Source organism: Oxyura jamaicensis, chromosome 4, assembly GCF_011077185.1.
Source record: "Oxyura jamaicensis isolate SHBP4307 breed ruddy duck chromosome 4, BPBGC_Ojam_1.0, whole genome shotgun sequence".
NCBI classification, from domain to species: domain Eukaryota; kingdom Metazoa; phylum Chordata; class Aves; order Anseriformes; family Anatidae; genus Oxyura; species Oxyura jamaicensis.
Genome location: NC_048896.1, coordinates 49,254,265 through 49,315,212, shown reverse-complemented (window position 1 = coordinate 49,315,212; position 60,948 = coordinate 49,254,265). Strand labels below are relative to the sequence as shown.

At 43.5% G+C, this 60,948-nt stretch overlaps 1 protein-coding gene and 1 long non-coding RNA gene across 8 annotated transcripts in view; both read left to right on the top strand.

Moving 5' to 3' along the window:
* The first annotated feature begins 658 nt into the window (after window positions 1–658).
* On the top strand, window positions 659–20,726 carry LOC118166765. Its single transcript, XR_004750715.1, has 3 exons — window positions 659–669; window positions 3,153–3,156; window positions 20,542–20,726. It is a non-coding gene; the product is annotated as an uncharacterized LOC118166765 (long non-coding RNA).
* Window positions 20,727–48,705: 27,979 nt separating this feature from the next.
* Window positions 48,706–60,948, top strand: part of RAPGEF2 (Rap guanine nucleotide exchange factor 2) — a 183,648-nt gene continuing 171,405 nt past the window's right edge. For 4 of the 7 annotated variants that reach the window (XM_035323560.1, XM_035323556.1, XM_035323553.1 and 1 more), the window contains exon 1: window positions 48,706–49,162. In XM_035323560.1, the coding sequence (XP_035179451.1) occupies window positions 49,094–49,162 (69 nt within the window). In that variant the 5' untranslated portion in view covers window positions 48,706–49,093. The remainder of the gene's footprint in view (window positions 49,163–60,948) is intronic. The other 3 variants (XM_035323554.1, XM_035323559.1, XM_035323558.1) reach the window with 2 other exon arrangements.

The following is a 60,948-nucleotide window of genomic DNA, read 5'->3' as shown; positions in this document are numbered from 1 at the left end:
AGTTTAAGTAGTACAAGTAGAGCAGCATCTCGTCTAGAAATCCTAAAGGTCAACACAAGGCCAAAGGGCTTAGAAGTGACAGCCAAGCACTCAAAAATAAATATAATCTCATAAACTGGATTTCTTCTGTTTGGAGTTGCAGCGATTCCATTTGTGATCTGGCAAAAGGGTATTTGAGAGAGAATAAACTCCTCTGAGGAGTTACACAAGTAAGCTCCCACTCCTAGGGGAAGGGAACTGTTTGTGGATGCAGAAATATGGATCAGTGCTTACATCTACTTGAGATCTTCCCAGAGTGGTTGTGCTGTCTGATAAAAGTGCTATGGAGTCAAGGATGGGGATGCGGGGCTCACAGAAACGTTTTCCCTTCTCATATGGATTCCAAGCCTGTATATAATGTGTCTGTCTCAAATCTGTCCTTAATTTTAACAACTATTTAACCTTATTTAACTACCTCCTATCTTTTTCCCCAGATAAATAAACTCTGGAGAGTTTTCTCCTCTTTTCTCCTCTTTTCTACTTGTTACTTCTATGTAAATGTTCTCATTTTTCTTTCTTTGGTATTTTATGGTAGTGTAGCACTTGTTTTTTTAAGATTTGCAGAGGTCATTTTAGCCTTAAGATGGACAATTCTCCTCAAATTCTTCACGTTAGCTTTGAAAATTATAGGTGTTTTGCATTGAGCTTTTTTGAACGGTTTCTGATTCCCTGGAATGTGTAACGTTTTTGACATTTACTCATGGCGTGGCCCTGCTTTATGTGAAATTGAAAATCCTACGCCACATTTCCAAATCAGTAGCTTCTCCTTCCTTCTATAGGCGGTGGGTAGCTGTAAGGGCTACTGCAGCCTTGGTGCAACCACTTTAACTTTTCGGGTGAGTTTCTAATGGACAAAACACCTCACCTTTTGAAAAACACCTCACCACCTCACCTCTTGATTTGGGAAGCGCCGGTGACTGGGCTGCCTGAATCACAGCTGCCCATTTGCTGCGTGGGTGAAGGTGGCCTTCGCGTCGGCCCAAGTCCCTGGCGAGCCTGGCCTGCGCACCGCGGCCTTGTTGTTCGAGAGCGCAGGGAGCGGGCTGCCTAATGTGAACATAAAACAAAAATGGAATTAGTGCTGAGGAAAAAGGTGTTTTGTTCCCCCCCCTTTGTCCTGCTTTTTACAGTAATGACTTCATCCTGTATGGGCTGGATGTCTCCAACATAAAATGGCATCTAAATCCGGAGGCTCGTTGAGCGGGGTCTCCCGCATGCCTACATGATGTGCCTCACAGGGTAGGTGAGGAATGGACCTAACTATGTCAGCACAGTACAACAAGGGATGTAACAAACACCAGCCTTTCAAGTGAGTTTGTCAGGCCCCTGGTATTTAAAACACTCGTGTTAGGCCTAGCTGTGGCTACACCCCCTCAGGCAGAGCCTTCTCCGGGTTTTCGTGATGCCACTTTCTTGCCACAGGAATGCAGCGGTCTCACCTGTTGCCTAGTACTGGGTAAACATGAAGGGCCAAAGACGTAATGCCCATTTGTAATGTTGCTAAATAAATTCTAGTGCTGTGGGTAATTTGTTGGCTGCTGGGTGTGGCTGGAGGAGTAGCTGTGTGCTATTACGTGCTTGCTTCTGCGCTCGTGGTAGCTGAGGAAGCTGGTAACTCAGGAATGCTGTTTCCATCTTCAGAAGGCTTCCTCTCCAGAGCCGCATGATGCTTAAACTACACTGCTGCTAAGTAGCTAATCCAACTAGTTCATCGCTGGGATCATACTAAGCTTTATAGAAAAGCTGGCTTACCCCTCCCCCCTCACTTCTTCTTAAATTAGCTTTGTCTGCTTTTCATCAAAATACATAATGCTTTTTCTGCATGTTTTTGTTGATAGCAGCTGCTCTGCCAGCCCCGGAGAAAGCGAGTATGGAGGTTGTGATTGGAGCTGTGAGGAGACTTCAAACCTTGGTATGATCTGAGAGCTGACAGCTGGGTGGTTTCCAGCCCAGGAGACAAAGTGCTTGAAGCAGGAGTCCCTCATGATGGCTGTCCCAAAGAATCCAGGTGGAAAACCTCACCTGTAAGTGTTGCTGGTTGCACAAAGTCCCACTCATTCTTCAAGAAAAGGGGACTGCTAAGAAACACATAACTACAGTCCTGCACACACAAGAGCTTGGTGGCTCTCTGGGGTGCCATCTCTGGCAGCACCCCGCTGTGCTTTGCATTGTAATGCTTCCCGTAGTTTGATGGTTGGCTGCCATTGTGCACACCCCTGTCTCAGCTGTGATGCTGGGCTGGGTTGCACTACAATTGAGGCTGAAGCATGACAGTGAACTTTAGAGTGGACTTGTTGAATTTCAGGGCACTTTTACATACTCTGCAACAAGCATGGAGCATCCCAGTAGCACAGCTTGTAGCCTGCTAGCATAGTATAGCACTGAGCAGCAGTGCTAAGATGGTCTATGGAGTCACCATACCTCTCTCTGGTCACTAACATACCTTAATCTCAGTGTTGTGCTGAGTTAACCACACTGATTAACCCCATTCCTAATTCTTGATGAAGTCAGACCAGTGGCAGAGCAGGAATTTTCACCCTGTGCCTGTGGCTCAACATCAAAGAAGCTCCTGTTTGTTTTCCTAGCATTTTGGTAATTACTGCAATTCCTTACAGAAAGGTGAGGTGTTTGTCCAAAGGCATGCAGGGATGCCATGGCTGAGGTTAGTACCTGATCATCTGAGTCCCAAAATAATGCATTTGTCATCTGACGGTCCTGCTGGCTGGGATGGGGAGGAGGAAGAGGAGTAGCATACTCCTTCATTTTCCCTTCCCGGCAATTCCTTTAAAAGTCAGAGAGAGAGTGTCTGGCATCCAGGCTTCTGCCTGTCTTTTGGGAAAGAAAAGAGAGGAAACTAATTCTCTCACTCTTAAACTCTGCCTTGAAATCTCATTGTGTACGATCACTATTGTGTCTGTAAGGGTAGAGATTTAGCTGAAAGTATTTACCACACAGGTACTGCCAAAGAAATATACTTGTTTTCCAAGCACCTACTTCTTTACTATTATGCATCTTTATTCTTTGCTTGGGATGTGTTAAAGACATGGAAAAAGTAACTCATGACAAGCTGCTGAGCAGCACTTAGAAGTAGCAGCAGTTGGCATCCACTCCAGAAAAGTGCTAGTTTTCAGGCAAATAAAAGCAGAAGTGAAAGATGAAGCTTGTCTCTGAACGAGTTTCTCATTTGCAGCAGTGGGAAGGTGTTAGAGGCAAGCATGTGGAGTGTGCAAGATGCTAACTTACTGCTTCACAGAAACAGCGTATGTGCTAGCTTTTACAGCGTGACGGGCAGGTAGTTGTGATAAACGCTGTATGGCAATGCAGAGTCTTAACATCTTTCTATTTCAATATAGGAAACAATGCAGGTTTCCTCTTGAAGCACGCTGCAGCCAGTGTAAATAGCTTTAAACTATGTGAAAGGGTAGGGGCAGGAGGAAATACAAGAAGAATAAGCAAAAAAAAAAAAGTAAAATTATGAGTCATAAATTCCAGTTCTCTCCACCAGTGTCTGTTATGAGTTCCTAATTCAGTCTTGGTGCTACTTATTTTAATCTATATGGTGGGAATCAGAAGATCAAAAGCAGCCCTGACCAGGCAAGATGTGACTGTCACTCTCGGAGGGGATAAGTTGCCAAGGCAGTCCCGGCAGTTGTTCCTGAGGGGCGGCCTGATCCTGGCCAGCTGCTGGGCAGCTGAGGACGGAGGGTCCCCTTGGGGGGAAGGTGCTTTGGGGATAATTAGACAAATATAAACTGTGTCTCAAAACAAAGGATTTAGGATGATTTCTTCCTGCTGCTGGAGATTAAATAGTGGTTCTTGTTGCAAAAACGATGTGCTGAGAGACACCACAAGTTGCTGAAGAGAAAGGCAAGTGTCAAACCCAGGCATAGCCTGAGTTATTCCCAGATGCCAAGGGGAAGAAATACAAGGTTCAATGGTAAGAGAAGGAACAGACTGTGCTTGCTGTGGGAAAGAATACACAGGGCTTTGGCCTTTGTGTTCAGTGGAGTGGGGGCCTCCTGTGAGGCTAGCTCTCAGCTCACCATCCGGGTGCCTCGTAGCAGGTAAGATGACCACAGGTCTGCCCCCGTCAGCACGGTCCCCTTCACACGGGGATGGATGGGGAGTCCTGGGCTGTGGGTTTTGCGTTAGTTAAGCCAATCAACTGTTGATCCCTTGTTTGCTAGCAGAAATCTTCCCTCGTGTAAAATCTTCCCTCGTGTACTTGCTTGAAGCGGGGTATCGGAGCAGAGCTGCTCCCCCTGCCTTGAGCTTCCGCAGCCAGGGGCTGAGGATGAGGGGGAAGCACGGCTCCCCTTCCCACCATCGCCTACCATTACTTCAGCTTAGCTGTGACAGGGAAGCTGGACCCTGGAGGAGGGGTGAAGTAACAGAGCTACATCTGGCTGTAATACAGAAATGTGTGTTTTGTAGCACCAGTGCCAATTCAATTCTTCTTTCCCCCAGCTGCAGTCAGTGTAAAAGCAGGTTTCAGCTGGCTTGCCTAGCTCCAGCAGGGTATCAAAGAGCTCAGCACTACAGCCCCTGCTGCCCTTCGTGGTACGTCGCCTCGGGCCTGGTTCTTACTGAGGCACCCCGTTGAAACACATCCTCACTGCTTTCCCTTGCCCCCACTGCAGCCTGCCGTGAGGGTAGCTGCCACTACAGCTAGTTGCAGTGATGTCCTAACTGGTAACTTCTGCAGAAGTACAGTGCAAATCCGTGCAGTTCCCAGCCTGTGACAGCTTCCTGATCATTGGGGTGAGCCAGGGGAGCCGAGCGTCTCCCCTGGCTGTTAGGCCTGTGGAGGGCACCGCACAGCTCTGCTCGCTTCAGGAGGGCACTCGCCTTTTGTACGAGTTGTGACCACAACTGTCAAGTGCTCTGAGCACAGGTGAAGGAAGCTGCTGACAAATGAGGTGTAGCAGCTGCTGAATTGCTGTCATGCTGGCTGGGGAAAGGCGAAGTCACCAGAGAATGAAGATGAAGTGCTAAGCATATTTTGCACTCGGAAGGCGGCTCTGTGGAGATGATGGGGAAGAAAGCACCATGTAAAAGGCTTTCTGACTTCTGCTGCAGCTGTTGTTTGTCAGGCCTGATATTCCTCCATGCAAGGAGCTGCCCCCGCTCAGCTTCTTCAGATAGGATCAAAGGGGTCAGCTGGAAAAATCCATAAAGAGGTGGAACAACCCGAGGAAGAATGCAAAGGGCTTGAGCAGCGGCTGCTAGAAAATCGAGGTCAAATAATGCCCCAGTGGCTGAGGCTACATACGGAAGTTTGAAATCTCGGGACCCAGCTATCATGACTGGGTAAAAGATGGAGTCCACACCTCTTACTAGTTAATCTCTAGTGTGTGAGAAGTGGCTGTGTGCTGACATCTGCAGAGAACAAGGGAAGTTGGTTTCTTCTTTTGGTGCCTTTGGCTCATGTGATCCTGGGGCTTCGCTCTAGGCCTCACGTGCAAAATCAGCAGCACTCCGCAGTAGCAGCAGCCATTCAAACTGTGCTGCAGTTGAGGCATGGGAGCCCAACTGGAACTCAGCCATCTCATTAATTTAGCCAAAGCTTTAGTAAGGATACAAGCTTTTGTTTTTTAGACTTGTATTTCGGTGTACTCTGAACTTGCCTCAGTTATTTTGCTTGTCCCTCCCTCCCTCCGCTTCAGGGCTCGTGACCACTAGTGCTATTTGTACTTTTGCAATATGTTATTTCAGTTATACATTAAGCATAGTGAAGCTGAAGTTTCTGTAATTTACTTAGCTTGAGCAAAGAAAGCTAGATGATCACTAGAAGCAATTGAAAACTTCCCTTAAAACCAGCAAAAGAAACAAAGCTGCCTTCTCTCTTTCACTGTTGCTGGTACCCAGTGCTTCCTGGAGTGGTGAAAATTCAACTTCAAACTTTCTGTAAATGCGACCGCTGCACATCTGAACTTCGAAACTTTAACACTTAGAGTTACATTACCAAAATGCTTTTAATTCAGATACCCTGCCCTCTTCACAAATCACTCAGTCCTAAAGACGCTGCCTGGTCTGCTTTGCTGAGCAGCTGACTCCAGCCTAACCACCACAGACTAGATGGACATCCTGTGTTGCAGCTCCTATCTGCCAGAATCTGCTAGAAATCATATAGCTTCCTACACTTTTAAATGGAAAGCTCTTACCACAATTGACTAAGACTTGCTTCTAAAAATGCAGTTTTGTAAAATCAGGTATATCCTCATCAAAACTGATGAATGAGGTGTCATCATTTAGTTTCTGGCTAAATATCTCAACACCAGTCTGCACAAGCAAGTATCTTCTCAGCTGTGCTCTTACAGATGCAGTAGTAATATACAAATAGTTAAAACATTTGCAGAAATAAGTTTTTTTTTCACTCCATCTTTAGAGCACTCCTATTTACCTTTACCATCAGTTCTCTCTGCATTTCTCACTCTAGAGGTCATGAGTGAGACATGGTGTCTGAAATGAAAACAAGGGACTTTTCTATCTCAGCTCTTTTGAGGATCAGATAGACAACCACAGCCTCTGTTAACAGTTTTCTCCTGCTTGTTGTGGACTACTGGCAGCATGGCCCATCACAGGGGTGCTCATGTTTGTTTTCCCTGTCAGAGCCGCTAGATGAAGCCCCTCTCTTGATTTAGCAGCACTGTGCTCCCTTAGCACAAAGAAGCAAGGGCAATCCACCCGCATGCAAGCGAGTGGTGGCTTCCAGAGGCACGTGAGCGAAGTGGTGATTTAGTCCTTCAACTTGACAGATCTGGGCTCTTTCACCATCTCTGTCTGCCCAGGCATTGTGAAACCTCTTAGCACACTGCAGAATTCCTCAACTGTAATTCCTCTTTCCCAAAGGTGCAATAAGGTGAAAAGTTGGCCTCTCAGCCTGTCGTTCGGCATGCTTGCCGTGAGGTTGTAGGGCAAAGTACATGGCTGATTCATTTCTCTGCCACGAGCCTGCCTGTGCTGAGGTACAATGCGGCATTGCTCCCAGGGGCTCCCAGCTGTGCTGAAGCTAAATATGCGTTTCTTGACCAGACTGATTTCTGCAATTTCTGCACGTTTTGCAGAACAGTTGACGGTACCGCTGAGCAAAATTTACAGCCAGAAGCCTCAGCCCCTTCAGAAAACTAAAGAGAGGTTGCAGTGCATTATGTATTTTAATAGTTAGTTACTAGGGGTCCTGACACGCATGTTGAAGTGATGCTGATGTTAACGGTCCCTTTAATCACCCTTTGCAGCTGAAAAATGCTATCATGCCAATGAAACGAAAAGCTTAACCTGTAGAAAAGAAGGGTCTGCAGCCAGCAGTTTGCCTACTTAACAAACTCCCCCAGCTCCCAGCCTGTATCCGTGCTGCCTTAGTATGTGAAAAATGCTCTCCGTGCCACAGTGATGTCATGAGCCCAGAGCCGATCACTGCTGATGGATTCCAGCTGGGCTGCTGATTGCTGGGAGGCACTGCAAGCTAAGCACATCCTGCCCTGGTGGAAGAAGCATCCAAAACCTACCTCATTCCCAATGTCTCCTGACCAAAAGCCCTGATTAGTTAGGAAAACGTTGACCTTCTCTGCTATATCTCAAATGCAGCAGCTTGCTGCTCATTTTGAGCTCCCCCTACCCGCCCTCTTGCTGATTGCTGTGTTGGCTCCACACAGGTGTCCATTACCTCAGTTGAAATCTGTATTAATGGAGAAGTTTTCATATTAACCTGGCCAAGAGACAGGGGCCATCTTTAGACAGAAATCCTGTTTTGATGAGAGGAGACACTCCAGAGAGATGCTTAATCACTGAATATCAAGTGATAATTAAGGTAAAGTTTTATATTATTCACGTTAGTAACAAAAGGGCACGCTGCATGGACATGCACTGGTCAAGTTACTCTTTTCCTAACCAGAGTCCTTTCTTTGCTGTCACGACCCTATCCGTAATATTTTTCCCTCCTGTTCAGCTTGGCATATCTAAAATTAGATGAACAGCTTTCCCAGGCAGGCACCTGTCCATGCGTATCAAGTTTCTGGTGTACTGTTTGAAGGCCACAAATAGATTAGTTAGCTCTTTTCCTTACTGTACTGTCTCAAAAGGGAAACTGCTGAGACAAGGTCTTTCAGGAATGTAAATGGCTGTCTATCCTACAAATGAAGAAACAAAGATAAATGTCAGCCACGTGTGACTCCTTGGGAGACGAGTCGTTTCCAGCTGGATTGCTTTGGTTCAGACATGCCAAGCCAATGCTGTTTTCACTGTTGAATTAGGAAATCAGGGATTTAACTGATAAATCTGGTGCACGTATTTTCAACAAATTTCCTAGGTGTTAGAGCTTCATCTACAGTACGGGGTTTGGAGATTACTTGCGTGCTTCTCCCTTATCTGAAGTCTGGATTCAATGCAGTAGAAGACCACGGGTGAAACCTGTTTTTTTCCAGGCTGGGTGATGTGAAGTGGGCTCTGTGTGAGCTGGGCACACGCATGAGCAGAACCTAGTGCATGTGTTTGCATGCACAGCTTCTCAAGAGTTCTGTCTCTTCTTTTGTGGTGTGGTGAATGCTCTTTGCTAATCCTTTTCACTTAGGACAGAATAATTCCTGATGTTTGTGGTTATTCTTCTTTTGAGGCAGGTTATACACAAACTGCGGTGGCACATCCAGGCTGCAGTTTCAGAAACACTGCTTGAATTTAGTGTTGATGAAAATCTGATGTTCCAGCTTTGAGTCAACGCGTCATGTGTCAGGCTTTCAGCAGCATTAACTTGCCAACACCTATAATAAAATCCTTATCCATCTGGCTGTCCTTAACCACAAAACCAACAGAAAATCTCAGTTACTATCCAGCCCCAAACCTGTTTTCTTACTGAACCAATCTGGATGTGTCATAAGCCATTTAAAAGCTCACATCAGTAATAATCAGTGGTTTTGTTTGAATATTTTGCAATTTAGAATGCTAATTTTCTCTTGAAACTTTCCTTGAGTAAGAAAGAATTGATTATGCTTTTATATATATATATATATATAAATATATATATATATATATATATATATATATATATATATAGTTGCATGGATTGTTCCTTAATTGATGTTTAAGATACGATACAGTTATGCAAATAAACCTGTATGTATCAGGATAAGAAACTCACGTCCACATACCATTTATTCTGTAAGGCAATCAGCATTTCTAGGTTGTCAACTCTTTGGTTGATTATTCGCATTCCTACCATGCCTCAGCTAAGAGACAAATCTGATAATCCTTTATGCTGCTACAGTAATGATTTTTTATTACATTGGCAAAGAGAAATTAAAATAGCATTAAGGTTGCAGAGGGCAACATTCACTGGTAGGAAGAGAGGTGAATGAGAAAACGTGGTTTTGACCCCATCGGATTTAAAGCTGTTTGCTAAACAGCAAAGGTATGTTGAGGCCCAAGAGCTGTCTGTTCATTTTCAAGTTCTGAACCAAAACGTGTGTGGGAGAGGACTGATTGAAGAAGGACATCTCCAACTCTCCAGCTTCTGCTTTTGTCTCCTCCTGCCTTACAGCCTTTTCCCCATCCTCTGTTCTTGTTCAGGAGCCCTCCTGTTCCCATCTTTTCCCATCTTCTCTCACTTCAGTTTTCATACCTTCTCACTTAGACCTAGTCTGCCCTTTAACTGTTCAAAGGACCCAGAGCACATACAATCACTGAATTTATATGATAAATTATTATAGATTTCTTCTGAGGATAATGAACTGTTGCCCCAAGCTGTAGGACTTGGTCAGGTGAAGACTGCTAAAACACAACCTCATCATGGTGGCAAGCTTGAGAAATTTCAAGTCTTGTTTCCAGAGGTGAGAGCGCAAACAAACCCCGTTCCTTTTACTGATTTTATTTTTAACAAGGTAAAAACAACATAATTCCTCAATTCTGAAATAAAGATGATCCGTTATAGCTGAATCTCTTAAAAACTGAGACTGCCCATCCACCACCAGGCATTCTAATGGAATGGTGCATTTGGAAAAGATTTAAATCACCAACAAGCACTTCGTTAAAAGGAACGATAATTACAGGTGTTGCTGCCTCTAATGCTTGGCGTACAGAAACCTGACCTACTTTTAAATACCACTCAGGACAAAAATGAGAAGAATGAACATCACAGGTAGTACTGTGTTCCTCCCATCTATCTGGACTGATGAGTATTCATCTTTTTGCTTGAATAACATTTTGAAAAGACAAAAATTCAGCCAACGCAATCAGCAAAATTCTCTTCCTTCATTAAGTAAGTGCCCAAGAGATAAATGGCAAAGAGCTAGGCTCATCTAGTCAATACGAGGTTGCAGATTAAATGAGGCAATAAATTTACCCCGGATTAAAAGTGAATTTTCTTGTAGCATAAAAATCCCCTTTCAAAGTTGTTGGAAATTTTACAGAATGCAGGCCAGATTTATAGGAACTAACACTCTGGAGCTACAGATGAGAATGCAAAAGCGGTGTACTTCTATGGGAATGCCTACACTCACTGGAACCAGAGTGCTGTGTGGCAGACGTTTGGGTAGGGAGGAGAACTCCCTGAAACTGAAGAAATATTAGTCTGTGTTAAGCATTCATAGTTTAGTGCCAAGTAACTATCTCCTAAATAAATGCTGAGGCACATTATGTACAATTAGACTAAAACCAATGAAATAGTTTCAGTGTAGTTATTGTTTTCTTCAATATTATTATTTTTTTTCCCCGAGGAGACTTTTAACAATGCATTTCTCATACATTATCCACTTTATGGAATTATGTGTCTTATTTTACATGCGCCTCCTTTAAAATATTCAGTAGTATGTTTTTAAATTTATGAGTGAATGCTTCAGCATCCGAGGAGGTAGGTAAATACTGTTTGTCTCATTCTTGTAGCTAAGGCAGCTAGGGAATAGGCAAGTCAATGCTTTGTGATATGATGTATTGGCATTTTGCTTGTGACTAGCAGCCTTCTCAAAACTGAAAGCATGACCTTTTGTGAAATGGCATTCTTTTATTGAACAAATGTGTTTTTAATGTATTCTGTTATAGCTGCTTGCTGTTGTGATTATATGAAATTGAACTGCCTTTTACAACATTAAAGGCTAGAGTGGGAACAAAGGGACTGAGCTGGTTTTCACTCTTTATTCTCTTCTGCAAATCTGCAAAAAGGTTTGTTGTAGCCCGTGCTGCAAATATTAGATCTTAGCTTCTACGGTTTTGCTACAGGGTAGCCTGAAGTCATGAGTTATTGATATGATAAAGGGGAAAACTGAGCTGTGATGTTTTTTTATCACGTGTGTTTGAAAAAAGTAAAAACGTTTAGTCAGGCCAACTGAATCTTTTCCAATTTGCTTGCAGCTTTAACTGGCATTGTAACCAGCAGTGGTCGGGAACAGGTTACGTGAGTTCTTTGTGAAACCCCTTTATGCAAGAGGCAACATCCTCTTTCCTTCAGCTGAAGGCTAAGAAAACTGCAGGTCAAATTTCTGCTTATGCCAAAGCCACACTCCTCTGTAGCCCCGCAGCAAGCACAACATCAGCAACTGTAATTCCTGACAGTTCTGAACTCGAGGCAGGGAGTGAGAAGAGGAGAGGAAACCTATTTATTTTAGAGAAATACGGAAGACATGTTCATTACTGAGAATGTATCCCTAGAAGGCACAGACAAGAAAACTTTTATGCTTCACTGTTTAAAACAAAAATGTATTCTAGGTCTTGGATGTAAGGAAAAAAAATGAATTGGTGTGCAGCTGGCAGCATGAAGGCAGGAAAACCGACTTCACCCTTGGGGACATGACGACTAGGAGCTGGGGCTATCACCTTTATCTCTGAACATGTCCACAGTTTGAACAGTTTTGCTGCTGTTCACTCTGATAGGCATTACTAAGCACCTAGGCAAAGCTCAGAAGAATGCCATCCTAGCCTTATTGCCAGTCATGGGTGCATCCATGGAGAGAAAAACTGCTGAGAAGGTAAATGGCCTCTTTGTTACAAAGAACGGCGAGAAGTTAGTTATTGAGATATTAATTATTTCTTTTTGTCTAAAAGGAAGAGTAGGAAAAATGAATCAACACTGGGAAGAGAAAGATCTTCATTAGTAACATCTGGAATAAAACATGGGGGTAGACTATTCCATTAATACCGATGGTGCAAAACAGAAGTCTGGAGGGGCCCAGGAGGCTCCCCATGGTGTTTGTGACTTGAGAGCCACTTGGGACATCGCTTGGAGTGGTTTTTGGATCTGCTTCTGAGGGTGCAGAATGTGTCCTCCTTTGACAGATCCTTTCCCATCCTCTTTCAGCATAAATTGTGGTCTCTTTGGGGAGTATCTCCGTGGTGTAACTGGTCTCTGCAGAGGGAGGCAGTTGCCAGCACTTCCTACTGCAGTCATGCACTGGCTGGGTGCAGTTTGGCGGCTCTGCGTGCCTGACTCATGGTGGATCTGGGCCTGAGGTTTCGGGAGGGGGGGGGAATGTTGTTGTTTTGTTCCTTTTTTTTTTTTATGCTTGTGTCTAAATTAACTGCTAAGGAATGATGAAGAAGAAGGATGATCTTGTGGTTAAATGTATTCAAGTGGCAAGCTGGAACTGGGAACTCTTTCTGGCTCCGCCACATCTATGGACAAGGGCAAATGATTTGAAATCTTAGGGTTTTCCCAATCATAAGATGAGGATGAAAGGGCCTTGTGAGAGTCTGAATGCTTGAGTGCTTTGCTTCCCAACAGAAAGAGCTAGAGAAAATAAAATTATGGTTTTCAAATCAATAGTAAAAGCAGACAGCAGATAAATTTTCTGTCTCTGCCCCTTCCCTTCTCTGGCAGCGTGGTTCTGGCTCTCGGGGGGCTCTGGGGCGAGGAGGAGGATGCTCAGCACTGCCTGACACAAAGCTGCTCTGCTGCATGGCAAGGCAGGCAGGCAGGCTCTGCCTCACGTGCCAGGGATGGCAGATGGAAAGCGATATGCTAAGTAAGGATAGGTTTATCTTTTCTGTGGTGTATCTGAACATGTAGTTTATCCTGCCACATGCACAGGGACAGCGCTGCACGAGAACACAGGACGATTTATCTCCGGCTGTCTCTGACTACTCCAGTGGGCTTCACGGTACGACTCCGTTAATAACAGAGGAAGGGAGAGTTCATTCTGATTTTGCTTGCTCTAATGGGAAGTAATTCCCCTGAAGTCAGTGGGATTGCAGTAAGAGCTGTATCAATTCCTGCGCCCTCAGGCTGATGAGAAAAGTAATCTGTGGTCATACTGCAGCAAGCACATTTTAGATATAGAAACAGCCCAAGGGAAGGGAAGCGCTCTGTAAATTGTATCAAAGCAAGGCATTTAGCACACTAGCATTCAAAGCACAGGCGTCTGAGGAAGGCTGGCTCTTTGGGCAGCGTATGATGGCTGCTGCCCAGCCAGTTTTCTCCTCCCGGCCTGTTTCCTTCACCAGCTGGGAATCAGAAAACACTACCGAGTCATTTCTACAGAGTTCTCCCTAGCATTTTGCCTGCCCACCTCAGCAAGAGGTTCACCTCTTCCACCCTCCTTTTCACAAGGCCCAAAAGTTCGATCCCCAAACAGGCAGGCGTGCTGGAGAGGTAGATGGAAAATGGCAGCCGCAGGTTTTCTGGTGAGCCCAGTTTCAAGCTGCTTGTGAGAAGACAGACTAAAAGTGTGAGGAAAAAGAGGATGCAGGCTGAGGAACTGAGGGAACAAAACCTGTCACTGCAGCTGGGACAGCCCCGCTGTGGGCCAAGCTCGGAGCACAAGGCTCGGCGATGGCTCCTGGCCTTCCCCAGCGCTGCCCTGCGGCCCTCTGCTGTGACACCAGCCTGGCAGAAAGAAGGGTGGGGGAAAGCTGAGAAACCTAAAAGGAGGTCAATGACATGGGTACGTAACAAGGAGGAAATGTGGAAGGGGATAGTTTGGGGTGTTGGGCTTTGAGGTAGCGACGTAGGTCTAAAAGGAAAGGGCATCTGGTGTGGCCTCCCTGCAGTTATCAGGGAGAAGTGGGGTGGGAGGGTGCAGACCCTGGGAGTAACCAGCTGGATGCTCGTGTCCGTGGGGTGACAGAGAAGCAAGCTGCCCCCCCCAGAGGATCCACAAGATCACAAAGAAATGATTTTTCGGTGTGTTGCCCCAGCTTTAATGCAACACAGCCTGTCTTCATCCTGAAAGGGTGGCAGGCTTGGCAGGGAGAGAGAGGGGAGGCCAGAAGGAAGGGTTCACACCTCCCTTTCTTTGCAGCTGATCAGTCCTTTTTTCCTCTATAATAGAGTATTTGGGTACATTCCACGTACAACTCACACCTGATTAGTTAAAGGGGATTATATTAATGCAGCTCAGAGTGTAGGCAATCTTATATCAGCTTTAACTTCACAGGAGCGTATTAACCGCCGTGATTTATTTATTTTTTTAATCACTACAAGTATGTCCTCAGAGAAGATTGCAGCAGTTTTACTGCGATAGCTGAAACCTTTGTGAGCTTTGTAAAGGAAAACCCTGCATTTGCCAATTTCATGCCCTAGTCAGGAAAAAAAAAAAACAATTTCACTTCTTAACTCAAGCCCAGAAAAATTCAATGAGTAAATGGCAAGAAGAAATAGGTTATTTCGAGTGGTAGCCACAGGAAGAAGGGACAATTTGCTCTGGATAGTTGAGGCTGGAAGTTCCTCATTGCAGAGCTACCGAGGAAAGCACCAACTCTGGGAGGAGAAGGGGGGAATCATTTTAATGTATGGAGGGAAAAAGGGGAGCAAGGCTGGGGAAGCAGTTTGGATGGGGGCTGGGGATGCCGGTGGATACCTCAGCAGCTACATCACCAGGCCAAAATATCTCGGTTACTAAAAACTGCCTACAACTTGAGTTATTTGCTTTTTCCAACAAGGAAAATATTATGTCTTGTGGGAAGTCATGAGGATGACATACCCAAGAACACTGCATATTTGATCACTAATAATATAAAGTAAACATCTTTTAAATATTTCCAGCAACATCTGTCCTAGTTTAACTACTGGTTCATGTTGCATTCTTTTATGGAATAATATTCATCACAGAAAGCAGAGCGTGTGTCACCACCATCCATTACAAGAATTAAACTTGTGGGATTTTCCCTGTTGAAGCTGACTTCCCTTCAACCTATAAAAAAATGCTTTCTTCTAATTTTCCACCATTGCGTGACCCTGATTCTCCGAAAATTTGAATGCTTGCCTATGATCTAATATATCTAATACTTGGCTTGGATAAAAAGGGAGCACGATGAGATACTGATTTAACACATACGGGGTGTGTGCGGGGGGAAATCCAGAAAAAGATGCTGCAACAGTTTAATAAGAACATGAGCTTACCTTTCTGGAGAGGGAAAAAAAAAAAAAAAAAAAAAAAAAAAAGTACCTTTGAGCAGCTATAAGAGATTAGCCTTGTTCTCCAATGGAGGGAAAAAATCCATGTTACATAAAGGTAAAAATAGCAAAGACAAGTATAACAAAGAGGAATGTGGACAGAACTCCTTTAGCCTTGGATGTTGAGGTCGCCTGAATGAGTCACATTTGCCTAGTACTAAGATATATGGATTATATGTAATAGAGACTAATGTATTAAGCAGGAATTTGCATTAGCATTTGGGAGGACAACATTCTTATTGACAAGCAGGGATTTTTTTTTTGGTAGAAAGAGAAAAAAAATCCAACCCTACGGATTACATAAATTAAAATTTACTATTTTTTGCCAGAAAAAAAAAAAAAGAAAACTTTTTTTTTTTAACAGCTAGACTTCACAATTCATCCCACTTCTGAGTAAAAGTGTAGGCATGTCACAAATGAAATATATATATATATTTTAAAGTAATCTATCCATGAAGAGGCAAGGTTTTTGTTTGTTTGTTGGTTAGACTATAAAACAAAAAAAAACAAACAAACAAACAAACAAAAATATGTTTCTAGAGTAGTAAAATCCCAGCAACATTTAAATTTTTTCCATGTGAAGTCTCCATGAGTTTGAATTATGCAGAGAAGTCTTTGGTGGCCATGAAAAACAGAAGTATATTAGCCCTTGAACTACTTTGGAAAAAGACAAAATTTAATCTCCCAATATACAAACTGATTAAGAGAAAGCAAACCAAATAAATGCAAGCAGCTCTGCACTAGCTCAGTCAGTGCTTTAAAGAAACCAAGGTGTGTCAAGTACCAGTTTCTCAGCAGGGATATTTCTCTCTCATATCATCCTTACAGTGTTGCTGGTCTGAGTCTGGGTAAACTATATGAAGAGAGTAAATAACTTGCTACAGAAGGAGAAAAGTTGGGCAGGAGAGGGGAAACCCCAGATTTTGCAATGAAGCAGATGTTCCGACACAAGATGGAGCCAACCAGTTTCACTGAGATGGCACCAGCTAAATCCGTCCCATGGCAGCAGTGCCTCTTGTCCACACAATTCTCAAAAAAAAAAGGACAAGCAAATCCTCCCACTGCAAACCTCTGGATTGGGAAAGAGTTGTTCAGCACTTCAGAGCATCAGTGAGCCTTCTGGCTTGGTCACCCACCAAAGAAGGAGAGCACAGCTGCATGAGGCAGGGCTTCCCCATGGGGCTGTTCAGCCCTGGATGAGCCCGGTTTGTGTACTTCATCGACTGTGTTGATTGTCCATGCTAACAGCATAAGTCCCCTCATTTCTAGTTGGTATCAGAACCAGAAATCTGTCATCGAGCTGCTGGTATTGCAGCCTCCCTGCCCTGTAAAGGCTGTTGGACCCTGCCTTTGGCTATGGAGGTGACACAAAGGGCAGTGAGGAGTGGGACTGAAACAGCAAATGTAACTAGGCCTGTCCCGGCCCCCCCCCCCCCCCCCCCTTGATTAGATGCAGACTCTGCAAATCAGAGATAGCAAGACTCTCCTAAAGATACTGAGTTAGTTTCCATAGCAATGAGATCTATGAGTTCTCAAAATATTCAAGTCTCTATTAGGCTAGAAGAAGATAAAAATAATTTGCTTACATAAGGGCATGCCAGTTCTCATCGAGCAAAGCACTCGTTTTTAAGCACATGAGTATCAAGATATTGGAACTCCATCTGTACCTGGCTGTTTCACTTGCCTAGGAAAGAAATGCTCTTGGTCAAAGTGCCTTTTTGTACCCAGGTAGCTTTCTCAACCCTGACACCCTGCCCAGGACCCCTGTTTCCTGCTGTTGAGCCATCTTCAATGCAGACTTTAGTTTTCTCCACGTGGCAGATCAGTTCCTCTCCATCCTTCCTCCATCATTCTCCTTAGCTCAGCCACAGGGCCACCACATGATCCAGGTGAGTTCAGAAATATTTGCAAAGAGGAAGGAGCACCCTCTGAAAATACATGTACTGAACAGGCGTGTGCTCATAGGATGTCTCCTCATCCCTTCTCACTGTGCTTCAGCAAAGACCAGATGAAGTTATAAAGACATACTTCTGATCGTGCACCACGTTTCCTAACCCAGAGGCTCTTCAGCATCCTGACGGGGACAGCGTGAGAGGATGGGGAGTCTCTGCCCCCACACCACATGGAGCATGCCGCTGTGGCACGTGTGAGGGAGGTGCTCCTGGTAACTCTGTAGCTATCCTCAGTAAATGCCTCACTGCCATTAATTAACATAATACAAGTTGGATGGAGCTCATTCAGAGTAACATTGCGAGGGCAGTCCTGCACACAAAAAAATGTGACTTCCACCTTTTGTTTTCAGTTGCTTTGCCCTAAAAAGGCATAAGAAGCTACCATTATGTTTGAGTAAAGCCTTTTTCTAACCAGTGAATCTACTAAATCATATAACATCTCATCAAACTGATCTCTGAGAACACCATGTTCCATTAGAAAAATCTGAAACATGTTCCTTGTACTCATGAATTTCACCAGTTATTTAGCTTAGAAATACTTTTCGCATATTAGCACTGATTATAAGACTGAAGAGAATCAGGACTGAAAGGTATGGTAAGGAAAAGAAAGAGGCTATGGTGAAAAATAATCCCCTGTATATTTCAGACAGTATCTTAAAAAAAAAAAAAAAGACAGTGTTAATGACTTAAAGAATCCCAACGTACCAGGAAGAGCTAATTTAATTTTCTAATAGTGCCCTCATTGTGAGACATTACATTAGTTAATTGAATGCATTTAATTTATTTGTTTCCAGCTTGGGTGACTTTGTTTTCCTATCCACCTTTCTATGATGAAAAGCAAATAAAACATTCCCCAACAGCAAGCTGCTGCTTCTTTGTTCAACGATCAATTTAAACCAGGATTACTTTCAAAGTGCTTAATAAGGTGCATGCTTTATGAATGCTTTACAAAAATGGCAAAGCTGCAGTGCTGCCTGACAGCACTGGCTGTCATCCAGGGGTGGACTGAAGATATCGTTGGATCTGGGATTTTTTGTGGTAGCACTTTTTATGTTGTAGCTTGTCACCAGCCTACAAGAGTCTCAACAACACACTACTGTAATAACCAAAATAAGCAGTAAATTCATAACGCTTTCCTACTCCTGGCACACTAGGGAGCATACCCATGCTGTAGTTTAGGGAGCAATTACAGCTTTTGAAGACCAGCTGGCCCATCTGTTCCTGGTAGTGCTGCTACTACCAGCAATGTGGAGTTCAGCTTGGAAGAGCTGCTCTGGCATCTGAGGCAGTGCAGACGCCGATACGTCTGCTGAGCAGGGGCAGGATGGGTTTTGGCGGCCCCAGGAGCAGGTGGGCACATGCGGGCGTCTGCTGTGGTGGTGGATGCACTTTAGTCATCACCTGCTGCTTCCCAGCTAGTTCTAGGGAATTTAAGCATGTCCCATTTTCCAGTGGAGGTCATTGCCTTGCATGTGTTAATGTACTCTGTTTCCCAGTGGGAAATTCTGGGGGAAAGGAGAGGAGGTGCAACAAAACCCCTGGAGCTCTCCTTCTCCACAAATGCCCTCATTCCTTTTTATTTCTCCATGTTTAACCTGGATCTCCATTATACATGCCTCAGTAGTCAAAGCTCCAGAGGTCACTGTGGATCTCTGGAAGTCTTTATATTGCTAACACAATACAAGCTCTTTCCACAAACATGGTTTTGCTGGAGCAGCTCTGCTAGTCCCATAAAGGCTTTTTCTGCTATTACTCTGCAATTTGTGTAGCATGTTCCCATCTGAAGGTGATTGTTGCTAATTACTGCTTTATAAACCTGTGATTTCTTTCAAGATGCATTAACTAAAGTAAATGGAGAAATTAATTCTCATTGAAAAGTAAATGGGGTTCTGTGAAACATGGCTCAAAGGGGATTAAATATTCCCCCGAGAGCTCTTCCAGTTGCTTGAAACACATTGTAGTATAGCTCTGGAATACTCCTATTGGTTTTTGACAAAATATCAGTCTATTCTCAATGGTTTTCTGCAGCAATGGGTGCCAGCAGTAGGCTTTTATTAGATCTGTTGAGCTTGGCAGTCCTGAATGCCAATAATTTACCTATTCCAGGACTTTCTGAGGAATATCCTTACACAGCAGCAAATACAGTGAATTTTAGACAATAAATAAGTGGTTACCATGGACTTTGGTATCGGTGTGTGGCTTGATCTTCAGCAGCCTGCCAAATGGGTCCTCTCTGTCAAAGAGAAACAGAAATGAGGTACAATGTTAACCTTAGGGCACATGTGTAGTACCAGGAAGGAAGAATATAATATGTCCACTTAGGTGGCAATGTGACAACAAAGCTAGAGAAAGCAAAAAATGGCAATCATTACTTGTTTCCACATTCTGCAAGGGCTGCAGAGATGAAGAGCCTGATGTCAGTTCTACTCCTTTAAATTTTTGTAAAGAATTATCAAGAGAGGTAGTAAAGTGCCACTTAGAGAAATGTGTCTTTGAAGCTGTTTTTAAGCAGAGGAATACTTGTCAGAAAGGTATGGGAGTATTTGAAATGCATCTAAAGAACACAAAAGGGAAACAGAACAGGGATAATATGTGAAGTCTATGACAGACTGTGCCTCTGAGATCATGGGGCAAAACGCAGGCAGGGTAGCAGATATCGCAGTTAAATATGTCAAGGCCTGACCACCAAGGAGAAGTTACTTTTTAAACTTAACTTGCTTGAGTGAGATGGCCACGTGTGTTACACTTGTCTTGGAGAGAGCAGCAGTGCGGCACAGTGTGTGTGCTTGCCAGCAGCACCCACACCCTGAGCAGTCTTTATGTAAATTCCCACCCAGCCTGTCTGAAGGCAGGACTTGGATCATATGCTGGGACAAAGTGGGTACAGATAGCTGAATCACAGCTCCTCTGAAGTTCAATGAAGCAGGAAGGCTGAATTGTTCCCTCTGACTTCTCGGCTTTATTTGCTCTGTGTGGTTGTTCAGGTCTTGCACAATTGAACAGCAAGAATGTCAGATGTCTACAAAGCATTGGCAACTGTTTGGGCAATTCATTTTTCTTTCACCCACTGGATTCAAGCAGGATTGAAGCCGTAGCTCATAATTTGTGCTGGCTACACTTAGACCAATGAGCTAGCCCATGTCTTCCAGTTTGCCTCCCCTCTTACAAGTGTCATAGAATCATAGAAACACAAGGTTGGAAAGGACCTATAAGATCATCTAGTCTAACTATCCTCCTGTCACCAATACTACCCACTAAGCTACTAAATCATATCTCGTAGCACCTTGTCCAGGCAGTTCTTGAACACCGTGAGGGTTGCTGACTCCACCACCTCCATGGGCAGGCTGTTCCAGCACCTGACCACTCTTGAGAGAAATAGTTTTTCCTGATATCTAATCTAGATCTCCCCAGGTGCAACTTGTGGCCATTTCCTCGAGTCCTATCATTAGTTATCTGAGAGAGGAGGCTGACCCCCCCGCCCTCATCACAACCTCCCTTCAGGAAGTTGTAGAGAGCACTAAGTCTCCCCTGCACCTCCTCTTCTCCAGACACAACAACCCCAGTTCCCTCAGCTGATCCTCACAGGACTTGTGTTCTAGGCCCTTCACCAGTTTTGTTGCCCTTCTCTGGACATACTCCAGGGTCTCAATGTAATTCTTGTAACTAAACACAGTACTTGAGGTGTGGCCTCACCAGAGCTGAGTACAGGGGGACAATCACCTCCCTGGTCCTGCTGGCTACACTATTTCTAATACAGGCCAGGATGCCATTGGCCTTCTTGGCCACCTGGGCACACTGCTGGCTCATGTTCAGCCAAGCATCGATCAACACTCACAGGTCCCTTTCCTCTTCACAGTCTTCTAGCCACTGTGCCCCAAGCCTATAGAGTTGCATGGGGTTATTGTGGCCGAAGTGCAGGACATGGCACTTGGCCTTATTAAACCTCCCATTCACCTCAGCTCAGCAGTCCAGCCTATCCAGATCCCTCTGAAGGGCCACCCTTCCCCCAGGCAGATCAACACTACCTCCCAACTTGGTGTTGTCTGCAAACTTACCGAGGGTACACTCAATCCCTTCATCCAGGTCATCAGTAAAGATATTAAACAAGGTAGGCCCCTGTACCGACCCCTGGGGGACACCACTTGTAACGGGATGCCAGCTGTACTTAATTCCATTAACCACAACCCACTGGGCATGGCCCTCCAGACAGTCCTTTACCCAGAGAAGAGCACACCTGTCTAGGCCATGGGCAGCCAGTTTCCCCAGGAGAATACTGTGGGAGATCATGTCACAGGCTTTGCTGAAGTCTAAGTAGACTACCTCAACAGCCCTTTCCTCATCTACCAGTCTGGTCACACAATCACAAAAGGAGATGAGGTTGGACAAGCACGACCTGCCTTTCATGAACCTCTGCTGGCTGGGCCTTCCCATCCTTCTTGCTCTGCTGTTCTCCTCTTTCCCTTTGTCTTCCTTAGGACTTTGCTAACACAGCTTTGTCTGTCTTGTGCTAAAGGACTCAGAAATACACTTCAAAAATTAAGCATTCCCTTTCCTAACCAAAGGCTGAAAACAGACCCCTCTGAATGGGAACCAGGGCCACGTCTGCAGCACTAGCACGTCTGAACCTCAGGGCAACAATTTCTCTGAAGGACAACTGCATTTCCCTCACAGAGCTGTGGTAGCCTAGTTAAAACCTTTATGAGGAGGTCATTGTATAGGCACCGGTGCTTGGACTCCAGCATGTGGATTTATCCCGTTTGCTGAGAGGGATCGGGGCTTGCCAGCATTTCCCTGGCTGGGAGGGGGACAGGAGTCTCCTTCCTGCCCCAGGTGCTGCTGCAGGCCGCAGTTCTGGGAACATCTGTCTCAGCAGTCACTGCAACTTACATTTTGGGGGATGTGTGTGTGATTTTTTTTCTTGTGATAAGGTGCATAGAGAGATAAGAAGAGCACGTAGCAGCTCTGTTTCACAGAGATGCCAGGGGAGATAAACCCGAGCCGTTCTGTGGGTTTCTCTGGAAGACATGCACATTTCAGTGTGAAAGCTCTTGTAAAAGTAACAGCAGCACATCACTCTGAAAACTTTATTTAGATTTGACTTCTGTACCTTTTGCACTGAAGGGAGATAATTTCTGCCTTGAAGAGGCTAAAGCTCCCAGTTTACCTTTGCCTACTCCAGCTTGAGGAAAGGAGCTCCTCAGGTGCACCTGCCCTCTGTGTACCAGCTGTGCCTGCTCAGGCTCAGCCTCACGCAGTCACGAGCCTCAAGCCAATTGAATTCCTATGGCCTTCGGGGTCAAAAGCACAAGTCCCTGGCACCACCTGCCCTGTGCCCACATTCCTGTGTCTGGAGAGGCACTCTGGCTGTTTCAAGAAAGTGCAAGCAACATCAAGGATCGGGGGATATGGGCCAAGCATGAGGCCAAAGCTAACACGACAGAGCAATCAGCTAATCAGCTTCTGAAATCAGTGGCTATTGAGCGTATCTCACCCTCATGCCGCAGTGATGGGCACATAGCAGTGTTGGTGGGAAGGCTCTGTTAGGTGAACCAGCAGCTCCTTGCTCCAAACGCAAGGTATGCACACATATATACACACACGATCTGCCTTCGGATGTAGCTGAGGGCTTATCAGGAGTCACATGTGGGAAGCTGACTGCAATTACAAATAATGAGGCAAACTCCACACCTGCTTTTCACCAGCAGAGGTATTTCATACTCAGCTACGTTAGACTTAAATACCCTTCATCCAAAGGTATAAACTTTGTGTTTCAGTCTCTTTTTGTATTAAAATGAAGTACAAATGTTGCTATTATACCTAGTCTTCCTTATTAATAGTGAAGGCTTATGCAGAACTATGAACGTGCATGATACTTAACTGGTCAGAGAAATTGCTTCTCTACACCAATTGCTCAAAGAGAGAGTAAGAACTTCTTGTGGTAAGGTTGTGTGGCACGAAAGACAGTTATCTTTAGAGATGGAGGAGCATAGTCTTCCTTCTCGCTTTCTGCATTGATTTTTCTTCTCTGTTGTGAAATAGATTATTTCTGTAATATTTTTCTTTACAGGAAAGCAGCTAATGATGTTCATGAACTTCTGCTCACTTTTGCAAACTTATGCAAAAGCAGATGTAACTGGAAGAAAGAAAAATGTTGTAAGAACAGCTTTAAAACATCTTTTTTCTTTTATTTTTGAAGGAAAAATATGTGGTTTTGGTTTTCCATTCCTAGAAAAATGTTTTTTGTTTTGCCAAAGTATTTCCTGCCCTGTATCTTCAAGTTCATTGGACAAATGCAAGTAACAGGTTCTTTCATTCTTTTCTGTGGAGACAAAGAGAGTATCTGTTCTGTCCATTGAACACTTTAACTAAAGATTTTCCTTTGCATTTATTCTAGCTGGTTGTTTTCTTTCTTCTATCGGAGATATTACTGTATTCTTTATCTTGAAAAATTCACTGTACTACAAAATAATGTTTATGTCCCTACAAAGATATTATTCAAAACATCATCTAGAGAAATCACCCTCAAGGAACCAAAAGCATTTGTCTATGAAGAGAGCACATTTGTTTGGTGCAATCAAGGAGATATAAATAAGGGTTGCGAAGTGTCATCTCTATGGTGACAGCATTAAGACCATTGTTCAGCATGCACTGTGCTTTCACTTTCTGAAATTTGGGGGTCTTAGCTCACAATGCTTCTGCCAGCATTAAGAATTACCACTTTGTATGATATGTTTGAAAGCCTTATTCTAATAAGGCTGGATGTCTTGGACATGCTTGGTTAGAATATCTCAACAGTGTAAAAGACAGTAAGCATAAGCACTGGAATATAGCTTAAATTGTTAAAGATCATTATGAGCAATGAACTAAAAGCTTTATTTTTCCAATTAAAAAAAAAAGGCAACTATTTAATACAACTTCACTAAGCAGACTTTATTTAATCTGTGTTGACTAATATCTGTAGCTTGGGAATGTGAGAACTGAAATTATTTGCTGATGCTTAGACATTTGAGAGAGACTGCATGTCTGCTATTGATTTGATGTGAAGAAAATGGTTTGGAACTTTTCATCCTAGGAAAAGCCCATTTAGAAATACAAAATAGGCTATAAATTCTGTTAACTATGTTAAAAAAAAATAAGAACAGTTGAATGCTTAAAAGCTCATTCTGTATTGGAGAGTTCACTCTTTTTTCCATTATCAGCTATTAATTAAAAAAAAATATATGTTTTATTATGCTAAATGTAACTGCTCTTTGGCACCCAGGGAAGGAAGGGTCAAGGCAGGAGGGCCTTAGGTCTACTGTGCAGAACTCAGCTTTTGCTGACGGCCTCTTGTATGACCAGAGCAGCAGAAGGTGTCGGGTTGTAAGAGCACATTTTTAGCAGCTTTCTCCATTAATTAGGCAGACCTAACCTCTCCCAGCTCTGCTACTAAAATCTGGACTGTGTGTTGGCATATGGCATTGCCCTTGGGACATACCTCCTCATGTTGGATGAATCTTTCCTAAATGGCTACTGAAGAACACGTGGCTCAAAGCTAGTGTGCCAGCATGCCCCTCCTTGGTTAAGATGGAAGAGAATTCAGCTGTGTTTCATTGAGTTCTGAAAAGTGGTATCACAAACCTAGTGTGTGTGTATGACTCACACCAACACACACAGGCTATGGATGTGTGTAATACGTGTTCACACCCTTATTTGTGTTGTCACAAGCTCTGACTCACACCAGGTTGGTTTCGGCGTGAAACGTTCCTTTGAGTAATGGCAGGAGGTGTTAGTCAATACAACAGCTCTTCCCAGGACTGTACCTCTCTTCAGACTTCTCAGAGGAGTGATTGATTAAGATTCAGGGTTTGACCCAGAAAGGTGATGCACAGTGAGGGCAGAAAGGGATGAAATGAGGCTTGCAGAATGTTTGAATGCTGCTGACGTTTATCTCCTTGCATTTCATTAAAGCACAAAGGATCAACTCCTAGAAATTAAAGATTTATCAGTTTAGCACCAGCTATCAGTTCCTTTCACATGTATCTGATAGGCTTTTTAATGCCAATTGTGGATGGAGCTACTTGGCTGAGTTAACTAACCTGTTACACTTTAGCTGCAGCTACTTCCATGCTGTGCTACCGAATGCATTTCTTTGTTGAATGGCTGTGAGTAGGGGAAAATACAATGGAAAACGCTCTTTGCTGCTTCCAGGTGGAAGGGTCAAACAGGAAAATCTGCCATTCTATCTTGCTTTTCTCTCTGGGGAGGTAGTGGTGGTGATGAGTAAGTAGTTTGTATGTTTGGGAAGAGAAAACAAGAACCTGTGAAGACCTAAAAGGGCAGCTGTTCACAGCTGATAACCCAGGGCCTGGTCACTTCTACTTGAGGGGACAACAAATCAGCGACAGATTCAAGGTGGCCCTACAACTTCTCTTCACAGATGCTCAAGAAGCACAGAAAACAAACTTAGAAAGTAGTTTCCCATGAATAGATTTTAAGTCAAGGCAAACTTCACAACCAGAAAATTCAAATAAAAAACAGACCCTGAAGGGATTGTTACACACCACTCTGCCCATGTAGGATGAGTCCTCTCTTTCAGGTTTGGTCCCAGTCTAGAAACCTTTCGTCAGCTTCCTGGATTAGTGCAAAAGCTAGATGCTTTCCTTTGGCTCCCTGACAATGTTTCTCTTTCCATCTCTTCAAAAGCCTATGCATCTGCTGTTCCTAGCAGTTTCCTAATCCTTGTTATACCACAGCTTTCCAGTTCCTGAGCCTTCTCTTTTTCCCTTTATTTCTTCTAGGTGCCTTGCTCTGCCCTCTGGGAGCTCCCTCCCTGCCCCACAGGCTTGTTTTCTCCTAGGAAGGACTAATTTCCCTTCACTGTCTTCTCTTATTGAGTTACTTGTATTTTTGTCATGGTGTCTAACACACAAAGAACTATGAATAACATAGATACCTTCTGAAAAAGGAAGTGTTAACTGGATTTTTCAGAAGGGTGTACTTGAAAGGATATAGCATGCAATGGGGGCAATGCAGCACAATGTAATAGTACCTTAGATATTGAAAAAGCTTGTTTTAGGGCAAACAGTTAGTATTATGTATTCATACAGCCCTAAGCTAATCATTTTGGGCTTTTAAAATTACAGCACAACAAACATAGAAATGTTAAAATATACCTGTATCATCACATGTGAATTTGTATGTGTGTATATACAAGAAAAATATTATATATATATATATATATATAAACAAAAAAAAAACTAAATTGTTCTCAGAAATCAAGCCATGGGACTTTTCGTTATAACCTTCTTCAACTGAGAATTATCCTGAAGTCAGCTGTGGCTAGATGTGTATGGGGTTCAAAACAAAGAAAGAAGGAATTCAGGTGTCTGAAGTTCCTTAGCTACTTCTGCTCCCCAGGTTCTGCTTGGGACTGAGTTACATGTGGGTTTGCAGAGCTACCAGATGTCTGTGAGCATGCAAGCCCTGCAGGGCTCTGGTCACACACAGGTTGAACACCTGATGCTCCGGGTCTCTGCAGCGTTTGGGAATTGGCCAGGCTGTGTCACTCGATGGCTCACATCACATTAGAGCTTGATCCTTCAAGCAGCTCCCTCTGCATCTCTGCTCTAGCCATGTGGAAAAATCCAGCCCTTTGAAGCATATGTTATATTATTTTAGGATGTTTAATGAGGTTATTTTTCAGGCATCTGCATCTACCTAGGAGCCTGAATTTGGGCAAGCTGTTCCAGAAATATGTCCAGAAGCTTCTACAGGCTGATGTTTGGCTTAACGCAGTCTTTAATCAAAGTACTAAATTCTCTCTTGTTCCTTGCTTAGGCCATGAATGGTCTGTACCTTAGTGACAATTCAGGATGAAACTGCAAAACAGAGCAAAGCTTTGTTCTGCCTTCTGGAGCTGTGGTATTTTCAATTTTGACATCTTCCTTACTTTGATCTGAGCTCCGCTCTGGAGATTTTTCCTGGCGAAATGGCTGAGCTCTCTCACACCCCACCCAATTTCTCCAGGGCAGTCAGATCTGCGAGGTGGTGCACGTGAACAGGAGGCCGGCCGCCACAAGTAGTTAGCATCACTGGTACCCTCTATTGCTGGAGATGTCTCTCCTATGTAGTGAGTGTGTTCAGCCCTCCTTGTTCTGTGATCACGTATGGCATCTGGGCCTATGTGACAGGAAAGATGGAGAAAGTAATTACTTAGATAGCATACTGAAACAGATGAGCAACAAAAAACTTCATTTCCTTTTATCATGCTTATAATGCAACAACCACATAGCTGTTCCACTTTGCAAAGATATCATACTGGTTATACATTTGTTAGAGTGTCTCCTGGAGTGGGGGTTACACAAGGCTGTTTTCAATGAAATATTTCCTTTTCCTGCTCTAAAAACATGTCTATTGGAAAAGGAAGGTGACATGAAACAAAACAAAAAGCAACTTTTTTTTTTGATTGGATGCCCACCTGTGAAAATGGTACTTTTAAGTTTTACTCATACAAACATGCCCATGAAATGAATATATATTAACAGAAGATATAAATATAGAGTGGCTTTGGTTTACTAAATTAAGTCACTGTAGGCTTTCTAATCCAGTATTAAAGCAGCTTTAATTCATTTTAATCGAGTTCACTGTCAAGTTAAAATGTCATTGAGTGCAAAGATACTTGAAATAATGAAGCCCAATGATCTTTAAGTGATACTTCTCAGGTCATTCAGAGATGTGTCTACAAGGAAGTCTATTGAAGAATTGAGGAAGGGTATGCCTTTTTAAAGCAAAATGGGAGCGAATATATATTACAGCTGGTCAGGTGCAAATCCTAATGGCGCAGCACAAGAACAGTGAAGCAAATCTATGCTCCGTGTTCCTGGTCCTCTGAGCCTCCAGGTGGGACACCTAGCTGGAAAGCATCACAGTTCCCAGCCAGCCTGAGTACCTGAGTTTTCTTTGGTTGAAAAATCAAGACAGCAGGGTGGATGCTAAGTGTCAGAGCTGACCTCAGTGTTTCATTCACTCCGAGGTTCACCAGTAGCCTCCACACCACCATTTCACTGTCCATAAAACAGAGGCTATCATGTCCTTAGCAAGGGGTGCTCTTAAGTTCATGAGGTGCTGTTTAGACTTTATGGGCTAAATATAAACAAATAAATCACGTATTTTGAAAACTGCTTTCACAACATAGATATCTGGAAACTTAACCCGAAGGCTCATGATTGCAGGCTGTGCCCCTCAGCTGTGCAGACAGGGCAAAGGAGTGTTATGGGAACTCATAAATCACCAGAGTCCTCGCAGCATTGATTTATAGTCTGAGATTAGTATTGATATTTTTACTGCCAAAATCGAGGGTTATTAGATCTTGTCAGCATATGAAGACAGTGTCTGCCTTAATGGTTATTACAAAGCATTTGAGTTGTAGCTTCAAAAAAGATATCCCAAGTTTATCACGACTAAGTTGTGAAGATCACAGCTGACTGAAAGGACACTTGCTACCATTCCCACCATCGCCTCTATTATTTGGACTTTGTAAGGATTCACCCACCAAATATCATTCAGCCAGATGAACCTCACACAGGCTTTCAGCTGAGAAGCAAACACCTGTTGTATGTTTGTTAGGGAATATATATATATATAAAGAAAGCTCTAGAAATATTTAATGGTTATGATGGAGGGCAGGTTTTTGGGTATCAAGCAGAGTTCTTACACCACAGGCTCAGTCCTGGAACTGTCACAGGGAGAAATTATAAAGCATGGGAAGTCATAAAGCAGAGGAAAACCTCTGGAAAAGCCACAAGCCATGTTTTTTGTTAAAAGGACAAGCCATTAAGAGTGTGCTGACACAGTCTCCTACTGGAGCAGCAGCTGATGATGCCAGACACTTTCATTGCTGGTATAGATTTAAACCAATTCCCTGCTGGTCTACTGATATTTATGCTATTGCTTTGGCTATTAGCTATGTTGATGCAGGCTGAGGAAGAAAAAAATACATCCTCCAAACTACTAGTTGGCAGAAAATAAAGGTGCAAAACAGGAGGATGAGTTTTCACATGGAGTTTTTTCCCAAGCAACTACTGGAAATGAAGCAAAACAGGAACAGAAAGGAACTCCTTTTGTGAAATGCCTGGGGAGTCATTCCATAATAGCTTCTATAATTATATGTTAATCCAGCTGAACTTTCAAGTGTAGATAATACAGGACTCCTATCATAGGCAAGGGATTCATTTCCAAGCCATATGTCTTCTCAGGATCCATATTAACTTAAAATAGATCACTATGTGCAGAGACAGTTGAAGCGAATACCATGATAGCCCAGTTAAAAGTCAAGTTAGTCTCTCCGTAAAGGCTGATAATTTTGTTCTGACTGCCTTACCATGGAAGGGCACCTTTTAAAACCAGTTTCAGACCTATTCAGCCTGGAACTACACGCTAGGCATGGGTAGCCCATGCTCTGCTTCCTTTAGCATTGTGCCCATGTTTGCAGCAGCTAAACTCTGCAAAGCAGGTACAAACTGAGCCTTCTCCTCTGAGTTAACAGCTGATGCACAGTGTGGATCCACAAGCTATGCATGACAGGGCCATGATAATTTATGACATTGTTTCACTAATTAAAGGCGACAGGGAAATTTTACTAAGCTTGTTTCAGTGGTCCAGTTTACAGCACAGCCCCCAAACAGTCACATTGGCATGACTGCAGAGGCAGCAAACTGTGTCATAGGTGCAAAAATAAAAAGCAGGAACCTCTTATATCTACTTTGCTGCCAGAGAAAATATAGCCTGGGACTGCGTCCTGATTTTTCCATTGGGTTTATTATTTTTTGTCTCCATAGCCTGAACTCTCATTTGACTGTACATTCCTCTTTCTGCAGAAGAACCTCCACTAATTGCATGTGTTATTGTTCATCCGGGCTTCAGAGGAAACAGTGTCTTTGGATAATCTGTAGAAATTGAACTGTAATTCAATAGAAAGTCAAGTAGTCTCTCAGTGCTTCCCACTGCGATTAATGCTCTGTAAGGAATGCCATGTTTGTCATACAGAAAGCAGAGTTTAGACTTCCTTTCTTCTTTGCAGAATAAGGGAAAGAGTAAACAAAGAAATCAATTAGGAGTGTTCCGTTAATAAGGATGAAGATGGAATATATCTGTCACTGGAAAAAAACCCTGGCTTTGCTCCCGAGGGACTGCCTCTCAACAGTTTTGGCTTAGCAAAGGCGTTCGAGCAGGCTATTCTTGGTCAGATAAAGAGAGGCGCTGCTGGCAGCGCGTGCTCTGTGGAGACTTGAAATCTCTGCAGTATGCTCCCTCCCTTGGTCCAGATGTACTGATTCTCTGGGCAGAGTGAAAGACATATTTATTTGATCAAGGTTTTGAAGAAAGCTGTGGGTAGGTTCCCAGAGTGATGAGTGGGGGGAGAGAGGGTGGTAAGAATGACAATTATTCAAATAACACTGAGACTGGTTCTGTTGTTCCTGCTGAAATATTAATTATAAGTTAGGGCATCAAATTGTATTATTTTAGTGTAAATAAATAAATCACTCCTAGCAGTCTCATTCCTTAGCAAGCACACATGCTAGCTGGGTATGTTTAAAAGCATGGAAAACCTAATCAAAGATAAACCAGCTTTCTATTCTGTCTTAAAAGTGATAAGCCAAGTCACACTGAGTGCTAGATTTCTTACTCGCAGACTATAATTTCAAACATTACTCCAAATGCGAGCATGTCTTTCAGGCTTGGTTTTTTTCCCATTGTTTTCTTCAGAAGGTGGAGGAAGAGATTCAGCATCATAAACTGCTTTCCATCTTTTGTTCACTAAGTATATCTCCTCTTGAGAAGCACCAAGCAGTAACAAGTAATTGGAGGTAATCACTCATGAGGGACAGTGGAGGCAGAAGGGTATCTGTCTCCCAATTTTTTTTTTTTTTTTTTTTTTCTTTTCTCAGGGCTGGATATAATACCACACACCTTTTACTGGCTCCAGCGAAGCCAGCTTCAGCTGCTCTGCCTGCCTACCCGGGGCTGCCCATTGCTCTGAAACAACTGTTTCTCAACCACATGGTAAAATGTTTGTTCTTTTTTTTTTTTTTTTTTTTTTTTTTTTTTCCCTGGTTATTTTTAACACACATCAGTTCACTGATCTCATTTTCCATGTGGCCTTGGGGGAGGGAAACAGTTGTGCCAAAACAAACAGCGCGAGATGGGAACCGGTGGCCGAAGGTTGGGAGTGCTGAAGCCAGCATCGCCCCGAGGAGAAAGGGGGGCAGCACCGGGAGCTGTGCTCCCGCAGGTGGAAATGCCTCTGGGTCCCTGGTGGGGCTGCCTGCAGGCTTGGGGCCAGGGCCGTCAGTGGAGGAAGGCAGGTGCTGAAGGGTGGCTCAGGTCTCCCCACCTGAGCCTCCTGGCAGATCTGAAATCACAAACAGCCCATGCTCTGTGCAGAGTATGCGAGTTCAGTCCCTTGGTAGTTGTGTTTCTTCTTTAGTGCTTTCCGTCCTTACATATATGTTAGGAAGATTATGAGGCACTTAGACACAAGAAGTGTCATCTTAATACCCTAGTTAGATATCTTCCGAAGGTGACATATACCAGCTGGGCATACTTCAAGTAGTATTTAACTCTGCTTTTATTTGCTCAGCTTTTTCTACTGACTGTGATTCAGAGCCTGTGGCTAGAAGAGAGCAGAAGACATAAAAGCTAATTACTTTTCTGTCACCTCACTCAAGCAGTTAATCAGGATTGTCTTCAAGAAAGACTGAAAAGATACAGCGAAGAAGTCCTGCTAGGTCAGGTTTACCATTTGTTTGTATGTTTTATCATCTTTGCTTCCTTGAAACAATGTTTTCTGAGGCTATGTGATAAGGAAAAACCCCTTTTGACCTTCGGGTCACCAGTTGGGTCAGGAGACCTGGCTTGAACTGGTAGAAATGCTAGGACATAACTGTAGAGGCATGTGAGCATGCTACTTCTGAGAAATCATGACAAAAGAGACAGCTATTTTGTTGAAATCACAGTGAAGAAACTTACAGATACTATTACAGAAATAATCCTATTTTAAGGAGTTTAGGTAATTAAAAAAAATCTAATCTTTAAGCCATTGGCAGTGGAGTGGTAATCATAGACCTATCCAGATTATTAGGGACTTGAAATGTAGGTGTTTGCTTCTTTATCTCAAGAGCCATATAATGCATATGAATAATATGTTAATTTTGAATCAATCTGCTAACTTGTAAATCTGCAACAACGTGCTTGTTTCATTACAAGCACCAGAACCCTATAAATAATCAGGTGCAGTTTGCTTTTCATTTTACAAGATATCAGTGTCACTAATAGCAAGCTGTGCATTCTTGATTGGCGATTATGTTGCTACGATTAAGTTACTTCTGGTGTTTTAAAAATAACCTTGACTGTTACTCTTGTCTCAGAATTGCCTGGCAGAAATCCCTCACAGGAGCAATGCCCGTGCCACACAATGCTGCTGCAACCTTATTCGATTGAGGACAGTCAGCAAGAAGGGTCCAGAGCACTCTCCATGATTAGTTTCTGAGGAAAAAATGCTTTCCACAGAAAACATACGCTCCTAAGGGATAATAATCCACCATCCACTGGGAGTAACAGCAATCTTACCATTAATTTCATGATATTAGATAAAAAGACAGGGTACAATAACTCTTTGGTAGGAAAAAAAAAACTTTTTCCTCAGTAAGGAGCACAGAGGTTGGATCGAGATAGGTTTACCCACCATGACGTTTTTCTAAAACTTGCCTTTTTTTTGTTGTTGTTGTTGTTTAAATGGTATTAGCAATGCTGTAAAAGCTGAACAGATAAGGCAGGCTGTTCTTGTCATCAGGTGCTACTTGCACATCTTACACCGTGCCATTACGCCACTACCTGCTCCTTCTGACAAGGAGCGGGGATGGTGTTGTGCTGGGTCACAGCAAGAAGGCAACTCAGCCCCCAGGTATTGTGCCACCGAATATATCGGTGCTGCACCTCAGTCTGGAGTATTGTGTGCTGCTCTGTTTCCCCATTCTTACCAGTCCCAGGAAAGGATTTCTTAAAATGAGAAAAGGTACTGAAGGTGATTGGTGTGGGTGTACATATCTGCCTGTGCTCCTCTGTTAATCTTAGCAGCTGATAATTAACAGTAATGTGGAATCAAAGCAAATGGATTTGACTACATTTTCAAGAAGCCTGTATAAATTTTACTCTCTCCTGCTCTCAGAGGTGACTGAAGGGGCTGTAGTAGAGAGCTATTAAATAATAACTGTTCTGAAGGAGGTGAATAAGGAACAATTGCAACATTTCAAAAAAAAAAACAAAAACTAGAATTAAATTGCCAGGAATAGATTTAAAACTTCAAAGGAATTTCTTTTTCACAGTTCATGGCCCAATTGAGTCACCTTCCACTGCAAAGAGGCCATAAAGCAAAAATTGTGACTGAGATTTAAGAGCAGTTTTGGAAAGGATATTGGATTATATAAATTCTTGATCGGACCCCAAACTGCAGTCATTGTATTCCTGTGACTTGTACCCCCAGAGCAGAAAACTACTGCAGTGGGTAACTTGAAGGGCATATACCCATACATTTGGTGATAACAAAATGAATATACTGTATTTTGAAACAATATATGCCACCCAAATATTGTCTGTAGTATTTTGGAATTTGAGGAAGAATGAATATTGAAGTAGTTTCTAACTTCATTGTTTAATTACTACAACATACAAGTGCACTGAAATGTATCATCTCTAAATTTTTATTACTCAGAAATCAGTTAGTGATAGTAATGATTCACACTGTGATTGAAAAACAGGCCCCAAGACAAATTCAGATACAAAAAAGTATATATATATATATGTATTTTTTCAGTCCATCAGCTTTGTTCTTGAGCCTGCTCTTTAAAGCTGATATGCTTGAAATTCAGATGGGGTTGTAGTAGGAAGACATCGCAGTAATTGCGGCTAACCAGGAACACGGGGGAATCCTTGCTTGCTGTCAGCAGGAGGCTTTCATTCAGACCCCCAGAAGAGAACCACGCTCTCTTCTCCGGCCCTGTGAGGGGGGTTTCATCAATAGGCAGGTGCAGGGAATGCTTTTAAAGTAATGAATGAGAACTGCTGAGCAGAGCACAAAAGCTACAAATTGAATAAGTCTCCAGTTCACATCAGCATCTCTGGGTGTGTGTGCACGTGTGTCTCGTGCACAACAAATAACCCCTTATGCTTGAAAAATACCTACACACTTGGTATAAAAATATGTAAAAAAAAGGACAGAGATTTCTCTCTAGGCTTCAAACTGTCCAATGAAATAAAAAGTGTGGCACCTGTTAACAGACCTTTTGTTGGGGTGGGGGATCCGAGCATCGCGACCTACCTGAGAACACCATCCTTGCCTCCACCAGCGCCAAGCCCCTGGTGGCTCTTGTAGGGGAGGGAGGCTTGGAGCAGGCTCTCCCTGCCTGGGGAGGGTCCCGGCTCCTCTGCACCTTGGTTCCTCTGCCCATCGTGGTGGCACTAGCTGGCTGTCCCCTACTCTGAGCGCATTGTGACATATTGTCCCCCAAGCTCCGATAGGGTTCCTGACACCATGACGTCAGGACATCCTCAGCTGATACCTTGATGGGTGCAATAAGTCTGATGGAAACTGCCTGCTAACAAGTAAATTGATTTGTCTTTAGGAATTTAGAGTAAAGGCCCTGATGTTTTGGTGGTTTTATTGCCATTTGCTGCCCAGTGGGTTCTTTCCCTAAAATGATGGCAACATCACTTATGACTCTTCAGGATGCTCCACACCATGAAAGTGATCTCAGTGAGGACATGCTGCTCTTTCTCTAGAGCTCCTTTTCTCTGGTTCACCCATTATTATTATTATTTGTGTGTGTGTGTGTGTGTGCTGGCAAAAGATACAGAATAAGACTCCCAGATAAAAGTCTCCCTGGTGTGCCTGTCAGAGCTGCCTTATTTCCTGCAGATACCCCAGCTGCTGATTCCATCTGCTGTCTCCTCTTTTCTCTTTCATTTGTAAACACCTTAGGGCACGAGCCATTCCTGCGGGTGTGCGATCCCAAAGGGACTGATATGGTGTAATACAAACCCTCTCTGCCACGGCAATATGTGTAATATTAAAAATGCTCAGCAGAGACTTCCAGTATGTCTCCAACCGCATCTGAACCGATAAGACTTCTAATTAACAAGTAATCAAGGATAACGCGGTGTTCGCTGACACTCCAGTTAAACATGCGTGACAGCTCTGATTTGTGTATTGAGGCTTTCCTTTAGTATCAATAAAATAGCTTGCTTTTTTGCAACCTTCCCTACAGGGTAATGGGGAGTATTTGGGAGTGTGATTGGAGATGCTTGTCGGTGCATGACTTCTGGCAAATTCTGATGTTCTGAGTAAGACCCAGGCTGGTGGACACTGGGCTCTGAATCACCACAGGTTACTTGCTTAACCACATTTTGCTCCTGGCTCCTCCTCTTGACCCTCCAGCTGCTCCTCCCAGCCTGGCTTGTCAGCTCTCCCCTCCTTTTTGCGGCCTGTTCCCCCATTCCTCACTCCTCCTCCTCCTCCCGGTGCCTCCCCGGAGCCTTGCAGCCAGGTGGCTTCATTCTCCATCACACAGGTGGGAGTGCACCAAGCCTCCTCTGGGCCTGGCCAGGGCCTCCCTGGGCGCAGCCTCCAGTTAGCGTCCGCCCTGACTGGTGGCAGGCCGCAGTACCGTGCCTCTGGGGGCAGGCTCTGCTTGTCTTCACCCTCCTGCTTGTCTTTGTGGAAAAGTTTAGCCATTTCAAATGCCAGCGTAGCTGAAGAGGTGTTGTGCTTGCACGTGATGCTGCGCTTCTTTCCATCTGCTGAGGCTGGCGTTGTTCAGTTCCCTACAGGAAGGGGGATAGCCTTTACTTTTCTTGTGCATCTTTACACTACACAAACTTCTTTTACAGTCAATGGTATGTACCTATTTAGGAGAGTAAAAAATCACCCTTCTGACTGGCATAGATTTTTTTTTTTTTTTTTTTTTTTCATAAACAGCCTAATAAGTCATGGAAAGATAAAATACAAGAAAACACAAGTGCCTTATGTTTGGTGGGCTACAGATTAGATCACATGATTTCAAAATCTTCAGCGCTAACAAGAATGCTAATTTCATTAAAAAGGCTTGCAAAGTGCATCTAGCTTTGAAGCAGCCACACAGGAGGCGTCAGGACTCCCTCGGGCCGTGCAAAGGAGCCACCTTGCTGCAGGGCTGTTTCTGAGATGAAGGCAGAAAGGAGGCGAACTGCACCATGCGTTCTGCCTTTTCTGCCTACTTGGACCTGGAAGTTTGTTTTGTCTTAAAACATTTCGAAATGAACAACTCTGGTAGCTGAATGCAGCAACCTATGATATAAAAATGTGTGAGCTCGCTGATAGGATTTTCGGCTGAAAGAAAACCCTTCTGTTTTGCTTACTGACTGTTACTGGTAGCAGGTATTAATGCTGTTATTTATTTGGGCCTGGCTCTGTGCTGGAGCCACTGCCTGGGTGCAACGTGGCGGTTTCACACCGGTGGGTAGCTCCCTCACTCCACTTCCTCCAAAGACCAGAATGCTCCCACTGAGGTGAATCGTTCCTCCTGCAGTCTGTAGTGTGGCATCTCAGCTCCAGCTGCAAAGATTTGGGGTTAAGATGCCAGACTGGGGGCTGGAGAAACTGAGCTGAGGGCTCATGGTCTTCTGCCATCCCTGCTGTGGAGGGGGAGGTCAGGACATCAAACGCTGCGGTTAGTAGCATGATATATCACAGCAGAAAACCTCACCAGGACTCATCTGTTGTATCTTCAACACTTCTGAGAGCATATTCCATTTTTAAAATATATTTTTTCTTTTTCATTTTAGTGGATTAAACTCTTCTATGGAGCATGCTCTGGTGAGCCCCAGCTCACCCATGGGCTCTCAGAGCAAACTGTAGGAAGATGCAAGAGGACTAAGAAAAGCCTGATGTAGATGATGTGCAGCCACATTAATTATTGATCATGTTAGTTGATGAGTTGTGCTGAATTGATCTGTGGCAAGATAATGTGAATTAAAAGCCGCTTGAATATTTAATTCCGGGCTTTTTGGATATGGCAGGAATTTGAATGAAAGACAACACGTGAGTCATGACTGGAATCAACTTTTCAGTAAAGACAGGCTATTAGAATAAAAGGTACTACCCAAAGGTAAATTCCATTTTATTAGAGGAGAAAACTCTTGCATGTAAACATTTTAATGGGAGACTAGAAAGCTTTCCAGATTAAATTCTCTAAATAGATGATGATAGATGGAGCTTTTCTTGTTATTAGTTTAATTCCTGTGTATATGACTTAATTAAACCTTGCTGCTTCTGAGGTAGTGCCTGAAGCATCATAGGAAAAAAGCGAGACCGAGATGCTGTGGGAAGTGAAGGAAGGCTGTTGGCTGAAACTCTGTGTTTGCTGCAGTACAGCTCGGGCACAGCCTGAGTGAAATTAATCCATACATGACTGGAGATAGGAAGTAAGGGGGATCCTTTTGACATTGGATATATCAGACGGTTTTCTGATGATTCTGCGTGCAGTGCTAGAGGAGGACTCAGGGAGTCAGTGCCCTGCATGCCAGCAGCACTGGTCTGGTGGTGAAGGAAGTGCTACTGAATAAACAGGTCATGCCACCTGAAGAAGAGCCATGGGGGCCTCCTCAAGATGCTCAGATTGTACTGCATTGACCTTTCTGAAGAACTTTGTGGTAGCGTTAATACAGTTTTGGAGGTTGTCATGCATTCTTGGTTGGCTTAGGTGCTGCAGCTCCAAATAAATCCTTCCCTGACTTCTCCCAGCCTCTCCACAGAGAAACGTCCTTAATACAAAGCAGGCCTGGTCCCAAAGTAGAAATGTGTTTTATTTCAGTGTATAGGGCATGCAGGCTAGTGTTCTTCTTAGTGAGAAGAGAAGGCTCCTGCCTACTGCCGTTTTCTTCCTCCCCTTCCATCTCGCTTCATTCCTCCGTGTACCAGGGAGCACTTTGGCAGCCGAGGGTGTTTGCCTTATTTTTCTCACCCTTCACAAAAGCTGCCCTCTGCTTAACATGCGCATTCCTTCCTTCAGAGCCATTTTCCTCTGTGGACTCTCGGGGCTGGCCAGCAGCCAAACAGTAGGGTGAGCTGCATGCAAAAGCCTTGATCATTGACAGGCTGTCTTACAATTTCTTTCTTGTATTCAAGATGCAGATGGATGTTATTAGAAAGGTTTTTACTTTGAATGTGCACAACTTGTCCACATGCCTGAGATTAGCGCTCAATACTTAAATAATGCTTTTCATCCTCAAAAGGGCTTTACAAGCGTGAGTCCTCAGAAAGCTCCTGTGAGGTGCGTTCATTTTGGTATATACTTTCTAACAAGGAGGGACACATGTCAGTGACTTGTTCAAAGATGTATCACTCAGCAAGCATTATAAAGGAAGGAAATCTTTACACTTCCCTGGTGTTCCTCTCTGATGTTTTCCTGTCAAAAAATCATAGTTTCACCATGGCAGCATGTTTTTCTATATGAAAGAAGTGATTAGTGACATCAAAAATTAAAATGTATCTCAGGTTAGAGTAATACTAGATAAATACACGGCATTTCTAAAATTTATGAGGCCTAATTTCCTACTGCACTAAGCTTCAATTAATAAAGCGGAACAGAAGCCGAAAGGGATCATCAAAGAGACCCAAGCTTGACAGAGGATCTGGAGCGCTTGCCTCAAACCATACTTCAAAACAGAGGGAAATGATTTTAGGAGGAGTGATGAAAAATGCCTGTCTTCTCAGTTGAAAGGATAGTGCATTTTTTTTTTTTCTGCTTTAACTGCATGATTATAATTAAAACAGCTACAGTAACAGCAACAGCCCCAGTATGAACTCAGCTCTACCAAAAGTTCTTGTAATATTGCATCTCATTTCAGTGAGGGGGCTGAAATAAGCTATAGCTGTGAAAGGCATCTTTATAATTATGTATTCTTGCTGAGCTTTTACTGGCATGACTGCCTTGGCATGCTTTACCTCGCACAAGCAAGCCAGTAAAAGTTTCAAGTGTCGACCAGCAGACATGATCTGGCTAGGGCCAAGATCACTCTGTGAGATGTGGTTTCCAGATCAGGTCAGTAAGCCCTGGAGGGGTGTACAAAGACCCCAGCATTAGGGGTCTTTGTACCTTCTGTGAGCCTCCGTACATGCATAGGTAGCTGGTGGCAAAAATTGGCTTAGAAATCAGTAGTCACCTTAGACAATAAGGAATTCTTAAGAGATGGAGAGGTGCGTGTCCTAAATAAACCATCAGGAGATTTCAAGGGGAAGGGTCTACTTTATAGACATACACCTACTTCAGGCTCCCTGGGCAAATAGATTGTGAATAGCCTGTCTAGTCCAAGTCATGAAAAGGATAAAGCTAGACAGGTTAAAGCAAGTATTTATTTTAATTCTGCTCCAGCTTCCTTCTTTTGATTAAGCCTAGTTTTCTTCATTTTTTTCCTTTAACTGGGTAAGTAATCACATAGTTACGTCTGGTGAAAATAGGACTCTGCAGCATCTCAGGAAAGATGTTGAGAATTAGTTACTGAGCTCTCTGGTGTGGCAGAGATGCCCATCTTCTCATGCTACATACAGTAGGGTGAAGGAGTGGAAGTGAATAAGCTAGTCATGCTTTTTTAACCCTACAAAAGGATATTTTTTTTTCCTTGAAAATTCTATATTCAGATTTTATCTCCCTCTAACTGCTCTTGGAAGGGTATCTGGCCCCAGAAACTACTCTGGAGAAATGGGAAACGTGAGCTCTTTTCTGGTTTTCTGACCACCATACAATGTTTCAGATGAATTCATGGGAATGATGTGCCGAAAAAGTCATGAAAATTGCTGTTTGGGAAATTACAGCTGGAACAAGTTATCACATTTTTATGGATTCCACATCCACAGCCTTTAATGTCAGCTACCTTATTTTGCTTTATAATTGTGTAAGTGACTACATCTGGGCCAATTAAGCACTTTCATTTGCCTTTAAGAGTTGGAAGACACTGCATGATTTAACCTTTAACATCTGGGGGAAAGAGATGCTCTACCAGGGCTATGCAGTACCTGCATGGTTTTGATGACAAAACACATGTATGCTCATTGCAAAACCACGAGGTGTAAGTTACTGCCTTAAAGCTATGTAATACTCTGGATGTGTTCTTATATTTCTCTTTAAATCTTATGAGAACAAAGAGTTGCAAGAACTGCGGTATGGGTTCAGGAAACCTGTGGACTGGTCTGTAACAGATGCCTTCACATCTCCATCCCTCTCCAAATACCTTTCTTATTTCCCACAAGACTGTCCTTGGAAGCGTCAGGTTTGAAGCTCTCACAAAATGAGGTGCAACTTGACTCCCCCATGCACAGTTTTTTTTAAAGATTTAACCACGGTTCAGTGCTGCTCTCCAAGTTCAAACCAGCCGACTATCTGCACCACTACCACTAGTTTCAAAGAAAGTGTGATGCTATTGCTTGAAAGGCCCCTCTTCACACTTCGAAGATGTGCTGATATGTGTTTTAATAAATTTTATTTACATTGCCAGGAGTATCAACCTGCTGGCTGGCTCATATTCACATGTGGCGAGTGGGATCCTTAAAAAATATATATTAGTGAGGAGTAGGGGTTAAGAATTACAGGTACTTCAAATAAAACTTCAGAAAGTCTATTTGCATATAACAAATATCTGCGTGAATACTTAATTTCAGGAGCATTGGTATTATTTCAGAAGCAAAAGGGACCAAGACAAATTAATTAAAGATGAAAATTTCTCTTGTACTTCAGCTCTTTTACTCCACGACAAGAAGAATCTAACTTCGTCCTGAAGGCAAGAGTAATGAGAAGGCTTGAGGCAGAATTATAAGCTACTTGCATGCATGGAATGAAGTTACACAGCTAAGTTCAACCTGAGAGACTTATCATTTCAAGAGTCTGTGCATTGCTAACACGATACAGATGTCGCCATTGGACAAACAGGCACAAGATTGTTTTGTTGTTCTTTATGCACCCCTTCCTGGTGGCACTGCCAGGCACAACGTAGAGAGGTCGCTCTTTCTGGGAGTTAAAAACATTATTTTTTTCATTATTATTTTTTTAGCTGCAGATGAAAAGGAGCATGTCTGTCCTTTGTTGCAACACCATGGGAATTCCCAGCGGGACCAGAGCCAAGGAGCAGATCCTTAGCTGTTTTCAGCCGGCAGAAGCCAGCTGATCTCCTTGAAACACAAAGGTTTTTGTTAGACGAGGACTGGGGCTGTAATATGTAGGTACACAGAAGCAGGAGAAATGATCCACCTGAGCCCTGCCTCACGTGGATGCTAATCGTACATGCACTGGAGCGTGTGGATTCCAGTCTCCACCCTCCAGCATATTTGAAGGAGGATATTCCTGAAGTATGCCAGGACTTCCTTGTCCCAAGGACTAAATACATTTGTCTCCATTCCAGCTAGCTTGAGCTGAAGAAAGAGAAACAAAAGCTAAATACGGGCAACACAAGGGTGTTTTTTATTGCAGCAGTGTACTGTGTTTTTGTCATGTCAGTCAGATGCCAGCATATGTCAGCAGTATTTCAAGTTGTTAATGCATTGAAAAAGGGGGAAAATTCCGAGCAAATAACTTCCCTGTGACAAAATCTTTAAGGGTTCACGTGTCTTTTGAAATGAATGTCTTCCAAAGAGTCACTTGGTTTCCCACAAGATGGTAATCTCCATTCCTACTACCTCTTTCTGTACAATTGCTTCCCACATTTCAGTTTCTATTCCTGACATAGAAAACACACTTACAAGATAAACTTGCTTGGCTACAGACCTCCCGTTGACAACTTCCTCTAACTGTAGCAACAATAAGAGGGGCAATTTTCTATTTTTATTTTCTGTAAACTTGTTCTGGAAGCCAGAAGGATGTTCCCATATTCTTGCAGCAATGTTATAAGAGGCTGATGGTGGATGTTCCGGGCACAAACCAGTTGTTACAGAAGTAGGAAGATTTATCACAGCTTGCTGCTGAATGTTTAAAGAGTATTATAAGCATCTGCTTAATAAATAGAACAAACAGTAAAATTTACACACACAAATGGAGGGAAAGTGGTTATTGGAGTGTGTCTTAGAAATAGATCCAGGTAATACAAATAACACGTTGTGTAAACTTGTATCCCATGGTTAGTAACATCTCACCTGTGCAGTGGCGCTTATTTTTGTCAGTTCCTTCATGTCACTGTTTTCATGTTAATCAAGGATTTCTTGCTGCAGAAGAATTTCATACTTGGATTTATCACTATGTATTTTCACAGAGTTAGCTGGAGGTGGAAACAGGAATCTCTCCAAGTTTCCTGCAAGAAGAAAGCAATAGAAAGTCTTATTTTTCTCCACGGCATTACTGATAATCATAGATTCTGTGGAAAACACACTTGGACATAACAACCTTTTGACACATGATCTAATACAAATATTCTTGTCTGATGGATGCAGAGGGGCACTCTGCATACACAAGGTTAGGCATATCATCATGAAACTCTCAGGACCAATCAGGACAATTCCAGGATAGGCTTAGATTGCTTTGATAGCTTACCTTGGTGTCGGTCTATTTGGAATATGCTTTCCTGGGACGAGGAAAAATTAGATTTTAATGCTGTTTTATTCCAGGTACTAGGTGGTTTCTTCCTGGAAAAACAAATGGAACGTAAGTTGATGGAGTGTGATATCACTGATTGTAAGTAGCAAAAATATTAACTTTTCTAGATTTTACTGAAGCTGATTTTATCTACTTAAATTGGTACCTAGTACTTGTCACATTATGATATAGGTGTGAATATGCTTTGCCAGGGTATGTATGAACGGCATGGAAACATTCACTTAAGCTCACACCCACACTTCCCCATATGCTTTGAACAGATCTAAGTGGTGACTGAAGGATGAAGAAGGCTGAACCACACAAACACGCTACACAACGGTTATTATTTTTGAAGCAGTGGAATAATTTATAAAGGTCACTAGGAAGCAATGGAGATGCAAATGCTCTTCTAATGAGTGCTGGTAGTATCACGTTGGAGCATATTCACGACGCAATGTAGTGTGCAGGGAAGAGCATGGCCAATTCCTATAGAACATGATGACAAGAGTAAAGAGGTGAAACATGATGGGAATGCGGTATTCAGGGATTCGTTCCAAGAAACATTTCCAGCACAAGCTCATCGAGCAGTGCAGTAAACAATGCTTGGTGGCTGACCGAGGAAAGGCAATATCTGGAATAATTAATCAATAATTCATTACTGAAGAATGCTACCAGCTGTAAACTTAACTTATAGAATAATGCCCTGCAGAAATGCCAAAAATTATAAATATATTTATGTTTTTTGAAAGGGTTAGTATAGACCGAAGCCAAATATGTCAATCGTATATAATAAAACTGATTATCTTAAACACTTTTTCTGATGGTAGACAGTGAAAACTAGGCAATCAGTATAGAATCCTAATAATGAAAATAGCACATTTGCAGCGAAAGGTCTTAACAGAGTTAACAATACATTCTTCTCTTATGAATATTTCACATCTTTGTGCAGAAATAAAATTCCCACTTCGTTTGTGTTTCAGTTTCCTTGCAGAGAATTGCATGCTTTATTTATCATTCTACGTGATCTATTATCAGAATATATTTAACTTTGTAGCTTCTAGTGTTTATGAAAAGTGGTTTCATTAGATATTAATGATTATCTGGCTACCTATTGTTAATACTTATGAGTTAAATTCTTTTAAAGACTTGGCCAGCTTTGAATAAATAGTAATCCTGTCTAGATTGGCTTCTAGACAATTTCCCTTTTTCATATTTCAGCACAATCATGTAATGTTTAGCTTGTAGAAACTTCAAAAGATTATTTTTACACAACTCAATTACAGTTATTTTAGAAAGAGTAAGTTTGTGTTTTCTTTCAGGAAATATATTGGTTTAAAAACAAAACACAGAAATGTAAGTTTGGGCTCTAACTTGTCCAGTCATGAAAACATGAATAAGAATGAGGTATTTCTTTCCTTATTTTGGATGCTACTTAAATACAGTATTTGAAATATATGTGGCACTGAATATATAGTTCACAAAACGGTGATATAATATACTTCAACAGCTGAAATTGCTCCTATATATATCCTGCTTATATTAGATTGTGGATGACTATTTGGGAAGGAGTAGACTGCATTTTTTACCTATATCAATTAGAAAGTGCCATCTATCCAAAAGGAACTTGTTTTTAATCTGATAGTTTCGTTGCTGTGTAGTGGGTACAATCCAAGAAATAAAACGGGGCCCCTCTCTCTCCTTGTGGCAGCCTGTTCTGGAGCCTACCAGCAATGAAGCACAGACTTACTCTTCTGTGCTTTTTGGCATCCCATGGAAACGACCTCTTTCACTACACATCTTGAAAAATGGCAAAAGATGCTACTTGACCATTCCACTTTAGTATGGAAGTGGAATTGATACTACTCTGCGTCCACAACTAGCATTTCAATGACTGAGTGATAATGGGCACATGTGCATGATGGTCACAAGCATGAATGAAGCTTGTGTTGGACCTACTTGAGCTTTCTCCAGAAACTCAGGCTTGACCTCTTGAGAGTTCATCCTCTTGAGAGCTCACTAGTTAAAGTTGGTTTAGATGGATATGTTTGCAGGTACAGCAGAAGTTAAGTGACAAATATTCCCAAATGCAGTGACATATTCCACATGCAGTGACAAATTCTGAATAAATGTATGAGATGCATCATAGTAGTCACAAACTCTTCTCTTGTTCCTTGTAAGAAAAAGCAAAAGACAAATTTTGTTTAGTGCCACATGCCAGTCTCTCTTGTACAGCATTTTGAATTTTGTGCTGCCTTACAGGTACAAAAAGACCACAAAGCAATGGTAAACGTTCAGGGAATTATTTTAGCATGGACTGTGTCAACTCACTGATATCTTTCCATCCTACCCTTCTAGTTCAGGGATAGAGACTGGTGGTTATGTACTGTGCTTGTACACTGGAGATCTCTAGCTGAAAAATAGCAATGTAGCTAGAGAATGTGTTAAAAACAAAAACATGTTCTTCATGTTGTAAAAGACAATAAAAAATGGAGTTGCAAATAGTAATAATCACATCCATGTATAAATTCCAAAAGAACATCATTCTTGGAAATGTTGTCATCCCCCAAAACTGAGCATAGAGGCTAAGCTTGTTCAAAGGAGATGGCAGTAGCCTTACTTGTACAAGAAATCATTCATCCTTGTCTTAAAATCCAATAAAAATGGATTCTGCCCAGCCCAATGGGAATGACTCCTATTCTCAAGGTCAGCTATGGAGTGGTTCATCAGATTGGCTCCCTTTATGTTCCACCAACACAGTTATGAAAGTAACTTTTTATGCTTTCAGGGAAGTGGCCAGGAGAGAGCTGGGAAGAAGACAGGCAGTTCTGCATACTGGAACTCATCTGTGTGAATTTGTTTCAGCTGCCACCCAATCTGCAGAAGATATATGAAAGTGACGATTTACCCAAAGAAAGGAGATCAATGAGTTTTTATCCACACTATGTACTTTACTGAAACTGTATAATTTACTGAAATCCCCAAAGAGACAATGTTCTATTTCCCTATCAGAGCAGGCTGGCCTCTGCTGAACAAGCCAGGTATTAAACTCTTGGTGACCAATAACAGGTGCCACAGACTAAAAGCTGTGTGGCTCAGTCAAGTGCAAGCCTTTGAACATGAGTGTGTTTTTTAACACGAGGGTCAGCTCATAGAACTGCTGAATTTTTTCCTTGGCATTTTAGTAACTTTGACTTAACCATTTCAATTTATCCTTTAAAGTAAATGGAGATATTCGGGAAGACACAAACTCTGCAATTTATAAGAAAAATACTTTTCCTGAAATGTTTTAAAATGGCGACTAATTATAGCTATAGGATAACGTGTTTATTTCTTTTACAACATAACACAACTAAGCGATATTATATCGAGCTGTCACATTTTGAGTTGCATCTTCTTCATATGGCTGAACTACGAGTAGTGTATGTACCGTGTGCACTGTACATGGTTAACTCTTGATTTTCTATTGTTCAGTGGGGTAGGAAACCTATGTAGAGTAATGATGTGACCAGCACCCACCCCCCAAAAAAACCCACCAAAACACAACAAAACATTGTAAATCAGGCTGCTTAATGTAGATAGACTAAGGAGCAACCAAAAGGGAAATGCAGAATGAATGGCAGATCCTGATATATGTGTATATTCTACAATGTATTGATCTGCTGTTGAAGTCAGAAAACAGGAAAGACAATGTGAAGGCTGCAGAAACATTTTTTTGTTGTACTTCACTGAACATTTGCATGAAAAATAGCTGTTTTTTTTTTCAGTGATTAACAATTGTGTCCTTTAAAAATATTTTTCTGTGTATTTTGATGATTATTTTTGATGATTATATATTCCCCATTCAGATGTAAGAGCTATTCTAATATCGGGCAGAAAAGACAACATAGATGACAGACTTGTATCCACCATGGAGATAATAAAAAATCAGAAGCATCTGCATAATACAAACATATTGCTTACAGACAACTAAAGAAAGTGTAAGTGCAACATATTCATAAATACTGCTGAGAAAATATTGAACATATTTTTATGTAATTCTCTAGCTTTCATCCATTGCCATCTCCATTGTGGTGTGTGATAGGCCTCTGACATACATCTATAAGCATCAAGATTTGTTACTCTGATCAGCGTATAATCAGATCCCCCCCCAGATTCCGCCAGCTGAAGTAAAGTATCATTGTGACTCACAGGTATTCTGTTAACAGATAACAACAAAAATGAATCAGAGTGAAACCCTTCACTTTATGCTGTTAAAGCTAACAGGTCTGAAATTAAAGATAATTGCGTATTAAAATAGAGTGGGTAGCTCTGTTTTGATTTAGAGATACGAACATGTCAGGCAAGCTCGTCTGCAACAGGAGAGATTCAGTGCCCCGAAGTGATGGAAGAGAAGAGCCCAGGAGAGCATTCCTCACATTCCTGTGGCACTCAGCGTGTACATATGCCCCACAAAAAAAGGAAAATCTTAGCACTCCGGGTTGGTATGCTGATCTTCAGAAAAGCTGGTACTTCCATGTAGCTGCAGGCTTGATTAATTTGAAGAAATGATACTCTCTGGATAATGAATGTGAGGCATATTTAAAACTTATTTTTCAGGGCAAAGGACATTGTATGTCCAATGCTAGTTAAAAATAAAATTATTCCCCATAAGGACTACTAATAAGCAACCAGTAGCAAAATATAGCTGGGGTGTGGAGCTCTCCCTGTTTTCTGGGGTCTGCCCAGAATTATACCCCGCATATGAGTGGGCTTAGCCCAAAGAGTTATCTTTGTTAATGAACAAAAAGCAGGTTTCATTCAAGAGGTTTAGTAGACTACTATTTGAGGACACAGCCTGCTTGAGAGTCATCCTTGTCTAAAAGCATACGGCTTTGTCTCCCGAGACAAGAAATGTGTGTCATGCAAGACAAAAACTGTTCTCCCTATGAATGTTCATTATTTTTCACAAATAAAAACAAAAACAAACATGCTACCTTACAATAAAAACGTGCAAACCCCTATTAGTGACTGAAAATCAATTCAATCAGATTTCTTCATGTCAGTATTATTTACACTGCACAATACATTGCAGCAAAGGGTACACATTGTTTACAAAAGCAAATACAGTAATAGTTCGACGTTGCTGCTAATGACACATAAATAACAGCTCCCTGCTTAGCATTTCTTAAGCTGCTGCTGTGCCGTGTTCAGTGTCATGGCAAACAAACATGACCAGCCATGAGATGAGACCTTTGTACTCTAAAGACTGTGCTCAGGTGAGAAGACAGAGCCAAAGGGAGCCACAAAAAGTTCAGCCTGTACCCCCATTCTGCAGCGAGGGCGGCCGGCCTGGGTGGGTTTTGGGAAGAATGGCAGCAGGTGGCCTGCTCAAGGCCCCCAGCCACGCCACACAACAGGTGGGGTCCCAGAGCTTGGCGGCACCCTCGGGGCTCTCACACCCCATCTTTTCGGGGTGAAAATCCCCCAAACGACGGACGATGGCTCTCGGGACAGGGCAGGCTTCCCGGGACGGCTTACAACAGGGCCGAGCTCGACCTCGCCGCCCCGGCTCGGCGGAGCGACCACCGAGCCCGAGAGCCCCACCTGGGGGCACCGGGGCAGCCCCGGGAGCCCCACCGGGACCCCACCGCGGGGGAACCGGGCACAAAGCGCCCCCCTCGGCCCGCCCCGTCCCGCCCCGTCCCGCCCCGGCGCTCCGCCTCCCGGAGCCAGCAACTTCCCCGTGGCCGAGGCGGGCGCGGAGCCCCCCAGCAGCCCGGATGGGAGGCGGAGGCGCCCGGGGGGATGCGGCGGAGCGGCAGCGGGCCGGCGGCAGGCGCAGGGCCGGCTAGAGCGGGAGCGCCCAGCCGCCGCCGCCAGGCGCCCCCAGTCCGCCGGGCGCCCCCGCGCCCCCTTCGCCGCCGGGGCTCGGCCGCGGCCTGTTCCGGGCGGCGGCGCTGCTGAGCCCGCGGTACCCCCCATCGCCGCCTCCTCCTCCTCCTCCTCGTCGCCCCGGCCCGCAGCGCCAGGCCGCGGCCGGCCCTCCCTCCTCCTCCTCCTCCTCCTCCTTCTCCTCCTCCCCTCCCTCCTTCCCCGCCGCCTTGCCGGCGGAGAGGGGCGCGATGGCGTCCTACGTGGATAACAGCTTCCGCCAGGCGGTGATGAAGAACCCGGCGGAGCGCAGCCCCCAGGTAGGCGGCACCGGGACCCCGCGAGGGAAGGGAAGCGGGGGGCACCGGCTCGCCCATGGGGAGGCAGGGACGGGGCGGCCACAACCGGCAACTTTCCTCCTTCCTCCCCTTTCGCCCCGGGGGGGTCGCGCCGGCTGGTCCCGGCCAGCAGCGGGGGCGCACCGGGGGTCGCGGAGGTCCCGAAGCCACTGGAGGCCGGGGCCGTGCCCGCGGGGCGCGGCGGGGTGAGCGGCGCCCCGGGCGGTCACCGCCCGCTGCCCGCGGCTCAGGAGCTTTTCGCCGCGCCTCCCGGCTGGCCCTGCGGGGGGCTGCGCTGCCGTCGGCCCCGTTTTCCAGGGGCTTCCCCCTTGTGCCCTGGGAGCTCGGCGTGCTCCGGGTTTTTAGGAAGAGATGTTTTTGCAGAGTATTTTGGCACGGCGCTGATTGGCCGGTGGCGCTTTCAAATTGGGGGCAAAGAGGAAACCTTGACTTTCGGGCTGCACCCAGAAGTCATTCCTCCTACTAGGGAGACGTCATTGTGGTAATGTTATTTTTATCCTCGTGGAATACGTGTGAGAAAATAAAAGCTCCCATGGAAAAACACACTGGCTGCATAGGCATCATACTTAGCATGCCTCCTTTACAAACCTTCCGGTCCCCCCCCCATATTATTTTTTTTTAAGCTTCTGGAATGTGTTTTTGTGGTGCTAAAGTTGTTTCTTTGTCCTTGTTTGACCTTTCCCAATGTCTGTTCCCGAGTGTTGGAGCCTGTCCTTCAGCGCCTTGTGGAAGCTGGAGGAGGCCGAGCGCCCTGTCCTGGGGAGGACGCGGTTGGCGAAGCCGTGGCAAGAGCCCTCGTGCTGGGAGAAGCACGCATCCCAGCACGGGGAGCCCTGGTGGCCGTGCCCGACCTGGGCAGACGGCTGTCGAGGGATGGCCGGCTGTCTGCGGGGAGTGACACCGGCAGTTGCTCAGGAACCAGTCAGTCAGGTCGTGGGGCCACCAGGCTGGGCTCGGGAGCCGAAACTTCCCCGTGACAGCTGTGTAGGTCCGCGCCAGGTGAAGCGAGCTGGCCAACTTGTGTCCCTGCCAGACGGCCCTTCTCTCTGCAAGGGGTAACCAAAAAAAAAAAAGGGAGTAAGAAGTGACGCAGTGAAAAAAAAGTCAGCTTGAACGCAGGGACAAAGCTGGTGTGAAGGGCACAGAACAGAGAGCTAAATCGGGAACACTGGGGCTGCATTAATGCACCAAAACTTCAAAAATCAGCAGACTGAAAGCCTGCTGTGGCAGTCACCACAGGAAAAGAAACCCACCCTGAAATCCACGGAGCTGACGCTGGCCGAAATAAGCCGCAAATACGACCAGATTGGTGGGAAATGTAACGTATCATTAGCGCCGGGAATGCTTGAAGCCGGTGATCAGGCGTGCCCTCCTGTCACTGCTGGTGGGAGCAGAGCTGCCAGAGGAGCAGTCCCCCTGCCCTCTCTGAGTGGCTCGTCCCGAGCCATGCTATGGACGAGTTTTCTAGTGTTTGCTTTCCACTCTGGAAGTTGTCTCAGTTTTATCTTAGTGGTATTGGAATTTGAAAGATACGTAGCTATGTGTGATAGCTCTGTAATGCAGTTATCAACCAAAAAAAAAAATAATATGTTTTATATAAAGACACAGACCTTGTTTTTCCATCCTCCCCGAAAGCAACTTTTAACCATCCTAGTTTCCTTTCCCTGTGTTTCCTTTCCTTACTATTGCAACCCTGTAAAGGTAGTTACTTATTTCTGGCTTTTGTAAACTCGTTAGGTGAAGTCATTTAGAATCAGCAGAGGGTTGGAAAGAGAATATGTATATTTATCATACTCTTGTCAGTACAGGAAATAACACAAGAGGAGCATTAGCATATTTACTGCTTACTTGCATTAACAAACTCAGTGGGGCTCAGCTTCTCCCAGATGAGGGAGGTGTAAACTTGTGTTTGACATTACTACTTTGCCCTGGATTGTCACGGCGCAAATTGAGTGAAGTGACTTCACTGCAGGCTCAGATGAGAGGAGTGACAGCAACATAGGAAGCTCTTAGGCACGTGTACAGTGCCGATGTCTGTTAGCTCTGATATAAATCGTTGGGGGAAGCAAACTTAGCTTGCTTGAACGTTTGTAGTGCAAAAGTCTCTTGGTAACTTTGGACAGGACTGATCTTTTGGGGAAGGTAAACTATTCTGTGACTGCTTTGGGAAACTTAGTGTCATACCTCTTCCATGTGTCCTTGTTTAAATTTTTTTCTGAGTTTTGTGAATTACTGCTCAACACTCCGTTGGCCCCAAACTAAAAAATAATAATAATAATAAAATATACATAACCTGTACTAGAGCATGTCTGTTGTGTAACAGCTCTTCTCTTTAATTGCTTTATTAAACTATTCATTTTCTCTTTAAAGACTTGAACTGGGAAGTTAATTTAACTACTTTGGGAAATCTGACTTCTAAATGTTCTTAATTTACAAATGGTTTTATTCCCTTAAGCTGTGAGTAATAGCAATCTACTTTTTTTTCCTCTAAATGTCATCTTGTATGAAATTTTATAGCTTTAAGTCTTACCAAAACCATTTCTTGCCAGCTTCATAGACCACCTTAGAGAGCATGATGTTTTTTTTTCTGGGGTAGTTTAATCAAATAAAATAAATGCGGCTGGTTTTGTTTTCCAATAAGAGAACACGAGCCGTAATCTCCCTCTTTATCCGAACAGCTCATTTGCATGGCATGGTATGTGACTGGCTGGGTACTTCAGAAACTCCACATACTAGCTCACTGTGTTCATGCCGCGGGAAGAATTTTTAACGTATGCCTTAAATATGTTGGGTGCCGAAGGTTTTCTTCTGGAAACAGCCACCTCAGCACGGCAGTGGCTGAGGAGTCGCAGCATCAGCGGGCACCTAGCAGGAGAGGGGAGCGCTGTGCCGCTCCCCTTGGTTGGGTGCTGGTGTGTCACTGCAAGGCCCGAGACATCTAAACAGGATGCTACTGCTGGGCAGATATTCCCTTCTTGAGTACTTGAGAGGAACAATGGTTTAATTATAGGATGTACCTATGCTTTTTCCAAATAAACTTTCAGCTTGTTCTCCAGTTGTGTTATTTTTAACTCGTAGCCGCTGATAGTGCGATTGTGTGCAAGCTGAAGATAAGCCAGAAATGAGCGTTTCCTTCTTGCTACAGTGATCTCTTAGCAAATAAATAGGAGGCCCCTTAGTTTAATGGCTGTAGAGAAGTGTTTCACATGTGAGTCCAGTGTAAGGGTTTGTCGTGTGTGTGTGTGTGTAACTAATAAAGTAGAAGTAGTTGTTAACACCCCCAGAAAATGAAGATCCAGCGTCTGATGAACCAATGCTGTCATCTGGAGTCTCTTGGGCCGTAGGTGGGGCAGATGGGTGCAGGCAAGGTGAATGAAGTTACGGTAGATGTGTAACTCTGCCATGGAGGTTTTCCTTGCCCAGTTTCAGCATTTAACTGGGAGAATAAAAAAACAAAGTAACTATTGTGGAAAAAGTGAGACCTGTACGTGACAAAGCAAGTAATGTGTGTGTTTAGCACGGAAATAGCTGCAGAATGTATCTCTGAAGTAAGGATACATTTTTTTGCTCTTAATGTTTACTCTTGAGCTAGTGTTGGTAGGCAGCATAACTTCATGTTCAACAAACCAAGCTGTAGAGTAGGCTGCTTTGTGCCGATAACCCAATCTGAGAACCCTTGCGTGGCTCGGATTCTTTCTTGCGACCTCTCATCGCAGTCTGTCAAAAAAAGTTCAGGAATGTCTGATTCAAAGCTTCCACCATAAATTTTCATGTGCTTCCTCAGACCCAGGACTTGCGCTTTAACAAGCTGCTCGGTGTTTTGCTTCTTCTGAAAGAAAACAGGTTTGTTTCCAAGCTTTTCTGAAGGAGGGTGCGTTTTCCCATAGCCCTTCACATCTCTGTTGATAAGGGCTTTTGAGAATGGTGAGAACATAGAGGAGTGAAGTTGTTGCTTTTCTTTTTTGTTTTTGCATTACTCCTCCCCTGTAACAGGGCGAGTGCTCAGTGCATTTGCAGGTTTCCCTGTCCTGTAGGAGTGAGTTTCACCGATGCTTGTAAACAGCCGGGTGTGACGAGGGAGCCTCCACCTATAGAGCAGAAATAGCTGGTTCGAAGCCTTATCCTCAACACGTGCCTGCTTTCTCATTGCATCAGGAGGTTGCAGCTGGGTTAGCTGTACAAATCCAAGCTAATTGGAAACTCGGTAACTTGGAGACTGCCGGTTTAACCGTAGCAGCGATAAGCTCTGTGTAATTTCCTACTTCATTAATCGCCTGTTTGATAGAGCTTGCTTTTGAACCCCGCACTGCTGTGGCTGCAGGAGCATCTGGAGCTGCTTGGGGCTGGTCCTGTCCCTGTGAGTTGCAGCCCCGTCCTCACCCACCCACACCCTGCCTTTCTTGCGGTCTGTGCAGCTCCGCCGCACCGAGTCGGAGGCAAAGCCGTCAGCTGAACCGCTGAGGCAAAAAGGACTTGTAGTTCTTGCTTGCCGTGGGAGCAGAGCTAGAGCAGTAAGCGGTGCACAAGCGTTCCCCCTGAAGTCACGTTTCCCCTTCGCCGGGAGGCACGCTGTTCGCTGTGCTCTCAGGGCGTTCGTGGAGAGCACTTCGCACCCTGGGGGAGAGCTGAGGGGAGGAGAAAAAGGTTTAAACATAATCACAGAAGATGCTCCTTTTTTTTTTTTTTTTTTTTTTTTTTTTTTTTTTTTATACCAAGTGCAGGAGAGGTTAGACAAGTTTTTGTGGAAGGAGTTATTGTTTTTCAAATTCCAAGCCTTTAAAAGTCTGCATGCTTATGCAAATTATTGAGTGGTAGCTCTGATTCATTCTGCTGAATTACTGGTTCGTTTTTGATAGCTTTTTTCCTAAATCAAGATGCTGCCACTTGATCTGTTAGCACATTTTGAGAATAACCATATGTATACCGAACAGACATTGCAAGAAATTTGACTTCCTTATTGAGGGCTTTTTGTACCCTCATGAGAAAATATATTTTGGCTTGTGTTTTGGGAACTTTCCCACAGTAGGAGATCTAATTTTTGCAAGGTATTGTTTGGGAATTGAAAAGGAGCGCTGTCAGAAAGATAGCTCCACAAAGAGCCTTTGTGAAGGGCGGCCCAGCCTGCGCGCGCTGTTTGCTGCAGCCGGTGTGGCAGATTTAATTTGCTGGATATATTTTGCATGAAAGGATGTATTTTAGTAAGTCTCGAAATGGAAGTGGCGTTCCAGTTTGCTTGTTTTGAACTTCGTGAAGTTCAGAAGAGAGGAAGCCTGCTGCAGCGCTTCCCTTACAGCTTTGTTTCGGGGCTGAAACTAGCTGTTTGTTCTCCGTGCAGCTCTGTTCTGCACACATATCTGTGGATGGATTTCTTTATGCGTCTCTGTATTGTCTGACCTGAATAAAAGTGATTTATATCCCAATTTTAGCAGTCCCAGAGAATTCTGGCGAACAATGCTGGCCAGTACGTATATCATTACCTGATTAAAATAATGGAGGAAAAGGGTGAAGCTGAAATATTTTAAGTGTTTTTGGGGGTAAAAAACATCTTTACTTTTAGTCACCGATAAAAACGAAGATGTTTTGCTATCCAAAAAAATACTAATACAGCAAAATTTCCCCATTTTTGTCTTAGTTGCAGGTACACATATAAACCCTTAAAAGGACACAAAGAAAATCTGCTATCAGTGTGAATTACCTGGGAAAAGGGATTAAGTTTCCTGGAAGACATGTTGGCCAAGCATATCTGTTGCCTGTCTTTACTGGGCTGTTTGTTTTTGTTTGCTTGTTTGTGAGTGTCTTAAAGCTAAAATGAACTTGGCTTAATAAGTGAAAATGCTTATTTAATAATTATTTCTGGCTTGCAAAAGGGGAGGTGCATCCTGCTCTCCTTGGGATGATGCTCTTAAATTTTGGATTTTTCTTGTTGGTTTGTAACTGCAGTTATGCTTTTTTTTTTTTTTTTTAGGGTACTTTTGTCTCCCATCTGTCTTACTTTTTCTGCAGTTGGAGGGGGAAATAGCAGTACAGTATTTTCTGTTTGAAATTAGTCGTTCTTGTCATATTAACCAAAAAATAAATACAAACTTAGTGGGATGAGATAGGATGTTACGCAAATGTGGTCTGTAAGCAGCTGATGGAAAAATAAGGCTGTACCACCAATACAGCTGGAAGAAGCTTCTGCTTGAGATTTGGCTTGTTTAAACAGAAGGCTAAATCTTTTATGGCTCATTGTATTTTTCTAGCAGCAAGGCTTTTTTAAGAGCTTTGTTTCCCATGCTGATGTCTTCTGCTGCCTCGTTTGTGCTGATCCAACTGTTTGTGAGGCTACAGCATAAACAGGATAAGTGATACAATCCTGTTAGCTGAACAAAAGAATATGACTTTTGAGAGGTAGGGTGTGAGGTTTCTTCTTTCTGAAATCTGGGTGGTGCAATGGTCTCCTTTAGATTATGCCTCCAAATGGCAGTCTTGGCACAACTGAAAGCGCGAAGACTTGTTGTATAAGGTGGAGAATAAATGCTTACATTGTGCATAGGATTCTCTGAACAGCCTGACCTCTACAGAGAGCGTGTGGTGCTGCGTTATCAAACGCTTTCTAGCAGTATAAAAAAATAAATGGATGGGACGTTACGAGAGTATTTACTCTTGATGTGTTTTCTAACATGAGAATGTTTTAACCGATGATGCATATGTGCAAGATACTTCTTGAGAGAGGGGTCTTCAATTTTTGTTTGTTGTGCTAGGGATTAACATCAGAGGAAACTTTTGTAATAACTCTCTATTTCTAGTTTCTTTTTCCCCATTAAAATACAGCAACGGCAAGATAACTGGGTAGCAACACTATCTTTGCGTGCACTGAGCTGGGCGGGTAAGAGATGCTAACGCCTGATACGTTTCTATGTGCTCAATATTGACTCTTGTCTGTATTTGCGTTGCTTTGTTGTGCGGGGTCTGAGAAATGGATGCTTGTGTGCTTTCTTCTTAAGGTACACAAAGATGTAAAGGGAAACTTAATTTTGTAGGTATGCAGGTTAAGAAGCGTGCACGCCTTTTCCATTTATCTGTTGGGACGTATCTACAATACGTACTCTACAATGTTTTTGTTTCGATTTTGAGGTGAGTGCTTTATCTTGTTAGGAAACCTTCCCTTCACCTGAGCAGAAGACTTTGTTAAAATACTTGACCAAGCTGAACTCATAGCACGTTGCAGTCATGTATGTAGCCAGCACGACCTTGACTGGCTGCGTGGATTTTGGCTTTGTCAAAAGAAGTATCAGAATACACAGCATACACGGCAGTGAGTATTTAAGTGTGCTTTGAATGGATAGAGCGTGCCTTGGCCGTGCAATATTACAGATTTCCTTGTACGTGGGGATCAGAAGTGTCCTCCCTGGTCTGTGCAGGCAAGCCACTGCCTCAGGCACGGTGCCCGATGGCTGGCTGTGTGCTGTTGCTGGCTTGCTGTGAAGGTGGCGTGGCTACGGTGATGAAGAAGCAGCAATTGTGTTTATATATCCATGTGTTTATATAGCCATGTCAATAGTTTGAAGTCCTGGCATTTTGCTGTATTGATTTATGGCGGCACTGAGCGTAGAGATAGCTCTGGTCTTTCCAAGTTAGCAACTACAAAATCAGACTCTGGTTTAAAAGGTGTTAAGATGTGGTTGTATCATCAAGAAGGAGCGTGGCATGCAGAGCAGGCGAGATGGTATTGTTGAGGTATTACTGGATTCTATGGCAGTTGATTAAAAAGTGTTATTAAAAGAAAAGACAGACACCTCCATAGGCCAAACTCCAAAATTTCTGGCTGTGAGATTTACAGAGCTGTACTGAAGGGAGCGATGAGAGCGATGCGGCTGCCTGGTGCTGCTGAAGCAGGACGTGTGGCCGAGATGCTTCATGCTGCTGGGCTTGCTGTTGGAGCCCTAACAAGATGCTGAAAGCTGCAGAGATGCCATCCGTCAGTCTTGATGCAAGTTGTGATTTCCTGTTGAAGGCAGTTAACGATTGGCTGCTTCCCAGTGAAAGCAGTAAATGGCCCATTGATTGAAATTACATTAGTACTATGCCTTTGTAAAATATTAATTTAGCTTGTGGATAAAATGCGTGTTGGTTTATTGCATCGCTTCCTTTCTGGCTGTAGTCTCAAAGGAGTAAGTAGCAAATGCATCTTAAAAAAGGGGAGGTATGGCTCGTGGAGGATGCTGTGTGAAACAAGAAATAAGATCTTGCACTGGTGCGCTATGAGTGCTGGTTACACGGCCTGATTTATTAAACTCTTTTTTATTGGTGCAGTAGCTAAGTAATTTCTGGAATATATTGCCTGCTACAGAGGTAGCGAGCAGACAGCAAGCACTCCGAGTAAAGCAGCTTTCGCTCTGAGTTATGGAAAGGCAATTGTGAGGGTCTTGGTTTGAGTAGCACTTCACGCTCTCTGCCGATCTGTTGTATATGCTTCTAGATGGTGCCCCGAGTGCTGGGGGCCTGTGATGAGTCCATTAGACAAAGCACCCAGAAATCCTGCCTGAGAGCTGCCCGGAGGGGTCTCCTCTAAGACTGAGCATTTCTGTGCAACACAGGTGTGGAAACACGAGGCTCTGTGAGCCGCATGCTGACCAAGACCAGGCACTTGTAGGAAGGAGAGTAATTGTGTTTCCAGCCTTGTCATGGCTTCTCTGTGCCTGCTGGAAGCTGCTAATTAGGGCTGGTGCCTTGTTTTAATACGTGATGATTTAGTGGGAAGACGCCAGCTCCTTGGTCACAGGCCACCAAATGACTATCAGATGGCAACACAATTCAAGACTAGCTATTAAAAATGATTTGAGGTAACAACGTCAAGGAAAGAATAATTGGTGCAGAGGTTTTCAGAGGTGGAGGAGAGGAGTTTATTGCGTCTCTGCTGTATCTGAGGCAGCCATCTATTTTACTGACACAAGCTCTTATTTTACTAGACAGGGTGTTGATGGATAGTGGGTCTCCACTACTCCTAAATCCTCTTGGAGAAGCTGGTAGGGCTTTTATTTAGGGTGACTTTTAGAAGAATCTCTCCTCAGCTGTTGAAAAATATGTAGACAACCGGATACTTCTGGAGAACGGTTATGTACGTGATGTGGTGCACAAACACTTTGTTAGCTTTATAAAGCAGTTGTAAGGAACTGGAGCAGAGAAACCTGAGCTTTGCTGTAGCGTGTTATTAGTCCGTACGGGGAGATGGTGTATTTCTGGGTGCCCAGGTGAAACATCAATCCTTTTTTCATTTCTCCCTTCTCTCACTCTTTGCACCTAGCACTGCACTATGGTTTTATCTCTGTCCTGTTAATATGATGTCTTGTAGTTTCTTCTTTTCTAAACCTGGGTTGGTATTTTTTGCTTTTGTGCATTAAGGTATTCACCTCAGGTATTTTTCTAAGGAAGAGAAGAACACTTAAAAATGTGTATTAATTTCAGAGTGGGAAGTAAATTCCTCTTAATTTGCAAAATACAATGCAATGTACATTACAGAAATTATTGTTGACTTGTAGAAGAAAAAGTAGAATTACAGTATGTCCTCGTTTGAGTTGGCATATGCCAAACCTTTAACTTCATTGGGTTGACAAAATAATGTGGCTGTTTAAGGTCTAACTTTCTTATGTGAATGGATATTCTATGTGTGTGTAAAAATGCAGACAAAATAATGGACTTTTCATACCGTCTGTCTTAGCTGGACAGTAAGTGAACGTGTGGCTGTGACGAAAGTAGCACAGTTCGTAGTGACACAACCTAAATAAATCCAGTCAGGATTTCTATTGACATTGGCCCACGTTTCAGCATAGGAGTTACCTTACACGTCTCTTGAACAAAGGAGGTTTGTTTGAAGCAGGTGTTCTAATGGTTACCCTGGCCTTTACAAATAGTTTTTCGGTGAAGTATTACTTCAGTTGACTGTGGGTAACTTCATAAGGCATCTTGGCTTGTTGCACGTATTTTCTCAAAAGGGCCATCGTGGCCACAGCTTCGTGATGCTTACTCCCTCTTACATGGCTGTTTATTTTTAGAAGGTGCTTGTCTCAATTTGTCAGCCACATGCTGGCCCGTCACCTCGGCTGTTAGACAGCTGCTAAAATGCAGTTCCCAGGACGACTTTGTAAACCTCGCATAACGAATGAATACCTACCCCGATTGTTCCAGGGTAGTCTTATTTTCACTAGGAAATATGCAGCTTGAGCTCGCCAGCTCTGCCAAACCCATGAAATGGTAGAAAAAAATAGTCTTATTAAATAGTGCGACTATACGGCAGCACATTAAACCCAATTAACGTGTTGGAATGGGTGTGAAGGTATCTGGTGAGTTGCCTGAGCATGCTGACAGACTTGGATTTTATGTATTAACAGCAGTGAAATAGGCTTCTAAATCAGTTTGTTATGAATAGAGCTAGGGGAGGTGGTGAAGAAGTAGCAGTGGCAGTGCCTGGGCTGGTAAGACACGACTACTTACACGCTGCATTGCTTTAGGAAACTGCTGTCAGCCTTTTAAAGGAAAAATGAAAATCCTACTTTGTACAAGTGACATCTGATCTCTTCCTTGATTTCTTTCCTGTTTCTTCTATTTATAGATGTCTTGTTTTGGATTTATCTGAAAGCCAGGGTCAGGAAGTACATTCCTTCAAAAATGCTACTTGTTGTGGGTTTCTGGCATGTCCTCTCCCCTCTCCTTCCCAAAAGGAACTGTGCAGAAAGTATTTTTCCACAACGAAGCATGGATCCTCAGCTCTGCAGACTTCAGGCTTTGTTGACTGTGGCATATGCTGCTTCACCTCCAGACCCAGAGCTGTCTTGTCTTTTAATCATCCCTTGACGTCCACATCAGTTGTACAACTGATTAAAATGCAAAAGACACTAACTGCTTTATTGGAAAGTGTTACTGCTTTGAGCAGTGTCCACACGTGGGTTGGGATGTGGGGGCAGAGGAACATGGGCTGTATCATATTTAGTAGGGCTAATTTCCCGTGTGGATTTTCAGATGACTAATGGCTTTATTTTAGAGTGGGAAAAAAATAATAAATATGTATGCGCACACCTGGGGGAAATGCTCAACCTATGCTTCCACCAGGTGTTTAGGGGCATGGTCTTGGTGCCAACATCACTTTGTCTCTCTTGTCTTGAAGGAGAGGAGAATAAAAAGCCCAAGGTCATGAAATTCACGAAGCCTTTTGCTAATTCTGGTGTAGGAAGAGGTTTTTCCCCAACTTGGAAACAAAAGGCAATTTCTTCAACTGGCCTTCTGAGAGAGTGTGGCAATTCTGAGGGCAGCAAAGATGTGGGATAGGAGTTCAATGAATGCTTTTGATGAAATAACTGCTTTTGTGGTGGCTGGGGTTCAGCGCAAGGTCTTAAATTCTGGCCTGATTTCTCACAAGCAGCACTGCTTAGTCACTCACGTTTGAGCTGTCCTGTTTATGCAGGAAAGTGACTGAACTTGTCTGCTCCTGGCGTGACTGCTTACAGCAAGCAGGACCTTAAAGTACTCTTGAGGAATAGGTATTGCAATAAGGAATTTAAAAGTAAGCTATAATTGAAAACAACATTACAGTCTTTAACTAAAGGATTCTGCCACCAAGTCTTCCTGTGATGGTTGCTTTTTTCTTTTTCATTTAAACCTGTGTACTTGCTGAGACTGCTGATGACCAACAACTTCTTCTTTTTGTCATACCCATGACTGTGTTATATTGAATTATTTGTACCCTGTAATGACTGTTTGATCGCTTGACT